Genomic DNA, 72,089 nt, shown 5'->3' with positions numbered 1-72,089 from the left:
GAAAGAATATTCAATACGATCATAACTCGAGACTATACAACACATCTAGACAGAAATCAAGCACCCAATAGTCCTTTTTACATCTCAGGCAACTCTTTTCGTCACATTCAAACCATCTGAACACATCTCCCAGTAATATCATACTCATCATATAGCCATCCAACCACTCATCGAGCCATAAAATCCACTCATAGGGACACTACCGGACATATAAGTCCAAAAGCACGTGCTCACACAACCGAAATCACCATGCTCAAGCTACAGTCAAACTCGGCCTCAAGTCCTCCAGACTGGCCCATCATCAGCACACAAAATAAAACACATCTCGCACCTCCTCCATGGAATTACAAGCCATCGATGCACAACTGATATCGAGCGCCCCCATACGCATGCAAACGAGTGGAAGGAATTCAAAATGATACGCTTCAAGTTGAGTCAATGTCGCATGATAATGAAAGAAAAATGGAAAGTTTATCCTGAATGCCCTGTAGCCTCTCGAAGATAGGTATGGACGTCAGCATACCAAATCGCAATACTCTACTAGACACTTGCTCATGACTCGTAGAACCTATGAACCTAGAGCTCTGATGCTAACTTGTCACGATCCCAAATCTAACCAGTCGTAATGGCACCTAACCCAACCCGCTAGGTAATCTAAATAGCAATAAACCATTTAAAATAAGATTTACTGGGAAAATAACATGATGAAATAATTAAGCTTTTATACAAAATCCCAAGGACTGGTTGTACAAATCATAAGCTTCTAAGATTTAAAGTTTACAAAGCTGGTATGAAATAAATACATCATATGTTTGAAATATACATGAACAGATTAATAATTCTAAAGATACCAAGAATAAGAGGCAGTTATGACCAGAACGCAGATACGTCTTCAGTGCCAGCTCCGACCATTCACAGTAACATCGGCATCTAAAGTCTGCAGGCAAGGTGCAGAAGTGTAATATAAGTACAACCGACCCTATGTACTCAATAAGTAACAAACCTAACCTTAGGTTGAAAGCAGTGACGAGCTTGGACAATCAGTCAGAGTCTAATACCATTGGCCAACAATAACTCATAACAGTATAATAAAAGTTGTACAAGAAACAGCTCAAAGATATGATGCTCAGCTCGTCCACAATTACGAAAAAATAGGCATGCTTCTCAAGTATAACAGTAAAACCCAAATCTTTCACCGAATTCACCAATATGTGAGTATATCATAAAACTGTGATTTTTACAAAAACTTTTAACAACAAATGAAATATTTAAATCTCAGATTTGCATGAGGAAAGTACATCTTTATGCCTACATGTCAATGTGCATGTGAAGTCATGAATGTCACAATACCATGTAGCATGAGGGAATGCATCCCTATGCCTGTATGTCAAGTATACATGTCAAAGTAATGCAACACAATGATGAACTCATTTCTCACACTCTCAGAGTACTCAATCTCACTGTCTTGCACTCCTACTCATCAGGCTCAATCCTCAGTACACTCAATCACTCAACACTGTACAGTGCTTGCTGCGGCGCACATCCTAATCCCATCAATAGTAATAAAGCCTATAAGGCATGTTGCGGCGTGCAACCCGATCCACATATAGCCATAAGGCATGTTGCGGCGTGCAGCTCGATCCACATATGAACCACTAATATACTTGCGGCGTGCAACCCGATCCCATCATGAATCAATAACACTTGCTTCGACGTGCAGCCCGATCCCATAAATATTGCGCACAATCCGGCTCTCAACCTCAGCTCAGTCATCAATCTCTCCAGTCTCTCAGGCTCACAAATCTCATGCCAATCAGCTCAAACAATGATAACATAATGTGACAACGATGATAACAGTGACTGAGATATGATATGCAAATGAATGAATATGGCTGAGTATGTAATTACAAATTAAGCAAATAACTCATCAGCAAAATTGACCTCAATGGGTCCCAATAGAATAAGTATATAGCCTAAATATGATTTCTAATATGGATCACAGTTCAATTACTCTACCACGTTTGAATTTCATGGATAAAGACAAGATAGAATACTACCCGGTATAACAAAATCATCCGAGTCATAATTCACACGGTACGCGCCCACACTCCCATCACCTAGCATGTGTGTCACCTCAACACCAAACACATAACACATATATTCAGGGGTTCAAACCCTCAGCACCAAGTTTAGAAGTGTTACTTATCTCGAACAAGCCGAATCCAATATCGAGCAAGCCAAACAATACTCCAAAAATGCCATCCCGCATGTACCGACCCTCAAAAGGCTCGAAACTAGCTAAAAACAACTCAAGAACACCAAATAATGCCAAAGGAAACCGACCCAATCAATAAAGGTGGAATCTATAATCAAAAGCCCAAATTCAAACTCGGGCCCGCACATCGAAACTCGACAAAACTCACACAATCCGACAAATCATTCAATTATGAGTCTAACCATACTCGTTTCACTCAAATCTGACTCCAAATCAATGCTCAAAACTCAAAAAATCACTTTATGAAATTTTAGACAAAAACTACGAATTTCTATTTTGAAATCATCAACCAACAGCCAAAAACGGAGATAGATTCATGGAATATGATCAAAATCGAGTAGAGAACACTTATCCCAATCCATATGGTGAAAATTGCTTCAAAAATCTTCTCAATCCGAGCTCCATAGCTCCAAATATGATAAAATGACTCTAACCCTCGAAATGGGATTTATTAGAGTCTGCCCAGTTATTACACTTCGCGAACGCGGACAATTCCACACGTTCGCATAGAACAAATGCTCACCATCTGAAATTCCTCTAAGGCGAACGCAGCATCATAGTCGCGAATGCGATGGTCAAATCTTCTACAGCTACGCGATCGTGTTCCACACTTCGCGACCGCGAAGAACAAACGCCTGACATCCTCAAGACCTCCTTCCTTCTTCGGGAATGCGTCGCTAGACTCACGAACGCACTGAACAATTGCCTTAACTTCCGCGAACGTGACTCTGGACTCGCGAATGAGATGAAAAATTTTCCCCATCCATCAAACAAACTCTACACGATCGCGAACAAGAAAATCAGATGCCCATAACTCAGCAGAAACCAGCAATACCAAAATGAAGAAAAATGGTCTGAAAACAATCTAAATCATGCCCGGGCCCCTCGGGATGCAGTCCGAACATTCCAATAAGTCCCATAACATAATAAGAACTTACTCGAGGCATCAAATAATGCATAACTCGGAATGGACTCAAATTGTGCGCACAAATCCCAAATGACATAACGAAGCTATTCTAATCCTAGAACCGCAATCTGAATCTGATATCATCAAAGTCAACTCTCGATCAAACTTATGAACATTTTAAACCTTCAAATTTTCAACTTTCGCCAATTAGTGCTGAAACCTTCTAGAAATATCCAAATGCAAATACGGGAATATGCCAGAGTCCAAAATTACCATCCGGACCTAACAGAACCATCAAAACTTCGATCCGGAGTCAAATACTCAAAAGTCAAGCTTGGTTCACTCTTCCAAATTAAAGCTTCTTAGTTGAGAATAATTCTTCCAAATCAATTTTGAATAACCTGAAAACCAAAACTGACGATTCAAACAAGTCATTATACATCATACGATGCTGCTCAAGACTTCAAATAGCTAAACAGAATGCAAATGCTTAAAATGACTGGCTGGGTGGTTACAAATTAAATGCCTCCTTTATGTTTCCACATGAGCATCTTGCCACCCTTATACTCTACCCAACATCAATCAAACCACACATCATGTCCACATGTGTCACAATATCACAACACAATAATACCCAAAGTCACATTAAGACATAGCCCACGACTCGACAACAAGGTGCACAATAACATGACAATAACATTAAGGGTGAAGGGAGAATTCAACAAGAATTCACCTTTGCTCGGCTCAAATCTGGCAAAAAATGACTTAATAATATCAAACATTGCAAGAGAATTTAATTTTAATTTAATAAAGTTGAGATATTTACACATTTACCAAAACGTCAGCAAAAGTCAACCCCGAACTTGCCCGGTCAAAATCCAAGCCGAAGGGTAGATCCCGTCTACTCATAATCACACGAGTTTAAATATGTGATTGGTTTTCAAATCCGAGTTCAAATGGACTCTCAAATTTACATTTTTCAAAATATAGTAAAACATTCCCAAAACATCCCTTCAAATCTCATGATTTTGATGTTAAAATTCACAAATAATCATGTTATGATATCAAAATTGAGTCAAAATTACTTACTCAATAGCTATGTGTGAAAATACCCTCCAAAAATCGCCCTCCACCAAGTCCAGGGCTCAAAATGTGATAAAATTAGACAGTCCCGATATCTCACTTATTAACCCAGTTGTAGATGACGCATTTGTAAACTCCGAAAATGCGACCAAAGGATCGCAAATGCAAAGACTGGCCAGCCTAGGCAAAGTCGCAATGTGACTCACACTTTGCAAATGCGAAGTCTGCCTTCATCGCAAATGCGATCACCCCTGCACAATTGTGGGGCTTTCTTCGCAAATACGAAGCCTGCCATCCTCAGCCACATTCTCAATTGAAAAATATCTATCAAAAATATGTCTACCGCGAATGCGAACTAGTGCTCATATTTGCAAGACCTGCAGCACCAGCCAAAAACCAACAAATCTGAAAATCAATCCAAAACGTCTGAAACACGTCCGAAACTATCCCAAGCACCCGGGGCTCCAGACCAAACATCCACATAAGTCTAGAAACATCATACGAACTCACCTGCGAGCTCAAAATACCAAAATAACATTCGAAAACACGAATCTAACACCAAAAGGCTTAGAAATCACAATGAAACTCAAGAACTTATATATTCACAAATAAGTGACGGAACTCTACCAAAATAATTTGAAATGACACAAAACTTTGCACATAAGTTCCAAATGACAAAACAGAACTATTTTGAAATCCCGAAACCAAATTTTGAACCCGATAGCTACAAATTCAACCCATGGTTAAACTTAGGAAAATTCTAAATCGTTAAATTGTCAACTTTTGTTTAAAAGAGCCAATTCATCCTAGGAACCTCCTCATTCAACTCCGGGAATACGCTTAAGTTGAAAATCGTCATATGAACCTATTGGGACCATCAAAATACCGTTCCGAAGACGTATTCATAAAAGTCAAACTTTGTTCAATATTTCCACCTTAAACTTCCAAAATAGGAACCAAGTGTTCCAAATCAACACAAAATCTCTCTGAAACCTAAACCAACCATCCCCCCAAGTCACATAACCAGAAATACACATATGGAAAGCTTCAAAAGAGGAAATAAGGCTCAAATATAAAAAAATAAATGACCGGTCAGATTGTTATAGTTAATATTCAGATACTAATCATATAAATTAAATTACTAAAAATTTTATTCATTGATTATTTAATTTAAACTTCTTCTTAACTTATTTCATATGACGAATACAAAATTCACCTATTTAATGATTCGGTTGGTCGTTTTGAGAAAGTTAGCTCAGATTCTCCTGTTTGATATTTTACATATATGTATTCATGGCTATGTGACTTGCAGGGTAGATTTGGTGTGTGTTCGGGAGAGTTTCGGATTGATTTAGGACACTTAGTCCCTTGGTTGAAAGCTTCAGTGGTAAGAGTTGATCAGATTCTGACTTTTATGTAGATTACTCTGGAATGATATTTTGATGATTCCAGCAAATTTGTATGGTGATTTTGGACTTAGGTGTATATCCGAATTTGGATTTAGAGGTTTGTAGGTTTTTTGGCTTGAATTGGCGAAAGTTGGAAAGTTGAAGGTTTAGAACGTTGATAGGTTTGACTGAGAGTTGACTTTGTTGATATCAGATTTTAATTATAATTCTAGGAGTTATTATAGGTCTGTTATGTTATTTGTGACTTGCATGCAGAGTATGAGGTCATTCGGAGTTGTTTAGGCTTGTTCAACGTAAGTTTATTTTTGGAAACTTGGATTAGTTTATTAGGCTTGAATTGAGGAGCGATTCGTAGTATTGATGTTGTTTGGTATGATTTGAGGCCTCAAGTAGGTTCGTTCTATGTATTAGGACTGGTTGGTGTGATTGGACGGGGTCCTGCGGGCCTCCGTTGTGTTTCAGAAGGGCTAAGAGCCATTTCACCATGCTTGTCCTACCGTTTGTAATGTCTGGTGCTTCCTTTTTCGCGATCGCGACTAGGGAGTTACGTCCACGGAGGTATTTTTGGCGCCTGGCATTTTGTACTTCGCGTTAGCGAAGATGGGGATGCATTCGCAAAGCATCGAGGAGGCAGTGCATCACGATCGCGAGATGGGTGCTGCGACCGCGTAGAAGGATAGGCGGGAAAGGGCATCAGGTATTTGTCCTACGCGTTGGCGAGTGAGGCGTCACGTTCGCGTAGGGTATGTAGAGTTTGTCACTGCGTTCGTGACCGGTGTGTTGCTTTCGCGAAGAATGAATTGGCAGCTGAGTGATTTTGGCGTTCGTGATCGCGAAGGTTTTTCCGCAAGCGCGGTGAAAATACCTGGGCAGACCCTTTAATAAGCTATTACGAAGGTTTTGGTTATTTTATCATATTTTGAGGTAGAGAGCTTGGTTTTGTGTGATTTTAGAAGGGATTTTCACTATTTTGATTGGGGTAAGAATTTTTTATTCGGATTTGTTTATATTTCATGATTCCAAACTCAATTTTAGTGTTTGATTAATGATTTGAAATGGAGAAATTGGAGATTTTAGTAAAAACTTTTTTAAAAAATAAATTGATGATTTGAATGCCGATTTTATGTCAGGATTGGGTGATTTTGGCGTTGTTGAACTCGTATAGGAATGAGTGTTCGAAATTTATAAGTTTCGTCGGGTTCGGGGTGCGGGCCCGAAGTTGACTTTTTGAGATGGCTTTTTGATCGAAACTTTATTATTCGAAATCATTTCCTACGGCTTTTATTTATGATATTATGTTATTTTGGCTAGATTTGAGCCGTCGAGAGGTAGATTTGCATGGTAAGGGCTTATTAGTGGACTGATATAGCTTGTTTGAGGTAAGTATCTTGCCTAACTTTATGTGGTAGAGACTACCCGTTGGATTTAGTCTAATTGCATTATTTGAATTATATGAAAGACATGTACATGAGGTGACAAGTGTATGCATGGGATTATATGTGATAATTGACGGGTTTAGACTCTGAGGTTGTTATTATATCTTGAACTGAAATTGTTGTTGCATAGAATATCTTTCATTATTGAGTTATTTTTCCGTTTCGTTGTGTTATTTTTGAAAATTCTTGTACACATTATTGTTGAGTTGTGGGCTATGTATTATTGTGATATTAGTATTGGTGTTTTGCCAAAGTTGTGGCATATGTGCAGGTGTGGTGCGAGTTGATTATTATATTGTGATGTGATGCGCATGCAGCGGCATAAGGATGGTGTTATTGATGTGCATATGGAGAGATAAGGGGGACTTATGCGCGTGTTGCTAGTAAGGGGAGTTAGTTCATTTTGAAGCAAATGCGGCGATATAAGGGAGCTAAAGCGCGTAAGCTATTTTAGACTAAATATTTTTTAAAATAAATATAAGGCTCACGCAGCGTTATAAGGAAGATTTGTGATTTGTGACTTGTGATTGTGATTATGAGGTGTGGTACCTCGGGGTGATTTTTGTTGTTTTGTGTTGGAACAGCTTGATTAATTGAATTGTTATTGCTTTCCTTAATATATTTCACTTGTATTTAATTGTGTTTTTTATTTATTATTTGCTGTTTTATTACATGTTTACTCCTTGTTGCTATTAATGCTTTAACTTTCCGTTGTTAGCTTTATATTAATATTCTGCACAGGTTTTTATGTGTAGTGAGTATTATAACTTGAACCTCGTCACTACTCTACCGAGGTTAGTCTTGATACTTACTGGGTACTATTTGTGTTGTACTCATGCTACGCTTCTGCATATTTTTGTGCATATCCTGGTATCTCTGACCATGCCGAACGGTAATAAGTTGATTCAGACAATGCAGAGATTTTAAGGTATACCTGCTTGACGCTCGCAGGCCTCGGAGTCACCTTCTGGTATTATCTTTACTATTGTTTGTCTTCATTCCAAAACAATATTGTATTTAGAGATTGTAGCGTATTTCAGTAGAGCTTATGACTCCATATTATCAGTTATGAGGATGTATGACTATTGTTCGGTTTTAGCTTTTATTATGTCATTTATCATTTTACCTTATTAGCTAAGTTGTTTATTTTCTGTTATATCTCAACATGTGCTAGGCTTACCTAGTCTTAGAGACTTGGTGCTTGTGGCACATTTAAGGCTTACACATGAAAACTTATAAGCTTTCATAAAGGTGTATGATCAATCTCTAGACCGAGACATCCATCAATCAACTATTACTTCGCCAATGTACATTATTATTATCCAATGTACTAGGCATATTGACCCATGAAAGAATCTCGCTTTTTAATAAATTAAAATAATAATAATAATATACACAACTACTAATAATTATATCAAACTTAAGAGTATAAGTACATGTAATGGCTAGAGAATTTATTTTATAAAGTCAATATAAAATATTTGTCTCTTTGGTCCGTCAATATATATAAAATATACTAGCACAAAAAGTTGGAATTATACCATTTCCATAATCAAGACAAATTATATTTAATCTCGTGCTACAATCATTTTGATGGTTTGTCCGATTCCATCTTAGATTATCAACATAATCTTTATACTTATAAGAACCGATGATTTAATCTTCTGTGTATAAGCTAAACTCTATATACTAAATCATCTACTATATAAGCACACAGACTAATATATGATTTATTCAAAAAAATTATTAAAATTGAATAAATAATTATTCCATAATAAATATTATATTCAAACCAAACTCTTAGTGAATAATATATATCCCAACAATCTGCTATTGTCAAAGCAATAACCCTTCTTTTATTTGTAAATGATAGTTATGAATCTTTGTTTCCCTTTTTCTTGTATTAGAATTTCTTAAATTTTTTGTTCCGTTTAATTTTAAGCATAAATATAAAGAAGTTCCTTCTTCTAATAAACATTTTTCACTTCTCCCAAATCCTCTCCTCTCTCTTCGTGAAACTTTTAGTAACCTTCCCCTGCCTGTCCTAGTTTCTTTCCAGTTGCTGCATTTTATCTTTAATTATACATGTTAACTTTATTTGTATTTAAAAAGTTATCAAAAATATAAAAGGAAAATGACAACTTGAGTTTTTGTTCCATGTTAGAACGTTGATTTAAAAAGAAAATCTTCTAAACCCTCAAATTATGTCATTTTTCGCTATTCAAAATTTAAACTATGTGAACTCTGACCAACATTTCTAAAAATAATTTTTTTATCATATTAACATGAGAAGAATTGCAACTTATTATAATTTTTCAAGATCTAAATTTTAGTTTTAAAGTATTGAGTTGATGCAATCCAATATAGTTTCTAAGAGTTTTTAAATTGACTCTCAAAAAGCGAAATGCAATACTTATTTTGGAATGAAAGGAGTATATGTTATAGAAATTATGTTTTAAAGCTTGAATTGTACTAACCCGAGCATGATTTTTGTTATTTATTATTTGTCAATTTATTTATTTATTTATCTATTTGTTTATATAAAGCGAAAAGACGAATAACTCGAATTGAAGTCCAAAGCTTATCAAACCGATCAAATGTTTATTATATTTGGACCGTGCAAAATAACAAGACAGCCTACTTTTAAATAGTGTGGCACTGGAACCTCTAAAACCTGAATTTGCCTCTAATTACACTCTCTGTGTTTAATTGCACGAAGACAACCGACTTAATCTAACCAAATCCAAAGGTAATATTTTAAACGCATTAAACTAAAAAAAATTAAGTTACAATATTTTTTATATACGTTAAATTTAATTTTCGAAAGTTAAATATCAAAGAAAATTTTATGACAAAATGAGTATGAAATTAAAGCTGTGTTGATACTCACTCACTAGCGTTAATCATTCAAACTGAACATAAAAGGTGAAACTGATAGGATTTCTGTATTGGTGGAAAAATAGGTAAGTCACGTCGACTAACGATATGGTGACAAGTGGCATTTGTATCGGGTTAATAAAGAAGAATGATGAGGCACGATTAATATACCCACGGGATTGATTACAGAAGGTACCGTAAGTGGCAACTGGGAAAGAAGAAAGAGGCACGAGATGCATGAAGACTATAAAAGAGGACGATTCATGAAAAGTTACGAATATGGAAAGGGAATCAGCGTTATCCCTGATTGTGCACGATCTCTTATTATTAACATTACTGTTACGAGTAATTTTAGTAACTGACAATTAATGCAATTAATATTGGTAACGGGAAGGGATTAAATGAAGGAAAACCATTACATATTGTACCCTTATATAAACATCCTTACCTTATTTTGTACGATCATCAGAAAACTTACGAATATATGCAATCAATCTTTTACTCGTATTTCTCTATTTGATTGAAGATTCATGTTCGCAATTCTCGAGAGAATACCACAACCAGCAATAAGATTTCTTTCCTTTATTTATTGAATAGTATTTCAATTACTTGCAACTACTTTTTTTACTCTCTTACTTTTGGAAGAGTGAAATAAACTTGGTTATTAGAACCCCGATTTATTTTAATATTGACATTGACTGAAAAAACTATTTTTCCGTTAAACAAATTAGTTCTGATCCCGAAAATCTAATAATATATTCACTTTCCATATTTTTATCTTTTGCAACAAAGCATGTCTACTACTAACGAAATTGTTGAGGTGGGTGAGGGAGTCCAAGAAAGATAACAAGGTGGAACTCCGCCACACCGTACGCCCACAGCGACTCCACAACGCTCACGTGACAATTCGCCTTAAAGGTCTACTACTCATAACGATAGACAACAAGTTGATGAGCAGACCAACGAGCAGGATAACTTGAGGCAGATGATTGCTCACTAACTTGATTGCTCAACAAGTTAGTGAAGCTTTGCGTGCTTTTGTAATTAGATTGCCCAATGTGGTGCAAACCCCTCCACTAGTAAACACAACTCTGGAAAATCCTCGTCCAGGGCTTGATAACTCAGAAAGTGGAGAATTACCAAATGATTCTAGAGTCGGAGGGTCAGGTATACCAAATAACTCTAATTTGCAATGTTTGGTACTAACCTTGCAGAAACAACTCAAGGAATAAAATAAGCAGATAGAACAGATATCTGGAGTATCACACATGATCAAGGAATGGATATTGATAAATATTCGCAACAACCCTCGAAGACGAGCGCATCACCCTTGCCAATTCCCAAAAAAAATAAAATGCCTGGCATCCCTGAATATGATGGGACCATTGACCCACAGGACCATGTTACCGCATTTACCACAGGAGTTAAGGGCAATGACTTAAACAAACAGGGAATTGGATCAGTCTTAGTGAAAAAGTTTGGTGAAACCCTCACGAAAGGAGCATTAATATGGTATTCACTCTTACCTAAAATTTCTATTAACTCTTTTGCTGAGCTTGAAGATTCATTTATAAAAGCACATTTGGAAGCCTAGAAAGTAGAAAAGAGAATGGAAAATATCTTTAAAGTGAAGCAGGAAAGCATGGAATTGCTCAGGGAATTCGTTGAAAGGTTCCAGGGGGAGAGGATAATGTTACCGCATGTACCTGATAACTGGGTAGCCATGGCATTTGCAAGTAATCTGAATTAAAAAAGTTTAGAAGCCACGAGAAGATTGAAATAAAGCATGTGGGATTTTCCTGCAACCACTTGGAATGACGTATACAATAGGTACAACATAAAGTTACGGATAGAAGAAGACACGGTGTCTCGGCCGAAGGTAGAGGAAAGGTTCGGATCTAGATGTTTAGAAACAGAAAGAAGATCAGGGAAAAATAGGTATGAGCCCTACATACGACATGTGGAAAGAGATTCAAGTTCAAATCAAGAAGAGGTGCAGTTCGATCAAAGGCCAAGGCAAAAGGAGATGAGTTCCTCTTCCTGATTCAATAAGGAACGGGACACAGAAAAAAGTATTGATCCAAACTCTCGGTCAAGAATAGGAAATTACAATTTCAACGATAGTACATCTGAGTTGGTAGCTGTTCTGAAAGGAATGGGTGACGAAGTACGATGGCCAAAAGAGATGAGCTCAGATCCCAGCAAAAGGAGTCAGGAATTTTGGTTCGAATTGCACAATGATCATGTCGATAGAACAGCAAATTACAGGCTCTTGCAAGGAGAGATTAGATATCTATTGTAGAAAGGCTGCCTCACTGATCTGTTTAGTGAGAAAGGAAAACAATGTTATATGAAAATTAGGCAAGAACCACCAAAATCTCCATCACCAAAAAGACGATAAATGTTATAACTGGGGGTGAAGAAGTCAATGAGGTAACCTACACAACGACGAAAAAGACATCCAAAATCACCATTACCCACGAGAAACAAGTTCGTCAAGTTTTTGAAGGAGATAATATAGTGTTTGAGGATGAAGATGTGGATAGCTTGATCATCCCCCACAACAACACACTGGTAATATCTTTACTTGTTCATGATACTAATGTCAAACGAGTTTTGATTGGCCCACGTAGCTATGTGAATATCATACTACTAAGAGTAGTGAATGAATTGCAAGTAATTGATCATATCATACCCAAGGCTCGATCGTTGTCAGGGCTCGATAATTCAAGTGTCATTACGAAGGGTGAAATCATGTTGTCAACATTCGTAGAAGGACACTAAATTCCAGGTGGTAGATGATGACATGGCCTATAATATAATATTTGGAAGGCCATGGATTTATGATATGGATGCGGTCCCGTCAATGTTGCATTAGGTGATCAAATTCCCATCACAATAGGGAATCTGTCAAATCAGAGGAGATCAACAGGCAACGCGGGATATCAACTCAATTGCAATCGCAAGTGGAACACTAGAGGAAGTAACGACCCGACCAGTCGTTTTGAGTTTTAACGTTTCATTCGGTGGGTCGAGACTTTGAGTAGATTCATATTATGTATTATGAGTTGAGTGTATGTGTCACACCCCGACCTCGGGGAGTGTGACCAGCGCTCAACCGAGATACCTCGGCCGAGAAAGCTTGTACAATACCTTCTACTCGAACTTACTCGTGAATAAAGAGGAGATCTATTTCATTAATTAGACAATCAGGAGGATTGTGTGAATAGCACCACTTCATTATCATTAGTTACATCATTTATAAAGTTCAAAATACATACACTTTCATAGTTTGAAGAGGAATGTGTGATAAAAATACAACATTACTAGTTTGACTTTCCAAACACCAACATACTACCCATACTATGTCTACGGAGCCTCTAATAGATACAAAAGAGTATAGTGATAGTGCCGACAACAATGCCCCGGCTATACCTCAAAACACAATACACAAGGAACAAAAAATATACGATCCCGATATGAAGTGGGACTCACCAAGTCAGCTGGGAAGAGGGTGTAACGCTATCAAAGATCAAAGCCTCCTGCTGTGGAATCACCTGCATCCATTAAAGATGCAGTGCCCCCGACAAAAAGGGGTGTTAGAACATATGGAATAGTACTAGCATGAATGACTAAACACCCTCTCAATAGAACAAATGATAACCCAAGGAAGGGCAATCATAAAATCAATGAGAGCCTCAAACAATACCAAAACATCAAGTTAGGAGCAAGACAAGTTTTCAAGTAAATTTCCATATTTTAGGTTGGGAGATCTTAGCGTCGATATACACCGACACGTATAGTTTCGGGGTTAGGTTATTTCAACCTACCCTTCCTCGGTGACTAATGATACTCCCAGGGTGTTTATTTATTTAAAGAATTGACAACTCATTTCATTATCTTTTATATATCATGCATATCATTGGCACCAATGGCCTTAACACAATGTCACTCTTGGCACGTTGGCCGTATTTCATATTTTATGCTCATCTCTTTCACTTTCAAACATCATCACGGATCATCAACAACAAAGCATTTCTATTCAAGACTTTAAGTCCACATGTGGTCAAATAAGAATGTAATGCACATTGAGATTTCTTATACAATTTGGCATAATAGCTTTCATTTGAATCACGACTTGAAGTTATAACATTTAGATATGCAACCCATGCTTCGAGCACATTTTCAAATAGAACATAACATAACAAGAACATTGGAATACATATTGAACACATATCTTTTGGCACAAGGCTTATTCAGAATAATCAATTTATAATGAACAACTCGGGACTTACAAGGACATTGTGGGGTTCAATTCTAAGAGAAGTTTAGTCAACATACCTTGCCTCGAGCTTTTAAAATTACTACAATGTTCTAGAATTCTTAGCCACTTTGATCTATTTAGAAATATAGCAAAATTGAACACAAATTAGGGAGGAGTTCATTGTTCCAGCTCATTTGAGCCTTTTATCAAACACTAGGTGGGCATTATGATTTCAAGCTTCTCCTATGGTGGATTTCCTCCACCCCACAACCCAAGGTCTACCTATTTGAGCTCAACTACCTTCCCACAACTCATGATTGTACATTCATGCATAGATACGCTCTCACACCCAAGAATTACACAGACCATTAACCATCTTCTACCCCAAATTCAAAATTGAGACTAGGACATGGAACCTTCCCTCTTGGATAAAGAACTTGTGAGTTTCTCCTTGTGAATTCTCCAACTTTGGGCAAGAATTGATGAGCAATAATCTTAGGAACTTTCCCTCTCACTCTATGGCACTTCCTCTCTCTAAGAATATCAGGTTTTTGCTTCAAAAATAGCCCTTTGCGTCTATATATTGAAATGGGGTTGGGTTATAAAACTAGAATAAATAGAGTCCCGATGCAGATATGCGGTCGCATATGCCACCGCATAATGCCTCTGCAGTTTGCAAAATGGCCGCATAATGGACCGCATAATAGTCCTAAAACTAGCTCAAGTTTCTACTTCATTCCGCGGCTGATCTGCAATTCGCATATCAGTTCTGCGATCGTAGAATGGACCATAGAAACGCCCGGCACTGCCAAATAATTTCTTTAACACCCCAACTCATAGTTCAACCAAAAAAGTCCGTACCTCGACACCACAAAACCTCGTATTTTAGGTGAAATTTTACGGGGCCTTACATCCTCCCCTACTTAAGAGCATTCGTCCTCGAATGAAGGCCAACGTTCGCCATTAAAAACCAATGTGACTCAGCTGCTATAACATACACCAATAGTTCAAAGCTTTTGACTAACTCCCTAAATTTCCAAAACTTTCGCCATAGTTTCCCCTATATAAGGGCCTATCCACCTGTCAAAGAATCCCAGAAACCAACCCAAACAACATATACATAAACCAACGACGCAACATAGTATTAAAAAAATGCCAACTGTGGCGTCACAGGCAATATATAACAAAAAAGGAACACCCTTAACATCAACTGCACAATTGATACATAATTCACTGGGAACAATTTCATAGAATCGAGTACATAGCTATTTAAACAAATGAGGATATATTTTCTTCATCTCTTCCTCGGCCTCTAAGTAGGCCTCTTCAACCTGCTGGTTCCGCCAGAGTACTTTCACGGAGGCAATTTCATTATTTCTCAGCTTACGGACTTGTCTATCAAGAATAGCAACTGAAATTTCTTCATAAGTCAATTCCTCGTTAGCCTCAATAGCCTCAACTAGAACAATAAGCGACGGATCTCCAACCACCTTCTTCAATATGGATACGTGGAATACCAGTTGCACTAAAGACATCTCTAGAGGTAGTTCAAGCTTGTAAGCCACCCGACCAATCCTCTGAATGATTCTGTAAGGTCCGACATACCTCGGACTCAACTTCCCTTTCTTACCAAACCGCATTACACACTTCATGGGGGAAACCATCAAGAATACCCAATCATCCTCTTTAAACTCCAAATCCCTGCGACGCACATCCGAATAGGACTTTTGATGATTCTAAGCAGTTTTAAATTGTTCCGTAATGATCTTAACCTTCTCCATATCTTGATGCACGAGGCCTGGCCCAATCAGCTCTGCTTCCCCAATATCGAACCATCCAATGGGAGATCTATATCTCCTACCATATAAATCCTCGAACGGTGCCATCAGAATGCTAGCATGATAAGTGTTGTTGTAGGAAAATTCTATGAGTGGCAAACGATCATTCCAGCTACCCTTGAAGTCAAGAACACAAGCATGCAACATATCCTCAAGCGTCTGAATAGTCCGCTCTGCCTACCCGTCAGTTTGCGGGTGAAAGGATATACAAAAATTCACCTGAGTACCCAAACCTTGCTGAAGTTTCTTCCAAAAATTAGCCGTGAACTGTTCCCCTCGATCTTAGATAATAGAAACTGGAGTGCCGTGCAACCTGACTATTTTCTTGATATACAATTGAGCATACTTTTCTGTTGTGTCGGTAGCCTTAACAGGTAAAAGTGAGCTAATTTTTTGAGTTGATCCATAATCGCCCATATAGAGTCATACTTATGAGGCGTGCGAGGTAGTCCCACCACAAAGTCCATATTGATCATATCCCACTTCCACATTAGAATCTATATGTTCTATGCCAGCCCACCGGGTCTTTTGTGCTCGGACTTCACTTCACCATCTTCTATCCCAAATTCAAAATTGAGACTAGGACATGGAACCTTACCTCTTGGAAGAAGAACTTGTGAGTTTCTCCTTGTGAATTCTCAAACTTTGAGCAAGCATTGATGAGCATTAATCTTAGGAACCTTCCCTCTCACTCTATGGCACTTCCTCCCTCTAAAAATATCAGGTTTTTGCTTCAAAAATGGCCCTTTGCGTCTATATATTGAAATGGGGTCGGGTTATAAAATTAGACAAAATGGAGTCTTGATGCAGATCTGCGGTCGCATATGCGACCGCATAACGCTTCTGTGGTCCGAAAAATGGACCCCATAATGGCCCTCCAGAACTGGGCATTTTTGCATCACTTTACGATAGGTCTGCGGTCCGCAGACCAATTCTGTTGTCACAAAATGTACCGCAGAACTCCCCTCCGAAAAGTTTTATGTTGGATCTGCGATGGAGTGTACGACTCGCAAAATGATTATGTGGCCGCATAATGGTTCGAAAATTAGCTCAAGTTTCTCCTTCATTCCGCGACAAATCTGCGGTTCGCATATCAGTTCTGCGATCGCAGAATGGACCGTAGAAATGCCTGGCACTGCCAAATATTTTCATGAACACCCCAACTCATAGTTCAACCCAAAAAGTCCGTACCTCGGCACCACAAAAACTTGGGTTTTAGGTGAAATTTTATGGGGCCTTACATCCTCTCCTGCTAAAGATCATTCGTCCTCGAATGAGGGACAAATCCGCCATTAGAAACCAATGTGACTCAATTTCTATAACACACATCAACAGTTCCAAGTTTTTTACTAAGTCCCTAAATTTCCAAAACTTTAGCCAGAGTTTTCCCTGTATTTGGGCATATCCACCTATCAGAGAATCCCAGAAATCAACCCTAACAACATATACATGAACCAACGATGCAATTTAACATAAAAACAATGCCAACCATAGCTTCACGAGCAATATATTACCAAAAAGGAACACCTTTAACATCAACTGTACAATTGATACATAATTAACAGGGAAAAATTTCATAGAATAGATTACATAAGCCTCCCAAGTGGCCTCTTTAACCTGGTAGTTCCGCCATAGTAATTTCACGGAAGCAATTTCTTTATTTCTCAACTTACGGACTTGCCTATCAAGAATAGAAATTGGAATTTATTCATAAGTCAATTCCTCGTTAACCTCAATAGCCTCAACTGGAACAATAAGCGACGGATCTCCAACCACCTTCTTCAACATGGATACATGGAATACCAAGTGCACTAAAGACATCTCTGGAGGTAGTTCAAGATTGTAAGCCACCCGACCATTCCTCTGAATGATTTTGTAAGGTCCGACATACCTCGGACTCAACTTCCCTTTCTTACCAAACTGCATTACACACTTCATGAGGGAAACCATCAAGAATACCCAATCATCCTCTTTAAACTCCAAATACCTTCGACGCACATCCGAATAGGACTTTTAATGACTCTGAGTAGTTTTCAATATTTCCGTAATGATCTTAACCTTTTCCATATCCTGATGCACGAGGCCAGGCCCAATCAGCTCTGCTTTCCCAATATCGAACCATCCAATGGGAGATCTATATCTCGTACCATATAAATCCTTGAACGGTGCCATCAGAATGCTCGCATGATATGTGTTGTTGTAGAAAGATTCTGTGAGTGGAAAACGATCATCCCAGTTACCCTTGAAGTCAAGAACACAAGCGCACAACATATCCTCAAGAGTCTGAATAGTCCGCTCTGCCTACCCGTCAGTTTGCGGGTGAAAGGATATACTAAGATTCACCTGAGTACCCAAACCTTGCTGAAATTTCTTCCAAAAATTAGCCGTGAACTTTGCCCCTCGATCTGAGATAATAGAAACTGGAGTGTCCTGCAACCTGACTATTTTCTTGATATACAGTTGAGCATACTTTTCTGCTGTGTTGGTAGCTTTAACAGGTAATAAGTGAGCTAATTTTGTGATTCGATCCACAATCGCCCAAATCGAGTCATACTTATGAGGCGTGCGAGGTAGTCCCACCACAAAATCCATATTGATCATCTCCCACTTCCACATTGGAATCTCTATGTTCTATGCCAGCCCACCGGGACTTTGGTGCTCGGCCTTCACTTCACCATCTTCTATCCCAAATTCAAAATTGAGACTAGGACATGGAATCTTACCTCTTGGAAGAAGAACTTGTGAGTTTCTCCTTGTGAATTCTCAAACTTTGAGCAAGTATTGATGAGCAGTAATCTTAGGAACCTTCCCTCTCACTCTATGGCACTTCCTCCCTCTAAAACTATCAGGTTTTTGCTTCAAAAATGGCCCTTTGCGTCTCTATATTGAAATGGGGTCGGGATATAAAATTAGACAAAATGGAGTCCTGATACAGATCTACGGTCGCATATGCGACCGCATAACGCTTCTGCGGTCTGAAAAATGGACCCCATAATGGCCCTCCAAAACTAGGCATTTTTGCATCACTTTATGACAGGTCTGTGGTCCACAGACCAATTTTGTCGTTGCAAAATGCACCATAGAACTCCCCTTCGAAAATTTTTATGTTGCTTCTGCGATGTAGTGTACGGCCCGCAAAATGATTATGTGGCCGCATAATGGTCCGAAAAGTAGCTCAAGTTTCTCCTTCATTTTGCGGCAGATCTGCGGTTTGCATATCAGTTCTGCGAATGCAGAATGGACCGTAGAAATACCTGGCACTGCTAAATATTTTCATCAACACCCCAACTCACAGTTCAACCCAAAAAGTCCGTACCTCGGCACCACAAAACCTCGGGTTTTAGGTGAAATTTTACGGGTCCTTACATCCTCTCCTACTAAAGATCATTCGTCCTCGAATGAGGGCCACATCCGCCATTAGAAACCAATGTGACTCAGCTTCTATAACACACACCAACAGTTCCAAGTTTTTTACTAAGTCCATATATTTACAAAACTTTTGCCAGAGTTTTCCCTGTATTTGGGCCTATCCACCTATCAGAGAATTCCAGAAACCAAACCTAACAACATAAACATGAACCAACGATGCAATTTAACATAAAAGCAATGCCAACCATAGCTTCACGGGCAATATATTACCAAAAAGGAACACCCTTAACATCAACTGTACAATTGATACATAATTCATAGGGAAAACTTTCAAACAAATGAGGGTACTTTTTCTTCATCTCTTCCTCAGCCTCCCAAGTGGCCTCTTCAACCTGCTGGTTCCGCCATAGTAATTTCACATAAGCAATTTTTTTATTTCTCAACTTACGAACTTGCCTATCAAGAATAGAAACTGGAATTTCTTCATAAGTCAATTCCTCGTTAATCTCAATAGCCTCAACTGGAATAATAAGCGGCGGATCTCCAACGACCTTCTTCAACATGGATATGTGGAATACCGGGTGTACTAAAGACATCTCTGGAGGTAGTACAAGCTTGTAAGACACTCGACCAATCCTCTGAATGATTCCGTACGGTCTGACGTACCTTGAACTCAACTTCCCTTTCTTACCAAACCGCATTATACACTTCATGGGGAAACCTTCAAGAATATCCAATCATCCTCTTTAAACTCCAAATCCCTGTGACGCACATTCGAATAGGACTTTTGATGACTCTGAGTAGTTTTCAATTATTTCGTAATGATATTAACCTATCCTGATGCACGAGGTTTGGCCCTATCAGCTCTGCATCCCAAATCTCAAACCATCCAATGGGAGATCTACATCTCCTACCATATAAAGCCTCGAATGGTGCCATCTGAATTTTAGCTTGTTAACTGTTATTGTAGGCAAATTCTATTAGTGGCAAACGATCATCCCAGCTACCCTTGAAGTCAAGAACACAAGCGCGCAACATATCTTCAAGCGTCTGAATAGTCCGCTCTACCTACCTGTCAGTTTGCGGGTGAAAGTTTGTACTAAGATTCATCTGAGTACCCAAACCTTGCTGAAATTTCTTCCAAAATCTAGCCGTGAACTGTGCACCTCGATCTGAGATAATAGAAACTGGAGTGCCGTGCAACTTGACTATTTTCTTGATATACAACTAAGCATATTGTTCTGTTATGTCGTTAGCCTAAACAGGTAAGAAGTGAGCTGATTTCGTTAGTCGATCGACAATCGCCCAAATGAAATCATACTTCCGAGGCATGCAAGGTAGTTCCACCACACAGTCCATATTGATCATCTACCACTTCCACATTGGAATTTTTATGTTTTGTGCCAACCCACTGGGCCTTTGGTGCTCGGCCTTCACTTGCTGGCAATTTGGACATCCTGCCACAAAGTCCGCTACATTCCTCTTCATATCATTCCACCAGTACACTTCCTAAGAATATTATACATCTTTGTAGAGTCCAGGTGCACGGAATACCTAAAAGTGTGAGCCTCGGCCAGGATTCTTTCCCGGAGACCATCTACATTTGGAACACATAGTCGCCCTTGGTACCTTAGTGTACTATCATCCATACCAAGAGAAAAGACCACGGTATTATGTTTATGAATCTCCTCCTTCAATTGTACCATCAATGGATCATTGTATTGCTTTCCCTTGACCTCCACCACAAGCGATGATTCGACCCTATTTTGCACAATTATCCCTTCTTCACTAGAATCCGCAAGACGAACTCCCAAACTAGCCAACCCCGGGTTTTAGGTAAAATTTTACGGGGTCTTATAGTATGGTTGGTTTCGGTTTTTGAGCGGTTCGGGATTGATTTGGTAGAATGATTCTCCTTTTAGAAGCTTTAATTTGGAAGAGTTGTCCAAGGTTTGACTTTTGGGTAAACGGACATAGAATCAGGTTTTGATTTTTTCGATAGGTTTGTATGATGATTTTGGACTTGTACGTATGTTCGGATTTAGTTTTGGAGGTTCCTAGAAGAATTCGACACTATTTGTCGAAAGTTAACAATTTAAGAACTCAAGAGTTCATAAGTTTGACCAAGAGTTGACTTTGATATTATTGGACTCCAATTGGTGTTCCGAGGCTTTGGATATGTCTATATAGTTTAATTTAACTTGTGTAAAGTTATAAAGTAATCCGAAGTGCTTAAGTGTGATTCGGACACTCTTTTGAAAGAATGAAGATTTAACAACTTAAGAGAAATTCTATTAGGTTTGAGCCTAGATTCTTTGTTGTGATGTTCCTGTGGGTGTTTTGAGGCTTTGAAAAAGTTTGGATGATGTATTTTTACTTTTTGGTATGATTGGATGGGGTCCCGAGGGGCTCATGTGTCTTTTGGATCATTGGTTGAGAAACTAGTTATGTTAAGGATTTGAAGTTTGATCATGGTCAATATCGGGTCATGATAACCTTTTTCGGTGTTTTGAGTGGGCGAACATGTTCGTAGCGTATTTTTATGATTGAAATACATGTATGATTTGTGTCCGGGAGGTTCCGAATGAGTTTTGGGTGCTAAAATGAAGATTTTTCTATTGCTGGTTTTTTTTCTAGTGTAAGTAACTACGAAAATGTCATTTATATCCCTGAGATTTTTAGATTTCTTTTAAAACTTCAAAACATCATATCTCCCTCATTTTAAGGCCAAATAGGGTTATTCAAGAGGCTATCTTGGGTGTAATCTTGCACGGATCATGTTGAGCTTATCAAACATGTGTTTCGGGATCATCTAAGACCTTATTCGAGCTGAAACAGCTGCTGCATTGTTTTCTTATTTTGGAATTTAGTTACTTTTTCGCACAAGGTTTTGGAGCTCGGTTTTGGCGATTTTGGAGGGGATTTTTATTACTTGGATTGGGGTAAGTATTTTTGACTCAGATTGGCTATAATTTTTTGATTTCAATCTCGATTTTAGTGTTTGATTAATTGTTTGAATTGGAAAAATTGGGGATTTGAGTAAAAACTTTCTAAAATACAGAAATGATGATTTGAAGGCCGATTTGATGTTGGAATTAGATAATTTGTATATGGTTGGTCTCGTATCGGAATATGTGTTCCGATTTTGTAAGTCTTGTCGGGTTCCGAGGTGCGAGCTCGAGGTTGACATTTTGTGTTGACTTTTTGGTTTTCATTAAAGATCGAAATTTTATTATCCGAAATTTTTTTCTATGGATTTTATTTTTGATATTAAGTTATTTTGGCTAGATTCGAGCCATCTGGAGGTTGTTCCACACGGGAAGGTCTTTTTATAGTATTGATTTAGCTTCTTTGAGGTAAGTATCTTGCCTAACTTTGTGTTAGGAAACTACCCCATAGGAATTGATTTGATTGCACTATTTGGATTGTGTGGGAGACGTGTACATGAGTGACGAGTGTGTACATGGACTTATATGTGAGAATTGACCGGATTATACTCTTAGGATTCTTATATGAATTTAATTGAATTTGTCATTATATGTTCTATATTCCTTTGTTAAATTTATTCTTATTTGCTTTAATTGAAGTTGTTAGCACATGTTCTATCATTATTTGTCAATCTTACTCTTATATGCTTTATTTGAAGTTGTTACTATTTATTGTCACGTTACCTCTTTCATTGTTAAATTATTCTTATTTGAAGTTGCTATTACATGATATCCCTTCGTTGTCAAGTTATTCTCATGCATTTAGATGTAGTTGTTAGTTCGTGCCATCTCTTTCATTGTTAGCTTATGTCATACACTAGAAATTCGAAGTTGCCATTTCATGGAAATACCTTCATTATTAAGATTATTCTTAAGCTATTAATTGAAGTTGAAGTTACTGAAAGTCATTAACCTGTTTTAGTTAAAGTTGTTGTTTAATGGAGTATTGTTCATTGTTGAGTTATTTTCCCCTTTTTATTTTGTTGCTATTGAGATTCTTGTATACATCGTGGTTGAGCTGTGGACTATGTGTTGTGGTGATATTGGTATTGTTGTTTTGGAAAGGTTGTGGCCTATGGGCACTAGTGGTACGCATTGATATGTCATGTTGTTGTAATGTTAGCACATGTGAATTTTTTGTATGGATTGATTTTTGTTATGCGGAGCATGAGGATGGCATTTCACTATTGTTGTTATGCGGATCATAAGGGTAGAATCTCACTGTTGTTGATTGTGCGGAGTGATACGTGCGGCTATTGTGATTTATTGTCTGGGCGAAGTTATAAGGATGGCTATTATGAGGAGTGATACGGGTAGCTATTGTGATTTATTGTCCAGGCGGAGCAATAATGGTGTCTATTATGATGTTGTTAATACGAAGAGATAAGGGTGGCTATGTCAAGGATGATATGTGTCACCTGGAGGCATAATGTTGATGATATTCGTGTGATGGTATGATTTTTCCTTGTGTGTGTAGTGCACTGTCACACCCCGAACTTGGGCCTGGACATAACCCGGCACCCGGTGCCTGACTAAATATGACCGAGCGAACCAACTAACTGACTGAATCAACATGTGATATCATAACATATTGAATGCGGAAGATAAACTAACACATGTTGATATACTGAAAGTCTGAATTATATAAATCAAAGTGTGGAAATACTAATATAAGTCTGAAACATATCTGAAGCCAACATCGCTTAACATGACAAGCCTGCAACACTGTCTAATTGTTACTCTAGTCTATGAAACCTCTAATGAAGTACTAAAAATACTGACTGTCTGTAAAACTAAAAGATTGCAAAGTACTGATAAAGCCCCAAAAGAACTGGGGCTCACTAAATAGCTAGTACGAGAACCCTAGCGCTCTGAATCGTCAACCTATAAATTGTTACTTGCATCGTGAGATGCAGGCCCTGAACAAAAGGGACATCAGTACATTTGAATTGCACTAGTATGTAAAATAACTCGAAGAAAGAACTGTAAATGTTGGAACTGAAACTGAGCTGATAACTGATAACTATTGAAACTGAAACTGAAATGATAACTAATAACTGATAACTAAAATGATAACTGCTGAAACTGAAACGTAATTGATAATTGATAACTGATAACTAAAATGATAACTGAACAGAACAAATGAAGTAAGGATATAAACACTCCTTCTTCTGAATGATGAACCACATGTTTATCTTAATAAACTACGGCCTCGGGCCCATATATATATATATATATATATATATATATATATATATGTGTGTGTGTGTGTGTGTGTGTGTGTGTGTGTGCACAAGCTATGGCTGTGAGCCTAAGTATACGTATACATATATACGGCCTTAGGTGTCATGACCCAAAATCCAACCCGTCGTAATGACACCTAAACCAACCTGCTAGGTAATCCAAATAACAATAAAACAGAATATAGTGATAATGATAAGAGTCAAAAATGAAATAACTAAATTTTATACAAATCCCCAAGGACTGGTAGTAAAAGACATGAGCCACTAAGACCTAGATTTACAAAACTGAAATGAAATAAATACAACATATGTTTGAAATGTACATGAACAGAATTCGAATCTAAAGCTACTAAGGACAAGTGATAGTCATAACTGGAACGCATGTACATCTTTAATGCCAGCCCTCGCCATACACAACAACATCAATACCAAGATCTGCACACAAGGTGCAGAAGTATAGTATGAGTACAATAGACCCCATGTACTCAGTATCCTAACTAACCTAGGCGAGGTACAAGAAACAAGAACTGTAAATGATACTGTAACGACCCGACCGATCATTTTGAGAATTAGCATTATGTTTGGTGGCTTAAGGTCTCAAAAAGCTTAGTATTGTGTATCATGACTTGCGTGTTTGGTCGGGTTCGGTTTTCGGATGATTCGGGATTGATTTGGAAGAATGATTCTTATTTTAGAAACTTAAGTGGCAAGAGTTGACCAGAGTTTGACTTTTGTGTAGACGACTCTGGAATGGTATTTTGATTATTCAAATAGCTTCGTAAGGTGATTGTGGACTTAGACGTATGTCCGGATTTGGATTTGGAGGTCCGTAAGTTGATTTGATGTATTTTGGCAAAAGTTGAAAAGTCGAAGGTTTAGAAAGTTGAGAGGTTTGACCGGGAGTTGAATTTATTGATATCGGGTTCGAATTTTGATTCTGGGAGTTGGTATAGCTCTATTGTATCATTTGGGACTTGCATGCAAAATTTGATGTCATTCCGAGTTGATATGATATGATTCGGTGTGATTTATAGAAGTTGAAAGTTCATAAGTTCATTAAGTTTGATTTGAGGTGATTCATAGTGTTGATGTTGTTTGATGTGATTTGAGACCTTGAGCATATCCACGTTATGTTTTGGGACTTATTGGTATATTCGGACGGGGTCCCGAGGGGCTCGGGTGAGTTTCAGATAGGTTTGGGTTGTGTTGCGCTTGTTTTTGATGTTTCGACGTCGTTTTTTCAAGCATAAATGATATCATATTAAGAAAATGGGATCCATTTTCTTTTTTAATTGAAGCATTAGATCCGTATAGTAATTACGGAGCCATAGCAAAAAGAATCGTCAAATTTGAACATCGTATGAGGACGTTATGCTCATTTTAGTGTCGGAGAAGAGAGCTGGTGCTGGTGCTTCGCAGATGCGAAGTTGGGTCCGCATCTGCGACCTCGCAGGTGCGAAAAATGATCCGCAAAAGCGGAAATGATAGTGTATAAAAAACCAGACTGTGTTCTTTTAGTATTTTGAGCATATCTTGAGTTCTAGAGGTCTGATTGAGGTGATTTTTGCGGCGTTCTTCTCGTATTTTCATGGGGGTCAGTATCTAATTTTAATTTTTTTTATTTTAACATGATTCCAGTAGTTCATTAGTGAATTAATCCATGTTTTGATTGTAGAATTGGGGGTTTTATCAAAAACATTTCTAAAGAGAATAATTGGGTTTTGAACATCAATTCGGAGTCGGAATTGGATGAAATTAGTATGGTTGAACTCGTAATTTAATGAGTGTTCGAATTTTGTAACTTTTGTCAGGTTCCGAGGTGTGGCCCGGAGTTGACCTTTTGGGTTGACTTTTAGTTTTAATTAAAGATCGAAGCTTTATTATCTGAAATTATTTCCTATGGTTTTATTTATGATATTAATTTATTTTGGCTAGATTTGAGCCATCCGGAGATCGTTTCACATGAGAAGGTCATTTTAGAGTATCGATTTAGCTTCTTTGAGGTAAGTATCTTGCCTAACTTTGTATGGGGCAACTACCCCTTAGGATTCGAGTCGTTTGTGCTATTTGTGTCATGTGAAAGCCGTGTACGCGAGGTGACGAGTACGTACTCGGGCTTATATATAGAAATTGATCGGTTTAGACTCTTAGGCTTCGTTCATGTATTCATTTGGAATTGTTAGCACATGTTGTATCTTTTATTAGTCATGTCTATTATCACATGCTTTATTTGAAGTTGTCATTACATGTCACATTCTTTACTTGTCGAGTTTTCTTTTATATGCTTTATATGAAGTTGTTATCATTTTTATCATTATGTGATTTCTTTTATTGTGGAGTTATTCTTAGTTGAATTATTTGTACATGATATCCCTTTTGTTGTCGGGTTATTCTCATCCATTTAGACGTAGTACTAGTTCGTTCCATCTCTTTCATTGTTAGCCTAATTTATACACTAGGAGCCGAAGTTTTCCATTTCATGAAAATACTTTCACTATTGAGTTTATCCTTAAACAATTAATTGGAATTGAGGTTATCAAAAGTCATTAATCCATTTTAATTGAAGTTGTGTAAAAAGAGGGTGTCGTTCATTGTTGAGTTACTTTCTCATTCCTATTGTTGTTATTGAGATTTTATAGACATTGTGCTTGAGACATGGGCTATTTGTTGTAGAAATATTGATATTGTTGGATATTTGGAAAGGTTGTGGCATATGGGCACTTATGTTACGAGTTGATACGTCGTGTTGTTGTGATGTTAGCATTTGTGAATTGTTGTGTGGTTTTGGTTATTGTTATACGGAGTATAAGGGTGACATTCCACCTTTGTTGTTATGCGGAGTATAAGGGTGACATTCCACCTTTGTTGTTATGCGGAGTATAAGGGTGGCATTTTACCATTGTTGTTATGCGGAGTATAAGGGTGGTATTTTACCGTTGTTGTTGTTATGCGGATCATAAGGGTGGCATTTCACCGTTGTTGAATGTACGGAGTGATAAGGGTGGCTATTGTGTTATTGTCCGAGCGGAGTGATAAGGGTGGCTATTATACGGAGTGATACGAGTGGCTATCAGAGAGATATGGGTGGCAAATATTATTGTCAGGGCGGAGTGATAAGGGTGGCTATTACACAGAGTGATACAGGTGGCTATCAGAGATATAAGGGTGGCAATGTCAGGGATGATGTGTGATGGTTTGGAGACATTGTATTGGTGATTTTCCTGTGACGGTGTGCTTTTCCTTGTGTTTGTCATACACCTTACGTGACTTGCTTTGTTGTTTCGATGAGCTACTCGAGGTCTTTGATAGTACTTGTTGACTTGGGCTGCAGTAGTACTGTCGCACAAGCATACACAATATCATGCCACTTATACTAGCTCAGGAGTATGAAGCTTGACATTTATTGATCATGCCCATATGTTTTTGTATTATTTGTTTCCATATTGATATTAATCATGCGACCATGTCGGGCAGATTGTGATTGTGAGCATGTAACCATGCCGGGCAGATTGTGATTCTGAGCCTGTGATCATGCTGGGCAGATTGTGATTGTAAGCCTGTGACCACGCCGGGCGGATTGTGAATGTGAGCTTGTGATCATGCTAGGAGGATTGAGATATTAGCACGTGAGTTATCCATGCGGTTGTGATTCGAGATGTGGGAACGAGGTGCCGTGAGTACATGATGGTGGGTTGAGACTCGTGACTTGTGACTATGAGATGAGGTATCACGGGGTGATTTCGTTGTGAATCTTGTATTAGCACGGCTTGATTAATTGATTGTCCTCTGTGTTCCTTATTTGGTTTCAATGATACTTCTCGGTATTCTTGTTGCTTTACTATTTATATCACATGTTGATTTTGTTGTCATTTACTGATTTCAACTTTCCATTATTAGCTTTATACTTCTATACTGCACAGGTTACTTTGTCTAGTGAGTGTCCTGACTTGTACCTCGTCACTACTCCATCGAGGTTAGTCTTGATACTTACTGGGTACTGACCGTGGTGTACTCATACTACACATCTGAACATTTTTATTGTTGTGGAGACTTCAAGGGATACCTATCGTCGTGTTTGCATGCCTCAGAGTCACCTTCGAAAAATATTTGTCTACTGTTTATTTCTATTCCGGAACAGTTGTGCTTAGAGATTTTCTAGCGAACTCAGTAGAGCTTATGACTTGTAATACCGATTTTGGGACTGTTGGCTTTGTATAGAAATTTTTGTTTCATATTTAATAGTTGTTGGTTAAATTTTGCCATTTATTCAGTAAGTGTTAGGCTTACCTAGTATTAAGACTAGGTGCCATCACGACACCCTACGGAGAAAAATTAAGGTCGTGACAGATATTCACCAACGCTTGTACAGTTCATAATTTCAACAAGTATAGAACAGCTATATGGTTAAATCACGAAAATATTAGGTATAACCGCTTTGATGCACACAATTCTTTGTTTTAAAGTATTTTACTCAGTCAACAATAGAGCGTATAAAGAAGATATGCAAGTATAGCAAGCAACATTCAAGGGAATTTGCAAATAAGGGTGAAATGCAATAACCAAATAGCAGTCTGTTACGGTGCGCAACCCCATCCAATAACCATAAGCCAATAAGGCATGTTGCGGCGTGCAACCCGATCCAATAACAGTAACCAGCTCTCCCAGAGCTCACATCAACCAGAAACCCGTCAGTTTCTCACAATCCGCGTGTACACCATCAAGATAGAAACATGAGAGGGTGACCCCAGGGAGATGGATCCTTATCCACACGCAATCACGGCCAATTCAATGTGCTACCAGCCCAACGTGGTCACAGGCTCAATATAATAATCTACCCGCCATGGTCACATGCTCAATGTGATAGATCCGCTCGGCGTGGTCACAGTCTATATCACAATCCGTCCAGCATGGTCACGGGCATATTAACACAATCTGCTCGATGTGGTCACATGCATAACAACACAATCCGCCTGGCGTGGTCATATGCATAACAACACAATCTCCCCCGCGTCGTCACAGGCATCCAGTCCAAATCACATCACACAGAAACAAGTATACAAGAACACATGTATATGATGAATAATTATCAGATTTCATGCTTTTAGACTGGTATAATAACATGCTAAAGTGTAGGCATGTGTAAAGTGTGCTATCATAGCTCAAATCGGCAATTTTATCACAAAAATAGTCATTACCAAGTTTATTCAGGGAATTAGTTCACAACAATGCTAAAAATATGAGAATCATTATAGCTTAAAGCTTAACAGTCAACTCTAGGCATATCATAGCCTAAGTACTAACCCTAGCATGGATAAACACCCTGGTGCCCGCACATGGGCTCAACCCCACACATATGCGCACCCATAGCATGTAGCTATCATAAATAATTCAGACAACTAGTTCCCAACCGAGTTTTGAATAAGATACTTACCTCAAACAAGCCAAGACAAATACCGAGCAAGCGAAACGACACTCTAGAAATGCCATCACGCATGTATCAACCTCCGAATGGCTCGAAACTAGCCAAAAGCAACTCAAAAACATCAAATAATGCCTAAGGAAATAATCTCAAATGATAAAGGCCAAATCTTTACTCTACTCAATGTCAACCAAAAGGTCAAACCTGGGACTGCACTTTGTAACCCAATAAAAACTCACAAAATCCGACAACCCATTCAATTACGAGTCCAACCATACTAATTTCACTCAAATCCGACTCCAAATCGATATTCAAAACTCAAAAATTCACTTTAGGAAATTTTAGACAAAAACCCCTAATTTCTCTTTAAAATTCATAATTTAAATGCTAAAATCAAAGATAGATTTATGAAATATAATAAAACCGAGTAGAAAACACTTACCCTAATCCATATGGTGAAAATCGCCTCCAAAATCTCCCAAATCCGAGCTTCATAGCTCAAAATATGATAATATGACCAAGACCTTCGAAATAGAGTACTTTAAATACTGCTCTAGAGGTACCCTTCACGATTGCATTCAAAACATTTCCACACATTTTACCCCTCACGATCGCGGACATTTCCACGCGATCGCGATGAACAAATTTCCATTACCCTTCCAAACACTTCTCAGACAACTTGTAGTGCATCAGCCATAACATTTTGTAAAAAAACTCCAAATACCAAACGGTTTGATTTTAAGAAAATTAGACACAACGATCTACAACTTTCATTTTTGGATCATCTCCAAATTCCTTATAGATTGCAAGATATAAGCTTCTAAAATCGGGTTAGTGACAGTAGAATTTTCTTCTACGCGATCGCGAAAAGGCTTCCGCGATCGCGATTCACAATGCCCGAAATAGCAATTTGCTCTTTGCGAACGCGACCTAAAGTCCTGGATCGCGATGCACACCCCTGTGGCCAAAAACCAGCAACTAAAAATGGCCTAGAAATTGTCTGAACCCACCCCAAAACTCACCCAAGCCCCTCGGGACCCAATCCAAACATACCAACAACTCCCAAAACATATTACAGACCTACTCGAGGCTTCAAATCACATATAATAACATCAAAACCATGAATCGGTTATCAAGATCAATCTCTTAAGTTTATAAACTTCTAACTTCGAACCAAGCGTCCAATTCAAGTCTAACCAATCCAGAATGAATCCAAATTTTTCATACAAGTTCCAAATGACATATCCAACCTATTCCAACTCTCAGAACAACAATACTAGCCCGATAACATCGAAGTCAACTCCCGGTCAAACTTATGAACATTCTAAACCTTCAAATTTCTAACTTTTGCCAAATAGTGGCGAAACCTTCTAAAAACACCCAAATAGAAATCCGGGCATACACCCAAGTCCAAAATCGCCATATGGACCTAACGAAACCATAAAAATTCTGTTCCGTGGTCAAATACACAAAAGTCACACTTGGTCAACTCTTCCAACTTAAAGCTTCAAATATAAAATTCATTCTTCCAAACTAATTCCAAATCACCCGAAAACCAAAATCAACAATACACACAAATCACAATATATCATACGGAGCTACTCATGCCCTCAAACCACTGAGCAAAGTGCAAATACTCAAAATAACCGGTCGGATCGTTATATTAGGCCCAAAAATACATAAATCATAAACTACAGCCTCAATCCCAAACATGCATAAAGCATAAATTATGGCGTCAGGCCCAAACATGTATAAAGCATAAACTGTGGCCTCAGGCCCAAATACAGGTGTTCAACATTCAGGGATTTAAAACTAGGAACAGAGAATCATAATGCAATACATGAACTAAAATACTTAATCATATTGAGTTAAATGATACTGGAATGCTGAATAGAACTAGACTTGGACACGTATTCATGAACTGATTATGAAAACTGAATCTTCAACTATTTATGACATACTGTGTAACCTAGACTGAGACTCATGAGCATCAAACACAAGTCTATATTGATTACGCACTGATCTCACAACATTCGGAATGAAAGTCATGAACGAATTATGAAGCTAGAGAATAGAAGTTTTACAACTATTCAAGGAACTAAGCTTAATTATATATTTGAGGCAATAAGTAATGTTATAAAAGAAACGTAGTGTAGGGAGAATCATTAACATTCCCAAACATAGAGAGTTAGCCTCACATACCTTGACTCTGGTCCTTTTAAGCATATCACAATGTTCGTCGCCTCTTTCAATGATAACTTATGTCAATATATATCAAGAGGAACCAATATTAACACTAATGCTCATAATTCTGTCACTGAGGCATTGTATCAAACACCTTATGGCGTAAAGCCTCATAGCCCTTATTAATGGTACTTTCTTCACCCAATTCTCATTCTACTACTTCTAGGTGATTCTATAATCCCAAATAGATGTAACTAACACCAATTCTCATCACCCAAATATTTACAACAATCTTAAGTCAACAATTCAAAACCCTATCATAGTTCATTTGATTTCCTTTATCAAACCCATCTCTATTCTCCCAAAAACTCATCACAACTATAAATGATTATTGAGTAGAAGCATTACCCTTTTGAAGTTTAATCCTCTTGATTTCGAGTTCTAGGGTTTATTTTCTCAACAATGATGTCTCGATTGAATATCTAATAATTTGAAAGGTTTAACCATGTTAATAAGTTGTTGTAGAATCGAAATTAACTTAGAATCATCGTTAGAACTTACCTTGGATGATGGAGGGACCTTGGGGGAATTAGGTTCTGGAGAGCTTCCCTTTCTAGAGTATATTTTCGGGGTATGGGGTATGGGGGCGAGGTAGGACTTTTAAATAAGTGTACACATCCCAAAATTAAGGAGGAAATAAAAGGGGCTCGGATAAACATCGTTAGCGCAGGGCATCATCATAGGTACCATTAGAGGCGCCAAAACTACACGGCCTTGCACTGTCAGAGGCGCAAAGGTTAATGCCCTGGACAGAGCCTTGCATTGTCTATAACTATGAGTTTTCATGGTGTCACAATCCAAAATCCAACTAGTCGTGATGGCACCTAACCCAACCAGCTAGGTAAGCCAATTATCAACAATCCAATTCAAATGAGATTACCTGAGGAAAAAAAAATGAAATAACTGAGATTTTATACAAATCCCAAGGATTAGTAGTACAAATCATGAGCTTTTAAGACTTAGAGTTTATAAAGCAGATATGAAATAAATACGTCATTTATTTGAATGTACATAAATAGATTTATACATCTAAAGCTACCATGAACACGAGGTAGCAATAACCCGAATGCAGGTACATCTCCAATGCCATCTCCCATCATACGCAGCAACATCAACTACCAAAATCTGCACGCAAGGTGCAGTGATGAGCTTGGACAAACGGTCAGAGTCCAACACCAATAGCCAAGAATAACTCGTAACAATATAATAAAAGCATTACAAGTAATAACTCAAGATATGATACTCAGCTCATTCACAGTTACGGAAAAATAGGCATGCTTTTCAAGTATAATAGTAAAACCTAAATCTTTCACCGAGTTCACCAAAATAGGAGTATATCAGAAAACTGTGATTTTTCCCAAAAAACACTTTCAACAACAGATAAGATATTTCATTATCAGATAGTATGAGGAAAGTATATCTTTATGCCTACATGTCGTTGTGCATGAGAAGTCATGAATGTCACAATATCATATAGCATGAGAAAATGCAGCTATATGCCTACATGCCAAGTATGCACGTCAAATGTAATGCATCTCAGTGATAAACGCATGTACTCACACTCTCAAAGTACTCAATCTCACTGTCTCACGCTCAATCACTCAGCACACTCAGTCATTCGGTACACTCAATCACTCAGCACACTCAATCACTCGGCACCCGGTACCTGCGCTCATTGCTGGTATATTAGACTACGGAAGGGCGGATCTTGCCCAAGCACTAATAGAAAGCCAATCTGGTCTGCTGCGGTGTGCAGCCTATAAGGCCTGATGCGGCGTGCAGCCCAATCCATATAATAATAATATATATATATATATATATATATATATATATATTGTTTGCTGCGACATGCAGCCCGGTCCACAATATAACTTACAACACGGCTCTCAGGCCCCAACTCAGTCATCAATCTCTCAAGTCTCTCGGGCTCACAAATCTCATACCAATCAGCCCAAACAATGATAACATGATGTAACAACAAATGAGAACAAAGACTGAGATATGATATGCAAATTAATGAATATGACTGAGTATATATTTGTAATTTAAGCAAATAACTCAACAGGAAAGATGACCTCTGTGGGTCCCAATAGAATAAGCATATAGCCTAAACATAATTTTTAACATGATTCACAACTCATATAATCAAACAAATAGGGAGAACATGGAGGTAACAAGATATAACAGCAAAACAAGTCCGGTCATAATCTAATAGTCAACTAGAATCATGATTTCCTCGGTGCACGCCCATACGCTCGTCACCTATCGTGTGCGCCACCGCAATACTCCTTTTGTCACACAGTTCCTAGGGTTAAATACCCTCAAATCCAAGTTTAGATATGATACTTACCTCGAATAAGTCAAATCCAATACCGAGCAAGATAACCCATACTCTAGAAATACCATCCCGCGCATACCAACCTCCAAACGGCTCAAAACAAGCAAAAAGCAACTCAAGAACATCAAATAATTCCAAAGGAAACAAACTTAATCGATAAAGGTGGAATCTTTAATCAAATGCCCAAAGTCAACCAAAAATTTAAATCCAGACACGCACCTCATAACCCGACAAAACCCACAAAATCTGACAACCTATTCAATTACGAGTCCAACCATACTAGTTTCACCCAAATTCGACTCTGAATCGATGTTCAAAACTCAAACATTCACTTTTTGAAAGTTTAGACCAAACCCCCCAATTTCTCTTTCAAATTCATCAATCAAATGCCAAAATCGAAGATTGATTCATGAAATATAATCAAAACCGAGTAGAATATCCTTACCCCAATCCATGTGATGGAAATCGACTTAATCTGAGCTCCACAGCTCAAAATATGCAAAAATGTCAAAACCTTCAAAATAGAGTACTTTATACACTACTCCATAGGTACCCATCGCGATCGCGATTACAAAACTTTCCAAGACAATTTTTACCTTATGCGATCGCGGCCATTTCCCCGCGATCGCGATGAACAAACTTCCATTAACCCTTCTTAGACTCTTCTCAAACATCCTGTAGTGTATCAGCCATAATGTTTTGTACATAACTCCAAATGACAAACAGTTTGATTTTCAGAAAGGTGACACAAAGGGCTACAACTTTCTTGTTTGGATCATCTCCAAATTCCTTATAGATTGCAAGATATAAGCTTCCAAAATCAGGTCAGTGATAGCAGAATTTTCCTCTATGCGATCGCGAAAAGGCCTCCGTGATCGCAATTCACAGTGCCCAAACAACAAATTTTCTCTTCACGAATGCGACCCTAAGTCTGTGATCACGATGCACACCCCTGTGGCCAAAATCCAGCAACTAAAAATGGCCAAGAAATGGTCTGAAACCACCCCGAGCCCTTTGGGACCCCGTCCGAACATACCAACAAGTCCCAAAACATAACACGGACCTATTCGAGGCCTCAAATCACACATAACAACATCATAACTCGATCAAGATCAATCTCTTAAGTTCATAAACTTCAAACTTCGAACCAAGCATCTGATTCAAGCCTAACCAATCCGGAATGAACCCAAATTTTGCATACAAGTTCCAAATGACATAACGAACCTATTCTAACTTCCGGAACAACAATTTGAACACGGTATATCATTAAAGTCAATTCTCGGTCAAACTTATGAACATTCCAAACCTTCAAATTTCCAACTTTCGCCAATTAGCGCTGAAACTTTCTAGAAATATCCATATGCAAACCGCGCATACGCCCAAGTCTAAAATCATCATCCGGGCCTAACGGAACCATCAAAATTCCAATTCGAGGTCAAATACTTAAAAGTCAAACTTGGTCAACTCTTCCAACTTAAAGCTTCCTAGTTGAGAATTATTCTTCCAAATCAATTTTGAATCACCTGAAAACCAAAACCGATGATTCACACAAGTCATAATACATCATACGAGGGTACTCAAGACTTCAAATCGCTGAACGGAATGTAAATGCTAAAAACGATTGGTTAGGTCATTAAATTGTCCCCCACTTAAACATATATTCGTCCTCGAACGTGCCAAGAGTCGTTCCAAGGCCATCAATTCATTGTGTAATCTTACCATGCACATTCCCGGGGGTGGTCCCACGTTACCTCAATCCATATAAGTCCGTCAACTCAACATAACCGAAGATTCTTCCTTCAACCATAGACCATAAACCTTGGAACCCAATTTCCAACATCCGGAATTTCTTATAAGACCTGAATCTCGCATCTACACACTGTATAAATCTGATCAAACTATATCAATCCATAACCATAACCCAATATAAAATCACTTGATATACCACATAACTCGCATACTCGTAGCAATAATTTTCGATCACACTAGGTACTCAAAACAAACCCGGTACAGGTAATAAACCTTATATCAAATAAAACCTCGTTCCAAAACATTCTTACACTGTCGATGATGAAAGAAACATGCAAAAACTCTTAACCACTCATCAGATCAACAAGTCATGGAGCTCTCTCTCATCCGACAAGAACCAAAGCCAAATCCTAAGTCGACTTTCGATATTACTCTTCCAAATATACCGTAATCAAATCCGATAGTATCTATTCTAGGTCCAATGACCTTATCTCATCAAACACAACTATTTTATTGACATGCACCAATACAACCTAAAGCCACAAACCATGTAATCTGTGTACCAATAAGAAACAATTTAAGTGTACTCAAACATGGAAAATGATTAAGTGAGAGAACCGTCCCACAAGCTCAACAAGTACCACCACAACACAATGCTATGAACCCAATACACACAATAGAACCAAGACACATGAATCTATCATAAAGGATCATATCCCAACATTACCCAGCTGCAATGCGTGACCCCATCCAAACACTGGTCCATATGAAATACCTCAAGCCACAATGCACAAAATCAATAACCACGTGCAATTCGACATCAAGTACACGAAGTGCATGACCATAAACATGAAGAAGCAAATAACACTATATACCATAGCCCGTAAAGACCATAACCAAGGTGCAAGCAACCATTAAACACCCCAATACCATCTCGCTCGAATATACAAGGCCTAAACAGAACCGCATCATGTGTGCATATAACCAATAAATCACAACCCCTTATAGCATAGAAGAGTAACAAATAGAACATATTAGAAACACGAATAAGCTCAACTCTAACCGAATGCCACACCCCTCAACACTAATAGTTTTGAGTTAACAAATCTGACACAGTATAGAATACAAATCCTCATTGGGCCTATCAATGGGTCCCCAAATCAACTCCGGTCATCCCCAAAATGGATAAATGGCCCTCAAAAAGTCCACAATGACCTAACCATGGCATGTACTACAATTTAGCTAACTTTGGCCACATATTCACATTCCGCAACCCCGAAACAATCTGCTTCTGAGAACTCCCAGTCTCCAAATCTATTGTACACATGAATCACCATAGCCGATCCCAAATCCACCACTCGAATGACTAACACATCTCTCATACATAATCATTCCCATGAGAAATACTTCTATAATTCTTCCATGCCACATCGAAAAATCTGAACATTAGCAATCAATCAACCAAGTGAGTACCGCAATACCAATGAAGTATCTGTAAGTCAAATCACAGTGCGCCTTCTGAAGTGCACACCCTTCTCAGGCAATACAAAGTAGTAATTGTATTCATCTAATTACCTGAAACCATCCATGCTACCTAAGAATTCATGACCTTCCCTTCAAAACTGAACTGCCACCTTGTACATGCAAATCTCAATCCCAAAAGACGCACCGCATCTATCATGCCACATGTGAAAAGCACGAGAATCTCATAATCAATTCTAAGTCACAAGCAGAATACATACCCAATCAGTCAGAAACCTTCCACTTGATCCCATCCAGGAGAAAATCATAACACGCCACATACCCCTAATACCTGTAGATAAATCTATCTCAAGTTATGGCAAAAATTGTCAAGAACACTTCGAAACCCATTTGCACATAACCAAGCCATTAGAATTGAATCCCTCTAACTCAACCAAGCCACACAGGTCGTCAATCTCAAGAGTATTGCCACAAAACACCTGCAGAGACTCACCACATCATAAGTACCCAAAGAACCGATCATATCAATTACCGTGTTGATCCAACCTACTACCAAGCTGTCCTATTTCTCTGAGTTCCTTTAGAATTACCCTCAAGTTGACACTTCTTCTTGCCAGAACACCACGATCCTTACCCAAAGCTCACCACAAGATATCCTAACATAAAACCACACCTCCCTAATACCCATAAGTCGTTGTATTCCCTCTTAAGCACCCCAAAAGTACCACAACCGAGACACCCACTCTGAAGAGACCTTCTATGAATTTAAAGTTGTTCCTTTTACCTTTCTGATAATGAAATGTAGAATCCATAGTGATACAAAAATATCGCAAGTCCCGACACCATCCGATGCTAATATCAGATATTGGCTACAAATTCGAAATTTCCTCAAATACCACATATGAATCTTGAACCCATTAGAACCTTCTCGGGAGTCATTCACTCTATTCAGATCTCATATACACCGCAAGAATGAGCCAAACGACATGTTCTACGCTAGCACACCAACGCCCCAAAGAAGTAATCCACACCTCTAAGCAATCGAGTGAATCCCTTTTCTTAGTACATTACATCCATCACGCATAATAAACCCAAATTATTCCAAGACAACCATATATCTATAAGGTATAATACACTATGCATCAAGAAATTTCCTTGCTTAGGCCATCCTCAAAACTAACCTCTACAAGTCATAACTGATCCACAAGTATGCCTCAGACTGAAGCCAATACAACACATAACGATGCAATCAAATTGTTGATGGTAGACTCCCCCACTTGGCTCAAAGTTATAGAATAAAACATCTTATAACTCACAATACCCATACTTTATTACTGCTATTATCCCGCAGTGGGATTCAACTAAACCCTTCATAAGCTCATGTAACACAAACCATATAATACCTCAATTTATCTGCTAAGCTCACATTCATCCTCGTAATGGTCAAGTCAACTTTCTCAACCAATCCAAACTCAAATCGCAACACCTATAAAACACTGGTAGAAAACAACCCTTCACACAACATCATAAGGATCATACATCCGTAGATTACCCCGCAGGTAATAACCCACATGCTTAGCCTCAAACTGACATCTCTATACCCTTTCACAGCCACAACTACTACGCAATCACTTAATCTTTATGAGTCTAAACTCATCAACAAGACATGAGAATCTACTTTGTTCCACAAATGAAATAACATGAAAGAATCCCTCAAAACCCTCATAACTCCAGGCAGTATAACATATCCAAGAAATCGAGCACCCAATAGTCCTTTTCACATCTCAAGCAAACTCTTCTCGTCACATTCAAACCATCTGAACACATCCCGTAGTCACATCCTACTCATCATATAGCCATCCAACCACTCATCGAGCCATCAGTCCCACTCATAGGGACACCACCAGACATAGAAGTCCAAAAGCACATACTCACAAAACTAAAATCACCATGCCCAAGCTACGGTCAAAACCCCTCAAGTCCTCCAGACTGGCCCATAGCCAAAACACATCTCGCACTTCATCCATGGGACCACAAACCTTCGATACAAAGCTGATATTGAGAGCTCACATATGCATACGAGTGAGTGGAAGGAATACAAAGAGATACGCTTCAAGCTGAATCAATACCGCACTAGATGCCCCGTAGCCTCTCGAACATAGGTATGGACGTCATCATACCGATCCGTAAGACTCTACTAGACGCTTGCTCATGATTATTAGAACCTATGAACCTAGAGATCTAATAACAAACTATCAATACCCAAAATCCAACTAGTCTTGATGGTACCTAACCCAACCCGCTAGGTAAGCCAATTAGTAACAATCCAATTCAATTTAGATTAACTGAGATAAACAAATAATGAAATAACTGAGCTTTTATACAAAATCCCAAAGATTGGCAGTACAAATCATGAGCTTCTAAGACTTAGAGTTTACAAAGCTGGTATGAAATAAATACATCATCTGTTCGAAATGTACATAAATAGATTTATACATCTAAAGACACCAAGAACAAGAAGCAGCTACCGGAACGCAGGTACATCTCCAATGCCAGCTCCTACCATACGCAGCAACATCAGCTCCAAAATTTACACGTAAGGTGTAAAGGTGTAGTATGAGTACAACAGACACCATCTACTCAATAAGTAACAAACCTAACCTTAGGTTGAAAGTAGTGACAACCTTGAACAAACTGTAAGATTCCAACACCAATAACCAAGAACAACTCGTAACAATATAATAAAAGTAGTACAAGTAATAAATCAAGATATGATGCTCAACTCGTTCACAGTTACGAAAAAATAGGCATGCTTTTCAGGTATAACAGTAAAACCCAAATCTTTCACCGAGATCATCAAAATAGGAGTATATAAAAAACTATGATTTTTCCCAAACAAAACATTCAACAACAGATAAGATATTTCATTATTAGATAGCATGAGGAAAGTACATATCTATGCTGCATGTCGTTGTGCATGAGAAGTCATGAATGTCACAATACCATGTAGCATGAGGAAATGCTTATTTATGCCTACATGCCAAGTATGCATGTCATAATGCATCACAGTGATAAACGCATGTACTCACACTCTCAGAATACTCAATCTCATTGTCTCACGCTCAATCACTCGGTACCTACACTCACTGCTGGTATGTCAGACTCCGGCAGGGCAGATCCTGCCCAAGTGCTAATAAAAAGCCAATATGGCCTGCTGCGACATGCAGTCTGATCCCATAATAATAAAGCATATAAGGTCGGCTGTGGCATACAGCCCGATCCATATAATAATAATATATACAAAGCCAATATGGACTGCTGCAATGTGCAGACCGATAAACTATATCACTCACAACATGGCTCTCAAGCCCCAACTGAGTCATCAATCTCTCCAGTCTCTCGGGCTCACAAATCTCACACCAATCAGCCCAAACGATGATAACATAATGTAACAACAAATGATAACAGAGACTAAGATATGATATGCAAATGAATGAATATGACTGAGTATATAACTGCAATTTAAGCAAATAACTCAACAGCAAAGATGACCTCCGTGGGTCCCAACAGAATAAGCATATAACCTAAACATGATTTCTAACATGATTCACAGCTCATATAATCAAAAAAATAGGTAGAACATGAAGGTAACAAGATATAACAGCAAAATAAATCAGGTCATAATCTAATAGTCAACTAGAATCATGATTTCCTCGGTGCACGCCCATACGCTCGTCACCTCGCATGTGCGCCGCCTCAATATTTCTTTTATAACACAGTTCCTAGAGTTAAATACCCTCAAATCCAAGTTTAGATATGCTACTTATCTCAAACAAGCCAAATCTGATACCGAGCAAGGCAACCCTGCTCTAGGAATGCCATCCCACACGTCCCGATCTCTGAACGGCTTGAAACTAGCCAAAAGTAACTCAAGAACATCTAATAATGCCAAAGGAAACAAACCCAATTGATAAAGGTGGAATCTTTATTCAAAAAGCCAAAGTCAACCAAAAAGTCAAATCCGGGCCCGCACCACAGAACCTAACAAAACTCACAAAATCTTACAATACTTACAATTACGAGTCCAACCATACTAGTTTTACTCAAATTCGACTCCGAATCGATATTCAATTCTCAAAAATTTACTTTATGAAAGTTTAGATAAAATCCCCCCAATTTCTCTTTCAAAGTCATCAATCAAATGCCAAAATCGAATATGGATTAATTAAATATAATCAAAACCAAGTAGAAAACACTTACCCCAATCCATGTGGTGAAAATCACCGCAAAAATCACCTCAATCCGAGCTCCATAGCTCAAAATATGCTAAAGTGTTGAAACCTTCAAAATAGAGTACTTTATACACTGCTCCAGAGGTACCCTTCACGATCGTGATTACAAAAGTTTCCAGGACAATTTTTACCATATGTGATCGCGGCCATTTCCCCGCGATCGCGATGGACAAACTTTCATTAACCCTTCCAAAACTCTTTTCAGACATCCTATAGTGTATCAGTCATAACCTTTTGTACATAACTCTAAATGACAAGCGGTTTGCTTTTCTGATAACTAGACACAAAGTGCTATAACTTTCTCTTTTCGATCATCTCCAAATTCCTTATAGATTGCAAGATATAAGCTTCTGAATTTGAGTCAGTGACAGTAGAATTTTCCTCTACGCGATCGCGAAAAGGCATTCGTGATTGCGATTCACAGTGCCCAAACAGCAATTTTTCTCTTCGCGAACGCGACCCAAAATTTGCAATCACGATGCACACCCCTGTGGCCAAAAACCAGCAACTAAAAATGGCCTAGAAATGGTCTGAAACTCACCCGAGCCCCTCAGGACCCCGTCCGAACATACCAACAAGTCCCAAAGCATAACACAAACCTATTCGAGGCCTCAAATCACACATACCAATATCAAAACCACAAATCGTCGATCATGATCAATATCTTAAGTTCATAAACTTCAAACCAAGCGTCCGATTCAAGCTTAACCAATACAGAATGAACCAAAATTTTGCATACAAGTTCCAAATGACATAACAAACATATTTCATCTCCCGGAACAACAATTCGAACCCGATATCATCAAAGTCAACTCTCGGTAACATTCCAAACCTTCAAATTTCCAACTTCCGGTAATTTGTGCCGAAACCTTCTAGAAATATCCAAATACAAATCGGGCATACGCCCAAGTCCAAAATTACCATCCTGACCTAACGAAACCATCAAAACTCCAATTCGAGTTCAAATACTAAAATGTCAAACTTAGTCAACTCTTCCAACTTAAAGCATCCTAGTTGAGAATCATTCGTCGAAATCAATTTCGAATCACCTGAAAACTAAAACCGACGATTTAGATAAGTCATAATACATCATACGAAGCTACTCAAGACTTCAAATAGCTGAACGGAATGCAAATGCTCAGAACGACCAGTCGGGTCGTTACACATGGCCCTGCATTGTCTAAGGCTAGAAGGAAGACCTTCCATAAACTTAATCGATTCTATTGAATCTTATGCACATCACTCCCCGTCTTGATTCCAAAATAACTATTTCTACCCATACTCATTCTGGTAGTACTTCACATGCCTAAAATGTAATATTAATAATCATTTAACACATTTACACCTAATCCAAATTTACGGAGTGTTACATTATCCCCCCCTTGGGATCATTCGTCCTCGAATGATTGTCTTGGTTGTAACTACGAATAACTTTAGACTTAAAATATGAACACCAAACTATCATGAACACATGCATACTAAACTGAATGAATACATGATTACTGAATTGTTGAGGTATTGAACTGAATGACTACTGAACTAACTGAATACTGAGCTGACTGAACTGACACCTAAACTTGAGTACTAAACTGGCATAAATATCTGAGTACTGAACTGACATGAACATCTGAGCACTAAACTGATATCAATATCTTAGTACTAAGCTGACATGAATACCTGAGTACTGGACTGACATGAGTATCTGAGTAATGAACCAACATGAATGTTTTAACATGAGATTTGAATACTGGAAACATAAATGTCGTGACTTGAGATCTGAATACTGGAAACTTAAAAGTTATAACATGGCACGCGAAATACTAGGTGTACGACCACCTATTCTGGTGGCAACTTTAACTCGTAAGCTACTTGCCCAACCCTTCGTAGGATCCTATACGGCCCGATGTATCTGGTACTGTAAGACCCCGTAAAATTTCACAAAGGAAAATAAGGTTTCGTGGTGCTGGACTAGGCTTACATGTTTGAGGATTGTAGAAATTCTTCGTGGCTCGTAAGCTTGTCGCGGCTCAGACTTTTTGGGTTGAACAGTGTGCTGAGGAGTTAAAGGAATTTTTTGGTAGAAAACGGCATTTTTGTGGTCCATTATGCAGCCACAGAATCACTCTGCGAGCCGCAGAGTGAGGCAGGACTGGGCAGGTTTGGGTGCCATTATGCGGTCGACTATGCGACCGCAGAACTATTCTGCGGTTCATTATGCGACTGCATAACAGTTATGCGGGCCATATAGTGACACAAACCCAGGCAGAGTTGCCCAGTTCCTAAGGTTCATTTCGCGGTCCATTTTGCGGACCACAGATGCATTATGCTCCTATTCCGGAGTTTCATTTTTTGAGTTTTATAACTCGGCCCTACTTCATTAAATAGACAATATGTACCATCGTTTGGGAAAAAACCTAATATTTTGAGGGTGAGAGAGTGCCCTAGAGTTGGAGAGAGTTCTTCAACAATTTGTTCTTCAATTCTTGCTCAAATCTTGTAAGATTAACAAGGAAACCTCACTAGGTCTTCATCCTAGAGGTAAGATTCTACACCCTAACCATTTGTTTCGAAAGTTAACTAGAAATGGGTAATTATTAAGATAATTCTTGGGTATGGGAGTTTGTTATTTTGCATGCATGTGTTATCAAGGGGTGTAGGAAGATTGTTGAGCTAAAAATGATAAAGAATGGGTTGTAGGATGATGGAATCCTCCATAAAAGGACCTTAAAATCTTAATGCACACCTAGTGTTTGATAAAATGCTCAAATGAGCTAGAACCATGATCATCTTCCAAATTATGGTTCAATTTTTCTATGTTTCTAAATAGATTGAGGTTGCTAGAGTTTTCGGAACATTGTAGAAATTTAAGGAAGCTCAAGCAAGGTATGTTGGCTAAACCCTTCTCTTAAGATTGAACCTCACATTATTCTTGTCGCTTTCAAGTTGTTCACCACGAATCGATTATTCCGAATAAGCTTTGTGACAAGAGATATATGTTCTGTACGTGTTCCAAATGTTATTGTTGTATTATATCACTATTGTGAGAACGTGTTCAAAGTATGGATTGCACATCTAAAATGTTATAACTTCAAGTCGTGGTTCAAATGAAAACTATGATGCTAAATTGTGCAGAGATTGTGATTGGGATTACACCTCCACCCGCATACATTGGGGTGAGGCGGCAAGGCCGTTTTGTATAGAGTTTCTTGTATTATGATTGCACCTCCACCCACATATATTGGGGTGAGGCGGCAAAGCCACTCTGTGTAAAGGTAGTTATAGAGAATTCCCGACTGGCAATTTATAAATGTTATTGGAAGTTCTTAACAAATCTGTTTGACTCTTATGGCTATCTAAGCCCTATGATTGTTACCATGATTCATCATATCCATGTTGTATTTCCAAGTTCTTGAATAGATGTTTTGGTTTTCATACTAGTACTATTCGACATGTACTAACGTCCCTTTTTACCGGGGGCACTGCATCTTTAATAGATGCAGGTGGTTCAACAGCATGAGACATTGATCAGTGATAGCGGTACATCCTCTTCTCAGCTGACTTGGTGAGCCCCACTTTATTTCGGAGTCATGTATCTTTTGTTCCTTGTGTATTGTGTTTAAGATATAGCTGGGGCCTTATTGCCGTCACTATTATTGTACTCTTTTATATCTATTAGAGGCTCCGTAGACATAGTGTGGGTTGTGTATTAGTGTGGGCAAGTTAAACTAAAAATATCATAATTGTATCTCATGCTAAAAATATCATAATTGTATCTCATGCTTCCACTGTAAAACTATGGTTGTGAAATGTATTATTTTGGAGACTTATAAATGAAGTTTATATCATCTTTATTTATGGGTGAGTTGGTAGAAAGAAATCCAGCAGGCTTGCTCGGCCGAGTCATCTCGGTTGAGCGCCGGTCACGCTCCATGAGTTCGGGGCGTGACATGTACTGAGCTTTCATTTCTTCCCAAATCTTATAACACTTTTCATAGGCGAAACTTTCAAAAACACACAATCATCAACTTGAAACTCTATGTCTCTATGTAGAATGTCCGAATAGAACTTTTAGCGATTCTAAGCCGTCTTTAAATGCTCTTGAACCAACTTGACTTTCTGCATAGCCTGATAGACCAAATATGTTCCCAATAACTCTGCTTTGCCAACTTTGAACCAACCAATTGGCGATCTACACCTTCGCCCATACAGAGCTTTGTACGGTGCCATCTTAATACTAGAATGGTAGTTGTTATTATAAGCAAACTCAATGAAAGGTACGTGGTCATTTGTAAGGCCCCGTAAAATTTTGCCAAGGAATTTAATGTTTTGTGGTGCCGAGGTAAGCGTATGTATTTGAGGATTGTAGAAATTCTTTGCGGCGAGCAAGCTCGCTGCAGTACGGACTTTTTGGATTGAAGAATGCACTGAGAGGTTGATGGAAATTTTAGGCAGAAGAAGGCGATTATGCGGTCACTTTCACAACCGAAGAACCACTTCGCGGGTTGCATACCCCTCATAGAGTTGAGCAGAAAAATGGTTTAATTCTGAAGGTCATTTTGCGACCCATTCTGCAATCGCATATCTATTTCGCGGTCGGCATTTTTCATAGTAGATTTGGCATGAAGAATTTTGTTGGGCGATTCTGCGGTCCACTCTCCGGCCGCATAAGTGGTCTGCAGATTGTAGACCTGTCGCAGACCGGTCCAGACCATCCGAGTTCTTGGCATCATTTTCATAGCCCATTTTGTGGGCCGTAAATCTATTATGCGGTCCTTTCTGTGATCGCAGACCTGAGTTCGGAGGGTCCATTTTCCTATTTTTATAACCCAACCCTATTTTGATAAATAGCCTTAGGAGCTCATTTTGAAGCAAATGTCTGATGATTTTAGATAGAGGTAAGAGTATTTTAGAGAGAGAAGGAGAAAACCTAGAGTTCTTATCACCCATTCTTGCACCAATCTTCAAGAATCAAGGAAGCCAATTACTAGATTATCATCTATCCAGGTAAGTCCTACTCCTAAGCTTTCATGCAAGAGGTTATGAGTTAAAGTATATTGTGGGTGTTGGAAATAGTCCATGCATGTGACAATAGGTTGTAGTATGTGGGATTAATGAACCATTTTGGTTAGTTTCTTGTGAAAATTGGTTGAGGGAGAAAGGGATTACCATTGTAGACCTTTATAGTCTATTTTGAATACTAGGTGTTTGACAAAATTCCTAAGAGAGTTATACCATGTGAATCCTTCTAAAAATTATCCGATTTTCGTTATCTTCCTATAGATTGTTATTGCTAGAAGTGTTGGGACATTGTAGTAACTTAAGGAAAGCTCAAACAAGGTATGTTGGCTAAACTACTCTCTTAGAATTGAATTCCATGATGTTCCCGTAAGTTTCAAGTGTGGTTGGCTCAAGTTCCTTATTCCCATTTTTCGAGTTGTTTCAATAAATTCGATTGTCCCGAGTAAGCCAGTGTCGAGAATTATGTATTCAAAATGCGTTCTGAATATTTCTATCACATTATGTTATCCTTTGGGAATATGTTCAAGAATGATATGTGTATCAAAATGTTATGGATTGGGTTGCGTTTCAAATGAAAATCCATTATGCTTAACTTGGAAAGAATACTCCACGGGTCTAAAACTCTAATTGCTTATATGTGTACATAAAGTCTTGATTTGAAATGCTTTATTGTTGATAATCTATAAGGATGCTTGAAAGTGAAAGAAGTGGGTTGGAGATATAAAGTGTGGCCAACTTGCCAAGAATGGAATATATACTTGTGGTCAATGGTGCCAAGAATGAAATGATGTGAGAAAGGTAATGAAATAGGCCTTGATTCAACTGTTCAAAACTGACTTCAGAAATAGATTTGCCTAAAAGCTTATGTACCCAAGTCATGCCCAAATGTGGCTGTTTTAACTAATGTTATGCTTAGTAAGTATTTCCAATGTGTTTTGAGCTCTTATATCTTCATGAATTGAAATTGTGTATTGCCCTTTTGGGGAAAAGTATTTCAAGAATAAATGATGTGTTACTCGTTTATGATTTTAACTTGTGCTTTGATTGCCAATCATTTTACTCCATTTCTTGGAAACAAATCCATTGTGTTTAAAGTCTTCGTTACTAATAAACCTAAAGTTGTGATTTTCAGAATATTCTATTTATTGATATTTATGATGATGATCCATGAAAGTAAAGAAATAAAAATGTGGAATATGAAATATGGCCAACGTGCCATGGATGAACAATCATAAGTATGGCCAAGAGGGCCAATGAAATAATAATGATGTTGTGAATGGTTGAAGTTACTAACAAGGCTATATATAGTGTGAAAGGTAATGAGGTGAATATAAAATATATTTGTACTTTTTCTTCCCTTGTGTGCAAAACAAAAATGTTTTTGGGAATATCATTAGCAAATCGAGGAAGGGTGGGTCATAAGGCTCACACCCGAAACTACACGTACTGGTGTAGGGGTGGATTGTGATTATTCCCCTTATTTGGGATGAGATTGAAATATTAAGGTGATTGTGATTATTCCCCTTAATTGGGATGAGATTGATATCAGCTGTGAATTGGAAAGTCAACCCACACGGCATATGTGGGAAGGCGGCCTAGCCAATCGGGTGGAGATCGGACGCCATGTTGCGCACATGGTGGTACTACTCTTGGTAACACCGTTTTTTGCATCACATGTCAAACCACATTGTTCATGGGGAGATGGCCTAGCTGATCGGACGTGATTTGACTCGGTGCTAAAAATACGGTAGTATATCGGTGCTAATGATCTCCCAACCAAAAATATATACTACTTTAGTATTTTGAAAATTGTTATGTTTTAACTGGGCATTTGGATATTGTTGATTGTGACTTGTTGTTTCTATGGTTTTACCTTTCTTATATTGCCATTCTATTTTGAAAGAGGACATTTAGTTTTACATACTAGTACTATTCCATATGTACTAACGTCCCTTTTGCCGGGGGAGCAACATCTTCAATGCATACAGGTGGTTCGTTTGCGGGCGGTTTTGATCCTCATTAGCAGTTACTCTCTATTCAGCAGATTTTGGTGAGCCCAACTATGTTCCGAGATTTATTTCATTTGACGTTGTACTTTATGTTTTGAGGTATAGCTGGGGCCTTGTCTCCGACACTTCCATAATACTCTTCTGTTGTACTTAGAGGCTCCGTAGACAGGTTGTGGGTGGTGTTTGATGTTGGGAATTAAACTAGTAAGTGTTGGTTTTTGGGCAAACATGTTTTTCGTCATATCTATAAACTTGTACTATTTTGTAAATCATAAATGAATATCCTTTAGTAATGGAAAAGATTGTGGAACACTTGACTCCTCTCATATCTATTATTTGTAGTGGTTCTTATATTGTTAATGGACAAGGTTGGGTAGAAGGCATCTAGTAGGCTTGCTTAACCAGGGTATCTCGGTTGAGCGCCGGTCGGGGAGTGACATCATCCCAACTACTTTTAAAATCAAGAAAATATCCTCAAGTGTCTGAATAGTGCGCTCAGTGCGGCCATCTGTCTGAGGATGAAAACCTATGCTGAGGTTTACTCTTATGCCTAATCCTTCCTGAAAGGACTTCTAAAAGTTCATTGTAAACTGAGCATCACAATCTGAAATGATGGACAACATAGTCCCATGCAATCAGATGATTTCCTGAAGGTACAACTTGGCATAATCTTTTGTTGAATCTGTGGTCTTTACTGTGCACTGACTTGGTAAGTCAACCTACAATCACCCAATCAAATCATGCTTTCAAAATGAGCGAGATAATCATGTTATAAAGTCCATATTTACTATATCCACTCAAGAATATGTGTATTAGGTGATATAATACTAGGCTTTCTACTGCTCGACTTTCACTTACTGACAATTCGGGCACTTGGCCCCAAAGTCTGCGACGTTCTTTTTCATGTCGTTCCACCAATAAATCTCCTAGACATCATGATAGAATACTTGGAATTATGGGTTTTGTCACGACCCAAATCGGAGGACCACGACTGGCACCTGATGCCTACTTAACCGAGAACTATATACCTTATCCTTCTTTATTATAAGACTCGTCACGGATAGGCAACACCTATATATATAATTAATAATATTAGAACTTAACTCACATAACTAATTCAAAATGATTTATATAGATACATAGGGGCCAACAAGGTCGTTGACATGTCATACCTAAAACTATACAAAGGACACTGTCTGCAAAACCTCTAAGAAAACATGACCATAATATATAAGTCGGGACAGGGTTCCCAACATCCTCATAAAACAAAATAACATATATAGAACGTGACTCGGCAATACTCCAGGAAGAAGTGGAGCTCACCAACTAAAAGCTGATATCTGGAGGTAGCCTATAGTGGATGGTCCTCAGCTCGCCTATCTACACCTACGTGGCATGAAACACAGTGCCTCAGGAAAAAGGACGTCAGTACGAAGAATGTACCGAGTATGTAAGGCAGAACTGAAACATAATAATAAGATACTATCTCAAGGAGGGATAAAAGTCAACTTATAACGTCTGACTTGCCGCTGAGGGCCATAACATATAGAATAAGACCCATCTCGTATATATAAATAAAACTACAATATAATAGTTCTCATTACATCATTCTCGTGACATTAACTGCCCAACTGATCAGTGGTAACTGCCCGACCGGCCGTAGCACGGTGGTAAATGCATGTCTGCCCGACCAGCCGAAGCTCGGTGGTAAATGTGTAACTGCCCAACCGACCGTAGCTCGGTGGTAAATGTGTAACTGCCCAAACGGCCGTAGCTCGGTGGTAAATGATGATGCATATAATACCATTATGAACATTAACATCTTTATCAAATTCCTCAATAGGGAACTAGATACATACTTAGACATGTTTGAATATCATTTTACAGGAATGAATAGCGTAGACCTTCTTAGTTACTAAGAGTAGAACCATTTATGAAATAACATTATGTTTACGTATCGTTACTTGGATCATGCCAAAAGAAAGAAGGATTAACCTTAACATACCTCAATATTTTATGGCTCATTGTTGTTGAAATACGCAGATAGATACGAGTCTGCTCTTAGTTTTTGCGGATCACCCAAGAAAATACAATATCTCCCTTCTTCAAAAGATGTTCCTTAAATTTAAAGTGAATGGAAGGAATTGGAATTAACTCCTATATTTCCTTCCTTTAGATACTGCCACCGCCAACTATCTCTTCTCAAAGTCTCATTTTGATTCATGCCACATATTTTAATGAATGTAAGAGTCACAATGTTTCCAAGGCAAAAGCTGCCGCGTGAGGTTATTTATCCAAGGATTTTTAATTATCTCCCACTAAAATTCATTAATTACCCAATTATCCACATAATTAAGAATTATCTCAAATTACTTAAAATACTACTCACTTTTAACATACTTTACACACCTTACTATCATGGTCATGTGGTATCTTGTATGGCACTAGTCCATAAATACCGGGTATTATAGCTCGAACCGTATTTTATCCCAAATTGACAACCCTCAATGAAACTCATTTTCTTTGATTCGTTTACCCTTTAACCTTCACGGCACATACTTATTGCCTGTTATAAATAGATAAATGCTTATAACCTCAAAACTAATCTCATCCCCGAGTCTACGTCGATTAACTTACGATGAACCTTTAACGTACGAAATGCGGGATGTAACATCCTTCCCCCCTTAGAAACATTCGTCCTCGAATGTTTAAACTTGCAAGATGTACATAACTTACTCATCAATTATAAATATATCTATCTTCCCGAGCTATACTTCAATGAAGCAAATATCAGGCTCTCACGGGGTTAGGACATCGTCCCTCCATAAAACTAGTTCCTAATCCATTCGTCACCTACGATTCTGTTAATCTATATTCTAGGCGCTGACACCTACTAGTTGTAATCTTAATAACCGGGTTGGTTACTTTCTATTCCATTATATTAACTTTCCCAAAATCTTGCGTACTATATGTTATTTCCTCCCTTGGTCGTTAGAGCTATCAGAGTTCTAACTTCTTAATGTCCTAGGTTACTCCCCTCTCCTCCCTTAGTCCACTATCCCCGGGTTCTTACTTTGCTTTTCAAGCTAGCCTCGATTTCCCTCAACCCTTCGGATGTAATGCCAACTCACTCTTATATTAATCATATTAACTAGGAAATTTTGCGTTAATAAGATCGAACATTACCCATAGTCACAGTACCTGACACCTCATCCAGTGTAGCCTCTGGGTCCTAATGGCCTGTCAAAGCATACATGCGATTCTGACTACCGCCGGAGTTAGATGTTCCACCCCTGCCTCTACCTCTACCAGCTGATGACTGAGGGCCTCGCTCTAGAGGGCGTAGTAAAGAGGAGGAGATTGTTATAGATCTCGTGGGCTAAACCATCCTGCTTCTGTCCTTCATATGACAATCCCTTATGTAATGACTAGGGTCTCCACAGGTATAGCATACATTAGATCCCTGACGACATTGTCCAGAATGAGCTCTACTGCATTGACTGCACCACGGAGGAGGCACCATCATCTGAGCTGAATCCCTCCGACATTGAAAACCCAAAACTCTCAAGCCCTGACCTGATTTAGAATAGACAGATCCCTCATAATGCGGCTTTTGCAACTGTCAGACACTATTAACAAGATTTGGTGGCATAGGATCGCCCGAAAAATACTCAGGTTGTCTAGCAGACCTAGCTTTCTTACGCTGACCCTCATCATGATTCTTGTATTGCTGCCATTTCCGATCCTCCAAATTCTGAGCATAAGCCTGGATAAGAGAAATATCCATACTATCAAGCATAGTGGCCGTGAAACACTTATTAATCAAGTGCGGCCCAAGTCCTACGACAAACCGATGCACTCGGTCACTCATCTAAGCCACAATCGAGTTTCCATACCTCGCCAAGGAATCAAACTAGAGACTATACTTCCGCACACCCATATTCCCTTATTTAAGAGCCAAGAACCTGTCTACCCTTGCCTGACGAATCTCTGTCGGCAAGTAATGATGCAAGAAAGCCCCTGAGAACTCTTCCATACCGCTGGAGGTGCATTTGTCCCTCTAGATAATTCCCAAGTTTCATACCACTGAACCACAACATCTCGCAATCGGTAAGAGGCCAACTCTACTGACTCAGTATCTGATGCATGCATCACCCTTAAAGTCCTCCGCACCCTATCAATAAAGTTTTACGGGTCCTCATTCTTGTTGGATCCAGTAAACACTAGAGGGTCCAGGTTGATGAAGTCTCAAACTCTCGCGCTAATAACCCTGTCAACGTAACTAACACTTGTACCTACCTGGCGCTGAGCCTGAGTGGCTACCAATCTAGTCAACAACCATACTGCACTCTGTATATCCATATCCTCATCCTGAGCAATAGTTGGAGGTACTAGATTCCTCCTAATCTCCTCGGGTGCTGGCGAAATCGGAGAACTATATGAGGGTGTCACACTTCCCCTCGGGGTCTCACTCTGGCCCTCACTATACATTGGTGCTCTACTCGTGCCCTCATCTGCCACTGGTTTACCCTTCTGACTAGTTGTAGCTTTCCTGGTCATAGGCATCGCTGTATATATAAAACAAGTCAAAGGTCAAGGGCTTTATTCCCTATGACTCTGCTCTATTGCACGATCTAATATCAAGAAGGAAGGGTAACCGGTCCCTAAATGCCCTAAAGTTTTCTGTTTATACAACGTGGTTCACAACACATTTATAAACAAGACTCTACTAGACACGGCTTGCAAACAACCCTAGGACAGATTTGCTCTGATACCAAGTTTGTCACGACCCAAATCGGATGGCCATGACTGGCACCCGATGCCTACTCAACCGAGCACCATGCACCTTATCCTTATTTACTATAAGACTCGTCACGGATAGGCCACATCTATATATATAATTAACATATATAGAACGTTACTCGGCAATACACCGGGAAGAAGTGGAGCTCACCAACCAAAAGCTGATATCTGGAGGTAGCCTATAGTGGATGGTCCTCAGCTCACCTATCTACATCTGCGTGGCATGAAACATAGCACCCCAGGAAAAAGGACATCAGTACGAAGAATGTACCGAGTATGTAAGGCAGAAATGAAACGTAATAATAAGATACTATCTCAGGGAGGGATAAAAGTCAACTTATAACCTCTGACTTGTCGCTGAGGACCATAACATATAAAATAAGATCCATCTCGTATATATAAATAAAACTACAATATAATAGTTCTGATTACATCATTCTTGTAATGTTAGCTGCCCAACTGATCAGTAGTAACTGCCCGATCGGCTGTAGCGCGGTGGTAAATGCATGACTGCCCGACCAGCCGTAGCTCGGTGGTAAATGTGTAACTGCCCAACCGGCCGTAGCTCGGTGGTAAATGTGTAACTGCCCAACTGGCTGTAGCTCGGTGGTAAATGATGATGCATATAATACCATTATGAATATTAACATCTTTATCAAATACCTCAATATGGAACTAGATACATACTTAGACATGCTTGAATATCATTTTATAGGAATGAATAACATAGACCTTCTTAGTTACTAAGAGTAGAACCATTTATGAAATAACATTACGTTTACGTATCATTACTGGGATCATGACAAAAGAAAGAAGGATTAACCTTAACATACCTCAATATTTTATGGCTCGTTGTTGTTGAAATCCGCAGATAGATACGAGTCTGCTCTTAGTTTTTGCGGATCACCAAAGAAAATAAAATATCTCCCTTCTTCAAAAGATGTTCCTTAAATTTAAAGTGAATGGAAGGAATTGGAATTAACTCCTATGTTTCCTTCCTTTAGATACTGCCACCGCCAACTATCCATTCTCAAAATCTCATTTTGATTCATGCCACCTATTTTAATGAATGCACGAGTCACAATGTTTCCAAGGCAAAAGTTGTCACGTGAGGTTATTTATCCAAGAATCTTTAATTATCTCCCACTAAAATTCATTAATTACCCAATTATCCACATAACTAAGAATTATCTCAAAATACTACTCACTTTTAACATACTTTACACACCTTACTATCATGGTCATGTGGTATCTTGTATGGCACTAGTCCATAAATACTGGGTATTATAGCTCGGACCGTATTTTATCCCAAATTGACAACCCTCAACGAAACTCACTTTCTTTGATTCGTTTACCCTTTAACCTTCACGGTACTTACTTATCGCCTGTTATAAATAGCATAAATGCTTATAATCTCAAAAATAATCTTATTTCCGAGTCTACGTCGATTAACTTACGATGAAACTTTAACGTACGAAATGCGGAATGTAACAGGTTTCTAACATGATCCTCGCTCTCTAATTCTGTCACGACATAAAATCCCTACCCGTCATGATGGCGCCTAACACACCGGCCAGGCAAGCCGAAACATGATAATGAAGGCAACGGAATAATGAAATTTGTAGAAATAGCATAAGTCTGAGATCTCAATACAATTAAACTGCTGATACAAAGTAAATCTCCCAGAAACTGGTAAGTACAGAGTCATGAGCTTCTGCAAAGGGATACAAGTCTGAAACTGAACAATAAATACATTGCCTGAACTGTAACAACAATATGAAAGGAAAAGACAAGTCAAACTGCGACCAAGGATGCAGCTTTACCTCACCTCTAGCAGATAGTCCCACAAGCAAGCTTACTGTGATTAAGTGGTCCCCACACCTGGATCTGCACAATTAAGTGTAGAGTGTAGTATGAGTATAACTGACCCAATGTACTCAATAAGTATCGTAAATAAACACGGCAATGTAAGAGAAGCATAAATTATTAATGATACTAGCTATCACCTGTGTAGTTCCATCCTTTTTAACCGGTACAGAGCAATATTAGAATCAAGTCATAAAGTCCAGTAAGAAAAATATTGTGTGTGTATATGCAGTTAAATCAGATAAATAATCAAGGAAATTGCAAGTAAAGATGAAGTGCAAAATCCAACAAAACAATGGCCAGATTTCCTCAACTTTCCCATTTCCATACCAGATCACCTATCAGTATTCTCAACAACCGCGTGTACACCATCAAGAGAGAAACATGAGAGGTTGACCCTAGGGGTATGGATCCGTATCCACACGCTACACGGATAACTCACGTGTCGCACGGACAAACGTGCTAATATTAGAACCCGTATGGACAACTCACGTGCTAATAACATCAATATCTGGATCCGTACGGACAACTCACATGCCAACAAACACAATCTGTCTAGTATGGTCACAGGCACAACAACATAATCCACCCGGTATGGTCACAGGCACAACAACATAATCTGTCCGGCATGGTCACAGGCACCCGGTCCAAATCGTATAACACATGAGCAAATAAACAAGTATACATGTATGAAAGGAGTGAATATCAAATCTCATGCTCCTGGACTGGTATAAACCACATGCTAAAGTGTTGGCATGTGCAAGTGTTCTATCATAACTCAAACCGGTAATTTCATCAAAGAATAACATTTATCGATTCATTTAGGGATTAAGCCCCTATGTAGCCTCAAACGTGTCTCAAATAGTTCACAATAATGTCACAAATGTGTGAAGCATCATAGCTTAAGGTTTAACAGTCAAATTCTAGGCTTATAATAGCCCGAGCACAACCCGAACATGAATAAATAATCCCGATGCCCGCACATGGGTTCTTCCCCATGCATGTGCGCACCCAATAGCACGTAGCTATCACAACAATTTAGGCAACTAGTGCCTCAACCAAGTTTAGATAAGATACTTACCTCAAACAAATCAAATCACTCCTAGCAAGCCCTTCCTACGCGTATCAATATCTAGCCAAAAATGACGTAATACTATCAATACAAGCTATAGGAATTGATTCCAAATGATAAAGCTAAGATCTTTAACTAAAGTCAAAAACTTAACCCAAAAGTCAACCCCGGGCCCACATCTCGGAATCCAACAAAATTTACAATATCTGAACACCCATTCAATGATGAGTCCAACCATACTAAAATTATTCAAATCCGACCTCAAATTGCCCTTCAAATCACCAAAATTCGGTCTATGAAGTTTCACAATTTTTCCCCAAATTTTCCCAACTCAAATCACTAATTAAATGACATAAATAACGATGGATTCATGTATAGTAGCCAAATCCCAGTTAGAATTACATACCCCGATGATTTCCTTGAAAATCCCTCTAAATATCGCCACAAACCGAGCTCTCTAGGTCAAAAGATGAAGAATGAATGAAAAACAATCGATCTCCCTACTTCTGCCTAGCGATTTTTGCTTCTGCGACCGGGAGGTCTGCTCCTGCGGAACCGCTCCTGGGAAAAATGGAGCGCACATATGCATGTCACTCAAGTCCAGCCCCTCCGCTTCTGTGGAAGTATGCCCGCATCTTCGAACGCACGCCTGCGAAGAAAATGTCGCACCAGCGACCATGCCGACTCCTGTGCTTTACTCAATCACAGAAGCGACCTCGCTTCTGCGGAGACTTTTCTCACTTCGACGATCCCAGTGCCCCCCACTCGCTTCCGCACCTGCGCTCATAATGTTGCATCTGTGGAGCCACATCTGCGGCCATTGCCACCGCAAGTGCGAGCGCACCAGAGCTGGAGTAGATCAGCAACTCCTTAAGTACACAATTCATTCCGATTTCAACCTGAATACCTCCCGAGGCCCCCCGAGACCCCATCCAAACATACTAAACCATCCTAAAATATCATACAAACATAGTCGATTCCTCAAATCACACCAAACAACATCAAAAACATGAATTGTATCCCAATTCAAGCCTAATAAACTTTGGAATTGCCAACTTTCAAAACCCCTGCCGAAACATACCAAATCAACTCCGATTGACTTCAAATATTGCACACAAGTCATAAATGACACAATAGACCTATTCCAACTTTCAGAACCAAAATGTGAGCCCGGTAAAAACAAAGTCAACTCTCGGTCAAACTTCTCAACTCTCCAAACTTCAACTTTTCCAACTTTTGTCAATTCAAGCTAAAACGACCTACGGACCTCCAAATCAATATCCGGACACACTCCTAAGTTCAAAATCACCATATGGAGCCATTGGAACCATCAAAACTCTATTTCGGAGCCATTTATACATAAGTGAACATCTGGTCAACTCTTTTAACTTAGGCATCCAACCGTGGTACTAAGTGTCCCAACTCATTCCGAAACATCTCCGGATCTAAACCAACTACCCTAGAAAGTCAAATAATAACAAACAAACAGAGAATAAGCAATAAATGGGGAAACGGGGCTATAATACTCAAAATGATCGGTCGGTTCGTTACAAAGTCCATCTATGTCTGGAACACACAATCCGTCATTGTACCTCAAAGTACCATCATATCCCCCCTTGTTCAAAAAACATCATCTTATGCTTGTGAATCCCCTCTTTCAGCTGCAACAAGTAGGGATCATCAAACTGTTTCTCCTTCGCTTCAGCTACTAAGGAGGAACAAGTCCTATTCTGGACAACAACTCCACTATCTTTGGAGTCTGAAAGTCGAACTCCTAGCTTAGCTAAGTGGTGAACTTCTTTCACCATAGTTCTCTGCCTGCCTTAATCATGAGCTATACTTCCCATACTTGATTATCTTTTTAAGGTACTTCTTGAAAACACTTATAGTATTGTTGTGAGCTATGTCTTTGACCATTACTCTGAAGATTAGTCTTGTGCAATGGCACTACCATCGTGACACATAACTTGGCATTCTTTTATAGTTTTTCTATGACTGCTTTATCAACAATAACTAAGCTCGACGATCATTCTACTCACTTCGTGTTTCTTACACACGCTAGCCACATTCCTTGTGGTAATTATATCATTTTTCCTTCATTACTGAACTTAGTTTCAAATCTCCAACTCGACTTACTAACGATTTTCACATCTCCCCCTTAGACCAAAGGTTAAGGTCTTGTACTTGCGGATCCTTCTATTTTGTTGGGAACCGAACAACTTTCATTATCTTTTGCAATTCTTTACACTTCACGTCAATGACGACTCATCTTCCATCTTACTTCTGAGCAATCTTTCTTACTAGGAAAAACTAAATTACTTACATAAATGGAAACATAATGTACTCATAACTATCATACACAATCTTAATGATTTAACTCTGCTCACATTGTCAATCTTGGGGAAACCCCTCTTCGATAACCCTTAAAGGCTATTCTTCTATAGTTTGCTCTCTTACTGCCGAGCTGATTATTTTCCTAATGTCAATGTTCTTCAGATTTAACATAAAATCTTTGGGTTCTAACACACATTCTATATTTCAAATAGTTACCCACTAGCTAGTGTTAACTTAGCTAAGTAAATCAAATCGTACCTCTACTAGCTCTGCTTAAATTTCTAATTCATTATATCAAATCAAAACTTACTTTCTATTCTTTTACTAACCACCTGATAGCATCATGTTTTCTTGTTCTGCTTTGAATAACCAAAATTGAAGCATAAGGTTATTCCTAACTTCCCTCATCATCTGACCATATTCTATGGTCGCACACTATATTTCTTTTGTACTATGTACATGGATCACACTTAGGGAAATTTCATATGTCTTAAATGAAATTGGAACATCTAACCCCAAACGTTCTATACAGTTTAAAATCAAATTAGACTATAAACATCCAGGGTAAACACTCAGTCACATAACCTAAAGGAGAATCTATCATATCATTTATCTCACAATAATAGCTACTTCTTATAGTAACCTACTAACGTGATACTTTCTAGTTCTGATCTGAATTAATCTGAACAACTTAAAATCATTTCCTAAAATTCAATATCGTCTGGTCTTGGTTCTCATTTCGTACATCGTATATTCTTAATCATTGCATGAGTCGTACGAAAGACATATCTTTGGTAGATATGTCAATAACAAATATTTCTGACTCCTATTTATTTTGCCCTTAGGCTCTTTTTTGTCCAATGCTATGGCGATCAATTCATGCCCGCTACGATTAAATTCTTAACCTGTTACACTGTGGGGTCTGACATCTAAACTATCATCATCCAACTTGTGGCTCCATTTCCAAGAATTATAATAAAATTATTTTGTGAGGTAAAACACATACGGATACACTACCATACATAAATATGTCCTTTAGAGTATACCATTATATGATAAATCACTTTCTACACCATCTAGCAAGTCTTGAGTCTTAATCCGGACCTAAAATATGCGAAGGTTTTGCTATAATCATTGTTATATACATTTTCTTTTATCACCCATAGACATCACTGTATACTCAGAAGTCACCAGAATTTGGATACACTGTAAATTGGAGATCTAGTAACTGAATAACTGAATACTAGCATACTGAATAACCATAAACCTGATAACTGAAAGACTGTATAACTGGTAACTGAGATAAACTGATAACCATAAAACATGATAACTACTTTCGTACTTTATGATAAGGTTATGCTCTAATATGTACTACTATCCATTGTATCCCACTTTTAACATCCTCTCAAGTCTCATTTGTTACCAACATGTACTCCATAATTACACCCCAATAGGCGATCATATCCTCTAGGACCTTGGGTTTTTCGTGCCCGTCGCTTGGGCATTCGATACGTCTTGAATTCGATAGGAAGAGAATGTTACCTATTTCTCTAAGTTTCATGGCACGATCTAGAGTATAAAGAAATGAGACAATCCTGAATGTCTTGGTAGTTAACCATTTATATGTGTGGCCGGCACACACATATAAAGGAAACTCCACTGGACACGGCTCCATAAACTCCCTAGGACACTTGAACCTAGTGCTCTAATACCAAGCTTTGTCATGCCCCGAACCTGCGCTTATACGTAACACGGCACCCGGTGCCTGACTACATGTGACCGAGCGAACCAACTGGCAAACTGAATCAACATGTGTTATCATAGCATATTGAATGCAAAAGATAAACTAACACATGCTGATACTAAAAGCTTGAATGATATAAATCAAAGTGCGGAAACACTAATATATGTCTGAAACATATCTGAAGCCAACATTACCTAACATGAAAAGCCCGCAACACTATCTAACTGTTACTCTAGTCTATAAAGCCTCTAATAAAGTACTGAAAATACTGATTGTCTATAAAATTGGAAGACGGTAAAGTACTGATAATGCCCCGAATGAATTGGGGCTCACCAAATAGCTGGTACGAGAATCCTAGCGCTCTGAATCGTCAACCTATAAATCATTACCTATATCATGAGATGCAGGCCCCGAGCAAAAGGGACGTCAGTACATTTGAATTGCACTGGTATGTAAAATAACTGGAAGAAAGAACTGTACATGTTGGAACTGAAACTGAGCTGATAACTGATAACTAAAATGATAACTACTGAAAACTGAAATGATAAATAACAACTGATAACTAAAATGATAACTGCTGAAACTGAAACTGAAATAATAACTGATAACTAATAACTTAAATGATAACTGATAACTGAACTGAACAAAGGAAATAAGGATATGAATACTCCCTCTTCTGAATGATGAACCACATGTTTATCTGAATAAACTACGGCCTCGGGCCCATATATATATGTGTGCACAAGCTATGGCCTCTGCCTAAGCATACATATACATAACTATGGCCTTAGGCCCAAATATTCATAAAGCATAAACTACAGCTTCAGGCCCAAACATGCAAAAAGCATAAACTACGGCCTCAGGCCCAAATATAGGTGGTCAACATTCAAGGATTTAGAATCAGGAACTAAGAATCATACTACAATATATGATACTGAAATATTGAATAATATTGAGTTACATGATACTAGAATGCTGAATAGAACTAGACTGGGACATGTATTCATTAACTGAGTATGAAAACTGAATCTTCAACTGTTTATGACATGCTGAGTAACCTAGACTGAGACTCATGGGCATCAAACACAAGTCTATATTGATTACGCACTGAGCTCACAACATTCAGAATGAAAGTCATGAACGAATTACGAATCTAGGGAATAGAAGTTCTGCAACTATTCAAGGAACTAAGCTTAATTATATTTCTGAGGAAATTAATAATGTTGTAAAAGAAATGTAGTGTAGGGAGAATCATTAACATTCCCAAACATATAGAGTTAGCCTCACATACCTTGACATTGGTCCTTTTAAGTGTATCACAATGTTCGTCGCCTCTTTCAACCATAATCTATGTCAATATATATCAAGAGGAACCAATATTGGCACTAATGCTCATGTTTCTGTCACTAAGGCATTGTATCAAACACCTTATGTAGTAAAGCCTCACAAACCCTTATTAATGGTGCTTTCTTCACCCAATTCTCATTCTACTACTTCTAGGTGATTCTACAATCCCAAATAGATGTAACTAACACCATTTCTCATCACCCAAATATTTACAACAATCTTAAGTCAACAATCCAAAACCCTAGTATAGTTCATTTGATTCCCTTTATCAAACCCATCTACTATTCTCCATAAAACTCATCAATTCACAACTATAAATGATTAGGGAGTAGAAGTATTACCTTTTTGAAGTTCAATCCTCTTGAATTCGAGTTCTAGGGTTTCTTTTCTCAACAATGATGTCTCAATCGAATATCTAATAATTTGAAGGGTTTACCCATGTTAATAAGGTGTAGGAAATTGAAATTAACTTAGAATCATCATTAGAACTTACTTTGGATGATGTAGGGAACTTAGGGGAGTTAGGTTCTTGAGAGCTTCCCTTTATAGAGTAAGTTTTTGTGGTTTGGGGTGTGGGGGAGAGGTAGGGCTTTTAAATAAGTGTACACGTCCCACAAATTTAGGAGGAAATAAAAGTGGCTCGGATAAACATCGCTGGCACGGGGGATTATCATAGGCGCCAAAATAATGGTGCAAGGTGCCATTAGAGGCACCAAAACTACACGGCCTTGCATTATCAGGATGCTAAGGTTAATGCCCTAGACAGTGCCTTGCACTATCTAAGGCTGTGAGTTTTCATGGCCTTGCACTGTCTAAGGCTAGAAGACAGACCTTCCATTAACATAGTCGATTCTACTGAATCTTATGCTCCTCACTCTCCGTCTTGATTCGAAAATAATTATTTCCACCCATACTCATCCCAATAGGACTTCACATGTCTAAAATATAACATTAATACTCATTAAACACATTCACACCTAATCCAAATTTATGGAGTGTTACATGTACCTTACGTGACTTGTTGTGTTATTTATAATAAGCTACTCGATGTCTTTGATATTACTTGTTGACTTGGATTGTAATAGTACACTTGCACATGCATACACCGTATCATGCCACTTATATCGGTTCAAGAGTATGAAACTTGACATTGTTGATTTCGCACATGTATTCTTGTATATTTGCTTTCATTATGATGTTGAGCCTGTGACCACATTGGGCAGATTGTGATATTGAGTCTATGATCACGTCAGGAGAATTGTGATAATGAGTGTGTGACCATGTCGGGCAGATTGAGGTATTTGCACGTGAGTCGTCCGCACGAGGTGCCACGAGTATATGATTGGTGATTTGGGACCAATGGCTTGTGATTATGAGGTGATGTACCTCGGAGTAATTTTGTTGTTAGACTTGTGTTGGAGCGACTTGATTATTTGGTTGTCATTTCTTTTTCTTATTTGGTTTCACTGGTACTTTAACTGTGTTCTGATAACTTCACTGTTTATATCACATGTTTATTCCTTGTTGCCAATTACTGATTCTTCTTTCTATTATTAGCTTTATACTTATATACTACATAGGTTTTATGACTAGTAGGTGTCTTGACTTGTACCTCGTCACTACTCCAGCGAGGTTAGTTTTGATACTTACTTGGTACCTACCGTGGTGTACTCATACTACACTTTTGGATATTATTTTGTGCAGATCCAGGTATTGGAGATAACGAAATCAGGCAGCTTCTTGATCGTGAGGATTCAAGGTAGAGTTGCTTGGTCATTGCAGTCCCTTGGAGTCCCTTTCTTTTGATTGTACTGTCAAATCTCTATCCAAACAGTATTATATTTTGAGTTATGTTATGTATTCAGTAGATTTCGTGAGTCTGTATTACCTAGTCTTGGGAGGTTGTTGTTATTATTATCGCGTAGGCTTGTTTCACCTTTATTTCAGTATTTATATTAAACTCTGCTTTAAAATATCATTGTTAAACTTTCTTAACTGTTATAAGTAATCGGCTTACCTAGTCTTGGAGACTAGGTGCCATCACGATGCCTAAGGCGGAATTTTGGGTCGTGAAAGAGCATAGAAATAAGAAATAGCAATTACAGAATACAGGTGAGGATAATTTACTGCCTAGTTCAACTGAAAGTCCAAAAAATAAAGTTGATATAGATTCAAGGCTCGATGTGATCCAAGAGCCAAAGGAGAACTAAAATATCAAAACAACCACAGAGGAGCTTGAAGTTGTTGCATTATTTAATCACTGGCCTGATAGAAAAGTTTACATTGGAGCGAACCTGAGCTTGGATATGAAAGGTAAGTTAATTGAATTTTTACCCACTAATAGCGGTTGCTTTTCTTGGTCGCATTCAGACATGACAGGTATACCACCGGATGTGATGACTCATAATTCGAATGAAGATCCATTACGTTCTCCTGTCAAACAAAAGTAATGGAAGCAATGAGCATTCAAAAATCAAGTAATTCAAGATGAGGTACAAAACCATTTGAAAATTAGCTCAATTCGTGAGGTAAATACCCTGACTGGTTAGCTAATACTCTTATAGTCCCAAAAAAAGAATGGTAAGTGGCGAGTGACCTAATAAGTCTTTCCCAAAACATTCATTTCCTTTACTGGATATAGATCAACTAATTGATTCTACTGTAAGTCATGAACTTGTAAGTTTTTTAGATGCATATTCTGGCTATAATCAAATAAAAATGGCTCCTCTAGACGAGGAAAAAACTTTGTTTATTACAGATAGGGGGACTTACTATTATAAACTTTTTCTCTTTCGCTTAAAGAATGCTAGAGCAACGTACCAAAGATTGGTGACCAAAATGTTCCAAGAACACTTGGGGAAAATCATGGAAGTTTACATCGACGACATGATGGTAAAATCAGCATGAGCAGGGGACCATTTCCTGCATTTAAGTGAAACCTTTGAAATACTCCCCAAGTATGCCATAGTCAAACTCGGAGAAATGTGCCTTTGGTGTCGCTTCAGGTAAAGATTTAGGATTTCTTGTTTCTAACAGGGGCATCGAAGTGAATCTCGATCAAATCAAAGCAATTGAAGAAATATTTGATGTACTGACAAGCAAAAAAGAGCTATAGAGGTTAACAGGTAGGGTAGTAGCTTTAAGGAGATTTAAATCCAAATCTTCAGAAAAATGCTTTAATTTATTTTCAATATTGAAAAAGCAAAATCAATTTGAATGGACTGACGAATGTCAACAAGCTTTGAAGGATTTGAAGTCGTATTTATCAAAACCGCCCATGTTATCGAAACCAAGGGACGGAGAAAGATTACTCATCTACTTAGTTGTATCAGAGGTGGCAGTAAGCGCAGTGCTGGTACGTGAAGATAAAGGTAAGCAGTCTCTAATTTATTATGTTAGCAAATCCTTGTTAGATGTCGAGACAATGTATCCTCATTTAGAGAAACTTGCATTAGCATTAGTAATGGCATCAAGAAAATTACGACCCTATTTTCAATGTCATTCTATTTCTGTTATAACTGCTTTCCCATTAAGAAATATACTGCATAAGCAAGAATTATCAGGGAAACTAGATAAGTGGGCCATAGAGCTTAGCGAATATGTATATCAGCCTAAAACTGCCATAAAATCTCAGGTATTAGCGGATTTCATAGAAGATTTTAGCTTGAACCTACTTCCAGAAGCTGAAAAAGAGGTACGAGTATTTATCGGATCTAACCTGGGGACTTGGACCTTATACTGATGGATCTTCAGATGTAAAGAGAGTAGGTTTGGGTATTGTATTAATTTCACTTTCGAGGGAAATTATAAGACAAGCAATAAAATGTTATCCAATTACTAATAATGAGGCAGAATATGAGGCTGTAATTGCAGGTCTGGAACTTGCGAGAGAACTTGGGATTGAGCAAATAGAAATCAAAAGTGACTCGTAGATGATGGTAAATCAAATGAAAGGGAATTACGTGGCTAGAGAGACGCGAATGCAATATTTTCTGGAAAAGGTACGAGAATTACTAAAGCAATTCCAAACTTGGAAAGCTGCCCAAATGCCCAGGGAATAAAATGCAGAAGCTGATGCGTTAGCAAATCTGGGGTCTGTGGCTGATGTGTCAAATGCAGAAAATGCAATTGTGGTGCATCTGTTTCACTCAGCCTTTGATCAAGCCAAAAATGAGGTAAATTTCAATAATCTAACTTGGGATTGGAGAAATAAAATTGTGAATTACTTGTAGTATGGAATTTTACCTAAGAATAAGAAGAAATTCCAATTGCTGCGAATGAAAGCTGCTTAGTATTGCTTGATAGAAGGTAATTTGTATCGCAAAACATTTGGGGGGGCGGAGGGGGTCTTAGCACGGTGCCTTGGGCCATCACAAACTAAATAAGTGATGCGAGAAGTACATGAGGGACATTGCGGTAATCACGCCGGAAGAAGATCATTGATAAAAACGCTAATAGGAGTGGGGTATTATTGGCAAAAAATGAAAGATGAAGCGGAAAGTTTTGTAACAAGGTTCGACAAATATCAGCGGTATGAAAACAATATGCACCGACTGGCAAAGTTACTTCATTTAATAATTGCACCGTGGTTGTTTATGAAGTGGGGATGGATATCGTAGGTCCTTTACCTCGAACACCAGGAAATGTACAGTTTCTATTAATTTTAACTAATTATTTTTTGAAGTGGATAGAAGCAGGTGCCTTCAAATAGGTACGAGAAAGGGAAGTCGTTGACTTTATTTGGAGAAATATAATATGTCGATTTGGAGTCCCGAAGGAAATTGTCTACGATAATGGGACACAGTTCGTGGGTGTTGTAATGACCCGACCGATTGTTTTAAGCATTTGCACTTCGCTCGGTGGTTTGAGGGCATGAGTAGCTTCGTATGATGTATTATGACTTGTGTGTATTGTCGGTTTTGATTTTTGGGTGATTCGGAATTAGTTTGGAAGAATGAATTTCATGTTTGAAGCTTCAAGTTGGAAGAGTTGACCAAGTTTGACTTTTGAGTATTGGACCTCGGATCGGAGTTTTGATGGTTCTGTTAGGTGCGGATGGTGATTTTGGACTTGGGCATATGTCCGGATTTTTATTTGGATATTTCTAGAAGGTTTCGGCACTATTTGACGAAAGTTGGAAATTTGAAGGTTTGGAATGTACATAAGTTTGACCGGTAGTTGATTTTGATTATATCGGGTTCGGATTATATTTCTGAGAATTGAAATAGCTTCATTACGTCATTTGGGACTTCTGTGCAAGATTTGAGTTAATTCCGAGTTGGTTTGATATGGTTCGGCACGAGTTTTGGAAGTTGAAAGTTTAAAAGTTCATTAGGTTCAATTTGAGGTGCGATTCGTGGTTTTGATGTTGTTATGTATGATTTGAGGCCTCAAGAAGGTCTGCGTTATGTTATGGGACTTGTTTGTATGTTTAGAAGGGGTCCCAAGGGGCTCGAGTGTGTTTCGGATTGATTTCAGATAATTTTTCTTTATATATTCATCGCTGGTTTCTGCTGGTGTCTGGTGCCTACATTGTTCTTCGCGATCGCGAAGATGAAGACGCGATCGTTTAAGGTAAAGTCTGGATCTGGGATTTTCTACTTCACATTCATGAGGTATATATCACGTTTGCGCAGTTAAGGGAACTGGAGCATCGCGTTCGCGAAGGACGAACCACGATCGCGTAGTATTGAGACTGGGAGCTAGGAGCTGGTGATTTTTGTTCCGCGTTCGCGTGGGTCAGTCCGTGTTCATGTAGAGTTGGCATCTGTGGGCATCGCATTTGCATGAGGAGGCTCACGAATGCATAGAGTATTTCAGGGCAGTGTAATTTTTCTTCTTCTTCGCGATCGCGATGGTTTTTCCGCGATCGCGATTCATAAATTCGTCCAGTGGTTATAAGTACTATATTTTCGAAGGTTTCGAACATTTTAGCAAATTTTGAGCTCTGGAGCTCGAATTGAGGCGATGTTTGAAGCGATTTTCATCACATGGAATGGGGTAAGTGTTTTCTACTCGGTATTAATTTTATTCCGTGATTCCATCTTCATTTTGGAATTTGATTGATGATTTCAAAAGAGAAATTGGGGGGTTTTGTCTAAAATTTCATAAAGTGAAGTTTTGAGTTTTGAACAACGATCCGGAGTCGGATTTGAGTAAAATTAGTATGGTTGGACTCATAATTGAATAGGTTCTCAGATTTTGTGAGTTTTGTCTGGTTCCGAGGTGCGATCCCGGGTTTGACTTTTTGGTTGACTTTGGACTTTTGATTAAAGATTCGATATTTATCGATTGGGTTTATTTCCTTTGGCATTATTTGATGTTCTTGAGTTGCTTTTGGCTAGTTTCGATCCGTTCGGAGGTTGGTATGCGCAGGGTGGCATTTCTAGAGTACTATTTGGCTTGCTCAAAATTAGATTCAGCTTGTTCGAGGTAAATAACATATCTAAACTTGGATTAAAGGGTATTTAACCCTGGGAACTGTGTTATAAAAGATGTATTGAGGTGACGCACATGCTAGGTGACAAGCGTGTGGGCATACACCAAGGAAATCATGATTTTAGTCGACTATTAGACTATGATCGGACTTGTTTTGTTGTTATATCTTGTTACATCCATGTTCTCCCTACTTTTTTTATTGTATAAGCTATGAATCATGTTAGAAATCAAGTTTAGGCTATATGCTTATTCTATTTAGACCTACTGAGGTCATCTCAGCTGATGAGTTATTTGCCTAAATTGCAATTACATACTCAGACATATTCATCCATTTGCATATCATATCTTAGTCTATGTTATCATTTGTTGACACATCATGTTATCATTGTTTGGGCTGATTGGCATGAGATTTGTGAGCCCGAGTGACTGGTGAGATTGATGACTGAGTTGGGGCCTGAGGGCTACACGCCACAGCAGGCCATGTTGGCTTATATTAGCGCTTGGGCAGGATCCGCCCCTCCGGAGTCTAACATACCAGCAGTGAGCGCAGGCACTGAGTGCCGAGTGATTGAGTGTACTGAGTGATTGAGTGTGAGACAATGATATTGAGTACTCTGAGAGTGTGAGTACATGAGTTCATCATTGCGATGCATTACATTTGACATGCATACTTGGCATGTAGGCATAGAGATTCATTTCCTCATGCTAAACGGTATTGTGACATTCATGGCTTCACATGCACATTGACATATAGGCATAGAGGTGTACTTTCCTCAACCTATCTGATAATGAAACATATTTGTCTGTTGTTGAAAGTTTTAGGGAAAAATCACAGTTTTCTTATATACTCATACTTTGGTGATTTCGGTGAAAGATTTGGGTTTTACTGTTATACCTGAAAAACATACCTATTTTTCCTTAACTGTGAACAAGATGAGCATTATATCTTTGAGTTATTACTTGTAATGCTTTTATTATATTGTTACGAGTTGTTCTTGGCTATTGGTGTTGGACTCTGACCGATGTCCAAGCTCGTCACTGCTTTCAACCTTAGGTCAGGTTTGTTACTTATTGAGTACATAGTTCGGTTGTACTCATACTACACTTATGCACCTTGCGTGCAGATTTTGGAGTTGATGATGCTGTGTATGGCAGGATTGGCATTGAAGATGTATCTACGTTCCGGTTATAGCTGCCTCTTATTCCGGTAGCTTTAGAATTATAAATTTGTTTATGTATATTTGGAACAGATGATGTATTTATTTCATACCAGCTTTGTAAACCCTAAATCTTAGAAGCTCATGATTTGTAATACCAGTCCTTGGGTTGTTGTATAAAAGTTCAGTTGTTTCATCATTATATTCTCAGTAAATCTTATTTGAATTGGATTACTTTTAATTGGCTTACCTAGCGGGTTGGGTTAGGTGCCATTATGACTAGTTGGATTTTGGGTCGTCACAAGTTCGTATCAGAGCTCTAGGTTCATAGGTTCTACAAGTCATGAGCAAGTGTCTAGTAGAGTCTTGCAGATCGGTATGATGACGTCCATACCTATCTTCGAGAGGCTACAGGGCATTTAGGATAATCTTCCCATCTTTCTTTTCTTATCGTGCGACATTGATTCAGCTTGAAGTGTATATCTTTGAATTCCTTCCACTCACCCATGTGTTATGTGAGCGCTCGGTATTAGCGGTGGATCGACGGCTTGTGATTCCATGGATGAGGTGCGAGATGCATCTTCTATGTTTTGGTGATGGGCCAATCTAGAGGACTTGAGGCCAGGTTTAGACCGCAACTTAGGCTCGGTAGTTTCAGTTGTGTGAGCATGTGCTTTTGGACTTATATGTTCGGTAGTGTCCCTATGAGTGGAATTTATGGCTCGGTGAGTGGTTCAATGGCTATATGATGAGTATGATGTGACTACGGGATATGTTCAGATGGTTTGAATGTGACGAGAAGAGTTTGCTTGGGATGTGAGAAGGACTATTGGGTGCTTGATTTCTGTCTTGATGTGTTGTACAATCTTGAGTTATGATCATGTTGAGGGATCTTTCATGTCGTTTATTTGTGAAACGAAGTAGATTCTCATGTCTTGTGCATGAGTTCAGACTCAGGAACATTAAGTGATTGCGTAGTAATAGTGGTTGTGAAAGGGTATCGAGAGATGTCAGTTTGAGTCTAAGTAGGTAGGTTATCACCTGTGGGGTAATCTACGGATGTGTGATCCTTATGATTATTATGTGGAGAGTTTCTTTCTACCAGTGGGTTATATGTGTTGCGATTTGAGTATGGAACGGTTGCAAAAGTTAACTTGACTGTCACGAGGATGAATGCGAGCTTTGCAGATGAGTTGAGGTATTTTATGATTTGTGCTGCATGAGCTTATGAAGGATTTAGTTGGGTTTCAATGCGGGATTATGGCAGTAATAGAGTATGGGTATTGTGCGTTATCGGATGTTTTGTTCTGTGGCTTTGAGACAAGTGGGGGAGTCTACCATCGGCGATTTGATTGCATGGGTATGTGTTGTATTGGTTTCGGTCTGAGGCATACTTGTGAATCAGTTATGACTTGCAGAGGTTGAGATCGAGGATGACTCGAGTGAGGAGATTTCTGGATACGGGGTATATTACACTTTATGGGTATATGGAAATCACATGATGATTTGAGTTTGTTATTTGTGACAGGTAGTATTCATGGAGTAGGTGTTGGGTCCAAACGCACACGTAAGTATACGTGATCGACAAGCAATAAAGTGATAAAAGAGTATCGTTCCCACGAGGATTTATGATCAACTATTGTTCAATCTAAGCTATTTATAAATTAAATGCTCAAGTGAGTGTGAAGAATATGATTGTGAGTTTTGTAACTAAATTACTACGAACTAATAAGCAAGCAAGAAAATAAGATCGCAAGTAGAGCAAACAAAAACTTAGAAAGAATTCAATGAGATGCGGATATTCTAGGGTTATGGGATTAACAACTCTCCTATTGCGTTTTTCTGTTTGATGTAACCACTTGACTTATCTAATCTATTGATTAGCAGGGTTTATTATTTTCGCAAAGTTCTTTCGACGCTTCGCTCACCTATTCAAGCCAACCTAAGACTATATGTCTATAGAATCAAACTTGACAAGAACGCATGTATATTTCCCATGCTAGCCTTGGCGCTACATTGTGCCAATTTTCCATTTTGTTCCCTTTTTGCTTCAAATCATGCACCTTTGTCCACATTGCCTCCGGATGA

Source organism: Nicotiana tomentosiformis, chromosome 10, assembly GCF_000390325.3.
Source record: "Nicotiana tomentosiformis chromosome 10, ASM39032v3, whole genome shotgun sequence".
Taxonomy (NCBI): Eukaryota; Viridiplantae; Streptophyta; class Magnoliopsida; order Solanales; family Solanaceae; genus Nicotiana; species Nicotiana tomentosiformis.
This window is presented reverse-complemented; position numbering follows the sequence as displayed.